Below are 72,089 nucleotides of genomic sequence, written 5' to 3'. Positions count from 1 at the left end.
ATTTTTACCGAGGGTTATTTTTTCGTTTTCGACGGTTTTAACTCCCGAAAAGTACATTACCCGTGGTTAGGAAAACCGCTGGGAAAAGTTGAGTCGTTGATAACGGTCTAAAAACCGCTATTTTTATATTTGAATTTGATACCAAAACACACCCTTTATGACTTAGAATGAGCTTAAAATCATGCAAAAAACTTAGTTTACTCACAAGAGAGTCAAAAGTGGTTTTTAGAGGTATTGTGCTTGGTTTTACATTGTTTTGACAAGATTTGATGAGAATTGAATGATGGAAAGTGAAGAAGGAAGGACTTGGACTCAAGAAAGGATGAGAAAAGATGCAAAGGAAGAGTCACGGCCACCGCTCAACGCCAATTCCAACGTTGAGCGCCAGCTTCGTGGAGGAAGACACTGTTTTACACTTGAGCGACGACGTTGAGCGTCCTACGATTCTGGAACTCACCGCTGAGCACCAAGATTCACCGCTAAGTGTCCTGCGATTATGGGGGCTACCGTTGAGTGGTCCAATGAGCGCTGAGCGCCTAAATGATGGGCTTGGACCGAATTTCTATTACTTTTCTGCGCTAAAAATAGACCTAGTGCGACCCTTAGGTTAATCTTTTGGCAGTAGAAGACATTAGAGCCCTTTCTACACTCTCTGGAGGCGGCTTTTGGATGCGGGAGCTCCAAATTACAAAATCTAGGGTTTACTCTTTCATTCTTTTCATTAATTCCATCTAGTTTCAGCATGTCTATGGTGAACTAAACCCATTGTTGTTGGGGAAAAATGTAATCCTTTTGAAACTCTCTTATATTGACATTCTTATTTTATTCATATGCTTGTATTATCAATTGTTTGGGTTTTCTTTTCTAAGGATAATGTGTACATCGTTTAACTCATTCGGTGTTATGATATTTGGTTTTTTCGATACAGGAACGTACGGGAAAATCATGAACTGATAAGAATTCTCTTGATTATGAAATACTACCTAGGAATAGGAGTAGGACGGTCAATTGCTTTAAGCTTTTGTACTTAATGCATTGGTAATTACTAAGGAGACTAGGAATGGTAAACTAATCATTGGTAATAAGCTCTCTTCGCCGAGAAATCGGGTTTAGAGTAAGTTAGAACGTCGCATGACATTGATAATAAAGTGAATTTAATAAGAAAAGTAGATATAGAGGGTGGATAAGGATGAAATTGTAAACCCCAACAACTTCATTCATTCGTATCTTTTACTTGCCAAATGATTCAAATTTGCATTTGCATGTTTAGATTTAGTTTTGCATCAACACTACAAAATTGTTCTTCTTTCAAGTCTTATGCGATTAATTCACATGAAAGATAATGCCTAAGAGTCCCTTGGGAAACGATCTAGACTTACTGTCTATTATTACTTGATACAATCTGGTACACTTGCCAGAGTGTTAACAATTCCAAGTGAATAAAGTACTATCTTGGAGAGGTTATAGATTTTGAAGAAGAAAAAACTGAGAAGCAGGAAGTTTGTAATTATCCTAAGAAGAGGAAGCATCCGCCTAAGATGAAAGATCTAGGGAGTCTTACTATCTCATGCGCCATTGGAGATCTTGATGTAGGGGCACTTTGCTAGATTCTGGGTCTGGTATTAACTTGATGTCCCTGTCTTTACTGAAGAAGATTGGTGGGCTAAAATTGAAACCACCGAAGCTTTCTGTGGTGGTAGCGGATGGATCTTCGAAGAAACCTGCTGGTGTGGTGGAGGATGTGGTCATTCGTGTTGAGCATCTTGAGTTCTTGGTTGACTTTGTTATGATGGAGATGGAGGCCAATGATATGATTCCGTTGATTCTTGGAAGGCCTTTCATGAAAACAACCAAAGTAGTCATTATTATCCATGATGAGATGGTTATGTTGAAGGCCCAAGAAAGCAAGTTAATTTATACTGGCTTTGAGGAAAAGCTCACACGAATACAAAAGAGGGCCAAATATAGAGCTCCAAGGAAAGATGTTGTAGTTGGAGCATCTAAAGGTGCTAACAATGATAATTGTAATGTATTTTAGGTACATGGAGAAGATGTTGATAAAGGAGGCACAATCCACATTGACTCGAAGGACGCACCATTCCAGCCTAGTTCAAAGGTGAAATACAAGAAGAAGGAGTGTATGGTGAAGAGGCATATAAAGACATCAACATGGAAGAGAAGACATGAGCCTACCGGGTCAAGCTAATGACGTTAAAAGAGCGCTCACTAGGACGCACCCCAATAATTGTTGAACATTATTTTTATTTTGGATTATTTGGATTTTTAATATTTGGGATTTTTTAAACAATTTTTGGGTAGCATCTACTGAGGGATGCTAATTATTTATGTATCTATTAAAGGATACAGGTAAGCACCTACTGAGGGGTGTTGGGAAGCACTTACTGACAAGTGCTAGAAAGGTTTGGGTCAGGCTCGTGACGTTAAACAAGCGCTACCTGGGAGACAACCCAGTTGATTGTTGTTTTTATTTTCATTTTTATTTTTACTTTGTTTTAGTTGCATTCTAGAATTTCAGTGTTGCATAAGAGAGAGGAATTGCATAAAAATTATAAATTGAGAGTTAAAATTAAGTGCTACAGGTCATAAAATGCGAAGACAAGCAAAAAAAGGTGAAAAATTTTAAAATGCCTTTACCGTTGAGCGGTGGCGTCACATATTGCAGTCTCGGGCTTTTTAAACAGCTCAGCGTTGGAGGCCCATCTGCACATTTTAAACACCCCTTAGGGCTCGCCCAAGCGTTCTCTTCAGACCTCCACACTTTGCTTGCACTCTCAAAAGCTTTTCAAGGGTTTCTCTCCACTTTTCCCATCACCCACTCACTAAAAATCTATAGTTTATCACTTTGGCACCATTCCTTTGGCAAAGTTTGGGGTTTTTTGTGAGAGCATTGCATTTGGGAAGCATCCATCTGTTGGAAAATAGGTAGGCTTCTTTCTTACACCAAGAGGGGGGGGGGGTGAGTTGGTGTTGTATCAAAAATAGATTCTTTTCGTAATCTTGAAATCAAAGTATAAAACTTTTTGAACTTTCTTGAAATTTAAGCAATCAAAATTTGTATGCAGCGGAAAAACGTAGTTGACTGCGTAAAAAGTAAAGTCGACTGTAAAGTAAAAGAGAAGGGATAGAGAAAATCAAACACAAGTTTTTATACTGGTTCAGCCAACAATGCCTACATCTAATGTCCTTCCAACCCAAGAAGCAAATGTACTATAATGGTTGCAGTTTTTACAACAAGGAATTTATAGAAGACCTCCACATCAAAAATATAAATCTCCTCTCTAACCCAGAACCAAACTATAGGCAGCAAAACCAGGAAGACTTGCAGCAAGAATCCCCTCTTCTGCAATCTACCAAACACCACTTTGAACAATCCTCATAGTGAACTATCCCCTGCAATCAACAGGTTCAAAACCAGCAGTGTTCACGGATGTCAAGCCACAAAATCAATTCAGCAGTCTTCAAGGATGCCAAGCCTCAGCATGATCAAACACAGAACACCTTCTTTGTGCAGATATTGATCAATCGATGTGTCCGCAGAAAATCTCCCTTTGAATCTCTTTCTAGAAAGACCACTACCGTCTGTTTGGAGAATTCTTGGAGCGTAGAGAAATCTGAAACAGAAATGAAATTGTTAGATCATCAAAAGTCGTATGAACAAACTCGTGTTCAGCCTATTTATAGATTTCTGTTAGTCAGATAGATTCTCAGTCGAATATGCTACTAATTCAGTCGATTGGATTATGACAGTTATAATAGAACAGTCAACCAAAAACAAAAAACATTTAATACAGTTGACTAAGTCATCAATGCTCAACTAACTTTCAAAAATATAGTCGTTAGAGTGCAAGAGCATAACAGAATTTCAAATCAGACAACATATATAGTTGAATGTGTGGCGCACATAGTCGACTATCAATATGCAAAACATTTGAAATTCTTTTCTTTTCAAAATAACACAAAGTACTGATTCTCAAAATTTGTACAAAGATTTTAGCAGAGTCGAATCCATTAATAATGTAGTAGACTTCACTATCACTTTGTCACACAAAGATAAGTTCATAAAATTGCTCGTGGTTTTCAGCTTTAAAATTGTGCAATAAAACATATGAAATAATGCATAGCACATAGCACATAAAGCATGTAAACACGTTCTAGATGTATATCAATCAATCAACATAGGAACATGTAACACAGTACATAAACATGTTCAACAGATATTACAATCAATCAGCATAAGAACATATAATGCAGCAACCACATGTGCTTGTTATTAAGCAATGTGTTGTCATCATCAAAAACTAGATTGATATATAAATTGTTTTGTCAACAATCTCAACAATCTCCCCTTTTTTTTATGATGCCCAACCATGATTAATAACCAACCATGTTTGCACATTCTAATACTCAACAAAGTAACAAAAGAAATATCATAGTTAAAACATATAAGTACTCTGCATGTAACACAATTAAAATAGCAAAATATCAAGCAGAATGTGAGACAGAATAATCATTCTCCCCCTTTCATATAGCATTCATAAATTCATAAATTCTCTCCCCCTTTGTACATCAGCAAAAAAGGTACGCTCTGGATATTTAGCTAAAATTTCAAACAGAGATGCATCAAAGAGTATGTGCAATTTTCAAAATGCAATGATGATCTCTCTATCACATTTGATCACATGTAAATGATAACTCCCCCTGAAATGCAGGCATGTGAGTAAAAAATGTGTAAAGTGTGATACTCCCCCTATCATTATGCATAAGTATTAAAACCAAGTCAGATGCACAGTGCAACATATAACAGATTATACAATCAGTATGGTACAAAGTTGCATCAAAGTCAAAATAACAAACAGTTTAGTTATGCAATGATACAATCATCAACAATCTCACAATATTATCTCAAACAAGATATTTCAAAATCTATTTATATCAGAGATAATAACATATATTCCAAAATAAGCAATCAATGAAAGAATAACCAAATTCCAAAATTGGAATTTATAACCCTTTTATGAGCAGTCAATTGCGTTATTTCCTCAATTGACTACATTGCTTTACAAAGTTGTTGAATTCCTCTTGAGATTTCCAAAGCAATGTTATTCTTGCAAAACCTTTCACAGATCCTTTCCAGATCAAGCATTTTAGTTAAGCAAGAAAATATAATCATAAACAACAGAAGTCAATATATAAAGATGTATAACAGATCAAGCATAGTTGACTTCAATCATTTTATAGTCGAATCAATCAATTAGTGCAAACAATGTCAAACAAATTAAAGCAACAATATTGATTTAAACCATTGATTTCATTTCCTTGTTAAAAGATGTTACAATGATAGGACTCAATCAAGGAACAAAAAGAAAATCAAAAAAGATGTAAATCTAAGCCACACAAAACAAAAGCGTACTAGACTCGAGGAAACACCTAGGATAAAACTAGTTTTTCTTTCTCTTTCTGTTAACAAAATCATTGAGAATCATGTCACTTCCATTATCCGTAGATCTTGTCTCCTCACTATCTTCATTTCACTTCCTTAAGGTGATTTGTCAGAAGAGCTTGCTTCTTTAGAAGTTTCATTCACCTCATTTTGATGACCCTTGTTAATTTGTTCATCAAGTTTCCTTTCAATTTCATTCAGTTTGTTCAAAACAATTCTTTCAAATTCATTTCTCACCCTGTACTGATTCATTTGAGACGAGGTTGTAGAGTTGTTGTTTCTCACAGTTTCATCTTTGTATATCCATCCGTTAGATGTTTTCACCATGTGCATAAAGTGAAGAGCAGTCTTATTGATAACGGTCTAAAAACCGTTATTTTCATGCTTAAATTTGATAGTAAAACACACCCTTTATGGCTTAGAATGAGCTTTAAATCAAGTAAAACACTTAGTTGTGTCTTGTGAGAGTCAAAAGTTAGTTTTAGAGATATTATGCTTGTTTTACATTGTTTTGCAGGGATTTTAGATGAATTAAAGATGGAAGTGAAGTAAGGTGGACTTAGACCCATGAAAGAAGGAGAAAAATGTTGAAAAGAAGGCTCAAGCAAGCCGTTGAGAGCCAAAATGGTCTGCTGAGCGCTAGGAGTGATTAGAGGGAAACCACTCAACGACAAAATTGACCGTTGACCGGTCAAAGCGGCAGGCGCCTGGGCGGTTGTCTGTTTTTTTAGCTAGATTCTGTAAATCTTTCTGTTATCTTTTTGTTATCTTTTTGGGCTTATATATAGCCCCAGTGCGAATTAGAAGGGGATTCTTTTAGCAGAGAGAAACGTCCAGAGCTATTCCACACACCTTGGAGGAGGTTCCTTAGATGCTTAGGCTTCAATCAACCAAGTTTAGGGTTATTTCTTCCATTCTTTCATCATATTTCATCTAGTTTCACCAGGATTATGGTGAACTAAACCCTTTGTTGTTGGGGAACAATGTAATCTTTTGAAACTCTCATATGTTCAAATTCATATTTATTTCATATGCTTGTCATATACTTATTTATCAATTGTTGTGTTCTCATCTTTGCTTTAATGCTTTTATTGTTTAACTCATTCATTAAAAGTTATTTGTCTTTATGGATATGGGGATGTATGGTAATGTCATGAACTGGTGAGAAATTCCTTGATTATGTTAATATCGCCTAGGGACAGGGGTAGGACGGTCAATTGTATTTGCTTCCGATCTCATTGCATTATTGGTTATTAGGGGAGGCTATGGATAGCAAGCCGGTAATTAATAATAGGCTCTTTTCACCAAGGGATTGGGTTAAGGGTAGACTAGAAAGTTTGCATGGCAATTGGATAAAAAGTGAAGTAAATAAGAAGAGTAAATATATGAGAGTGGATAAGATGAAATTGTAAACCCCAACAACACTATTCATCCATAGTTTCTTAAAACCAATTGAATCAATTGCATTTGCATGTTTGTTTTTGTTCTTTGCATATAACCACCAAATTAATTCTTTTCTCAAGTCTTACGCGATCTGTTTACATGAAAGTTAAGGCCTAAGAGTCCTTTAAGAAACGATACTCGGACTTACCCGTTTATATTACTTGATAACGATCTGGTACACTTTGCCAGTGGCTTAACACTTATCAATGCGACATGTTTGTTGATACTGTTCACTTGATTCACCAATACATTCCTTGAAGCAACAATTTTGATCCTTCTTCTTGGCTTGGAACTTGAAGCCATTGCGATTGAGGAAGAAGGAGGGTTTTCTCAAGAAGAGATAGGATAGTGGAGTATCATATCAATAAGAATTAATGTAGTGACCCATGATTATCAAGGTTTTAACATATCAAGCAAGAATGAAATTTTGGGGGTAAATACTTGACTTTATTTTCGCACCAAAAAATTTGATTCATCCTTGAGATCATACTGCACCTGCTTCGTATCCTTCAAAATAGATTAATTTTTGGTTGCTAGTACCCACTTAACTTTAGGTCCATGAGTGTCAGTCTTTGTCACTTGTTCCTTTGGTCTCCATACATATAATTTTTTAGGAACAACAACATTTCTGTAGTAGCATTTTCTAACAGTATGACCAACACAATTACAATAAAAACATGCATTTTTAGTAGGTTTACTTAAATCAGTAAATCTCTTAGTATTGGTTTTGCTAGATTGAGCTTTGTAACCTATTCCTTTCCTGTATATAGCTCTGCCAGATGATTTTAATACAACATTTAAATTGTCTCTTCATTAGCGTGCTAGTCAAGTAATCTATCTTTTCAATACGAGCAGGACAATTTTCACAAACTTTTTCTACTGTAACCGTTTCAATCTTAACATCCTTAGAAAATAACAAAGCTTCTTTTAATTCTTTCTCTAATTTTTCATTTTCAGCAACAAGGTTGTTAATTCTATACTCATAGTCTCTTCTTTCAGAGTTTAGTCGATTAATCGTGTATTGTAGTCGCATTACTTCAACATGTAGTTCTTTAAAAGCATCTTGCAGCAAATCATATTTGATTTCCACTGGTTCATTTGAGATGTCTGCATCACTATCATAATCGTCCCATGTTACTCCAGTCATGTAGCACAAGTTGGATTCTTCCTCTTGATCAGCATCTTCATCACTTGAGCTTTCAGAATCTATATTCTCCCAAGCAATGTATGCTCCTTTTCTTTTAATATTTCTGCCTTGAGGGAATCTTTCCTTCCCTTTCTACTTAGGCTTTAATTCAAGACAATCAGGCTTGATGTGTCCTTCCTTTCCACACCCGTAACACTAGACAAAATTTTTATTGAAGCTATTTTTTTGCCTTGACCTGCATGATTAGTCAAGTTGACTATTATTTTGAATGAGTCGACTAAATTTCCTTACCATCAAGGTCATCAATTCTTTCTCGTCCATGTCTGTTTCAGAGTTGTTCTTGCTTGTAGCTTTCAGAGCAATGGACTTCTTTTCTTCAATCTCCTCTTCATCCTTCAATCTACCGAGTTCCAATTCATGTTCACATAACTTGCCAAACAAGGTAGTCATGTTCATCGTTGTGAGATCTTTGGATTCAGAGATTGCTGCATCTTTTGGTTGCCAATTTCTGTTCAGACTTTTCAGAATCTTGATATTGATCTCTTCTTTGTCAAATACTTTTCCGAGAGCCATGAGATGATTTACAATGTGAGTAAATCGTTTCCGCACATCATAGATGTTTTCACCAGCTTTCATTCTAAACAATTCATACTCTTGTATCAGGGAGATCTTTCTTGCTCTCTTTACTTCATCAACAGTCAGTATAGAGGCAATAATATTTCTAGCTTTAATATCAAACTGAGCTTTTCTATTTTCATCAGGAGTCCACTCAGTAAAAGGTTTTAAAACAGTTTCTTTCTCAATAGTTTTTGTAGGCACAAAAGGGCCATTTAAAGTGGCATCCAAAATTCCTTTGTCTTGCGATTCAAGAAAGATTTGCATTCTAATTTTCCAAAATGGATAATTTTCACCAGCAAAGAGTGGTGGTTTGTTTGTTTAAGCACCTTCACCAAAAGTTTGAAAACAGGAAGCCATCCCCAGGTTTATAGTCGAATCAAAGAAAAACAGAGTCGACTAGTTTTTCAAATATTTTATGAAAACCAGCTCTGGTGCCAATTGTTGGAAAATAGGAAGGCTTCTTTCTTACACCAAGAGGGGGGTGAATTGGTGTTGTATCAAAAATAGATTCTTTTCACAATCTTGAAATCAAAGTATAAAACTTTTTGAACTTTCTTGAAATGCAAGCAATCAAAATTTGTACGCAGCAGAAAAACGTAGTTGACTGCGTAAAAAGTAAAGTCGACTGTAAAGTAAAAGAGAAGGGATAGAGAAAATCAAACACAGGTTTTTATACTGGTTTGGCCAACAATGCCTTCATCTAGTGTCCTTCCAACCCAGGAAGCAAATGCACTATAATGGTTGTGGTTTTTACAACAAGGAATTTATAGAAGACCTCCACGCCAAAAATATAAATTTCCTCTCTAACCTAGAACCAAACTATAGGCAGCAAAACCAGTAAGACTTGCAGCAAGAATCCCCTCTTTTGTAATCTGTCAAACACCACTTTGAACAATCCTCAAAGTGAACTATCCCCTAAAATCAACAGGTTCAACAGTCTTCACGAATGCCAAGCCATAAAATCAATTCAGCAGTCTTCAAGGATGCCAAGCCTCAGCGTGATCAAACACAGAACACCTTTTTTGTGCAGATATTAATCAATCAATGTGTGCGCCAAAAATCTCCTTTTGAATCTCTTTCAAGAAAGATTACCACCGTCTTCTTGGAGAATTCTTGGGGCATAGAGAAATTTGAAACAGAAATGAAATAGTTAGAACATCAAAAGTCGTATGAACAAATTTGTGTTCAGCCTATTTATAGATTTCTGTTACTCAGATAGATTCTCAGTCGAATATGCTACTGATTCAGTCGACTGGATTATGACAATTATAAGAGAACAGTCAACCAAGTAGCATTTAGTCAACCAAAAACAAAAAACATTTAATAAAGTTGACTAAGTCATCAATGTTCAACTAACTTTCAAAAATATAGTCATTAGAGTGCAAGAGCATAACAGAATTTCAAATCAGACAATAGATACAGTCGAATGTGTGGCGCACATAGTCGAATGATGCATAACACATAAAGCATGTAAACACATTCCAGATGTATATCAATCAATCAACATAAGAACATGTAACACAATACATAAACATGTTCAATAGATATTACAATCAATCAACATAAGAACATGTAATGCAGCAACAACATGTGCTATTTATTTAAGCAATGTGTTGTCATCATCAAAAACTACATTCATATAGAAATTGTGTTGTCAACAATCTCAACACCATCATCACTTAAGAAGCATTTGCAAGCATTCAAAGTATCTTCACCCAAGTAAGTCATGCAATTTACACCTTAGGGTTTCTAAAATTGAGATTTGTTGAAGAATATGTGTAGAAACATGAAAAATTAGGGCTTTTGATTTCTATGCATGATTTGATGAAATAGAAACGTTTTCCACCGATTAAATTGTGTGATTTTGGTCTGAAACTGAGGAATTTGAGTTTGGGTGGAGATTAGAGAGGTTTAATTGAGATTTGGCAAAATTGCCGCTGTCCCTGCTGAGCGGTGGGCGACATAATTTTTGTGTGCTTGAGTTTTTTAGATGCAGATGACGCTGAGGGCCCTGTTTTGCCCTCATCGCTGGATAGTACTTGAATGATATATGTTTGATGGTTTGCTAACCCTTAATGGTAAATTCATTGTTCTTTGGAATTGAATATTATGTAGGAATGACATCTTCATCTACAAGGAGAGTCAAGACTATAGGAAAATGGAGGAAGGAGCTAGAGAGGCTAGAAAGATTTTATTCTTAGATTCCTCTCTAGGAAGCATGAGCAACACTTCCTAATTATTTAAGAAATGTGCTTACTGATGGAGAGAAAAGCAATATGGATTCCAGACTTAGCTCCTCAGTTTGGTGCAGAATTGGAAAGCAGAAACTAGGAGAAGCTGGCCACGTACCCCGCACCTGCTAATATTGAAGTGGTGAAGGAGTTCTATATCAATGTTATGTTCAAGGGAGTAAACATGGACAGGTATACAGTTATGTTCGGGGGAAAATCATTAGATATGACCCTGAAACCATTAACAGCTTCTTAGGTACTGAGTGGGTTGGTGAGCAATGCCAGTATGCACTAAATGTGAAGGAGTGTTCAGACTATGAGGATATTGAGAGGGTACTCTGTGTACCTGGAGGGCATTTTCACAGGAATCCAAATGGTGTGCCCATTCACATCAAGAGAGCGGATCTGACACCCCTGGCCAAGTATTGGATGGCATTTACTCATGCCAACGTCCAGCCCTGCTCCCATGTTTTAGACATTACTGTTCACAGGATCATGTTCATATATTGCATGCCGAGAGGAATGAATGTGAACATTGGCGAGGTCATTTCCAATGAGATCCAGAGTTGCACTACTACTCAGAGCAGCAAGGCACCACTAGGTCATCCTTCTCTTATTACACATTTGTGCCATTAGGCTGGGGTAGATACCTTTATTCCACCATTTGAGAGGCCTAGGAAGGCTATAGATGCAAATTACTATAGGCAGTATTGTGGAGGAGATGAGGCAGTCAGACCAGTGCCTTAGAGACGCCCTAGGAGAGGAGCAGCTCAGCATGATGAGCCAACATAGCACGCCGAGCCTTTCTAGATGAGGGACATGTACATGTCCATGATGGAGGCTAGATTGGAGTCTCTCCGTTGAGGGTAGGTGGCCACAACTGAGATGATAGTGGACTTGTACGACACACCATTGGTGCACAGGTGGACTATGGATGAGTTCTATAGTGTCATGACATGGCCACAAGAGCAGGCAAAAGGGTGTAGACTAGAGATGATGATGATAAGGAGGATGACGACTTTGAGGATGCAGAGGCTAGAGATGATGAGGACTCGGATGACAGCATGGGCTGATAATGTTACCAATAAGGAGCATTGGTAAAACCTGAAGAATTGTTTTGATGATGCTGCAATAAGTATTATTTAAAGAGAACATTAGATTTATTTATAAAGCAACTTGTAGAATTTGGATGTAGTAGGAAAATCTTAAACCTTGTATTTTTAACTTTAATAATCGATTATGGACAAGCTATAATCGATTATCACTTGCATTTTGTACTAGAATAATCGATTATCATGAAGCAATAATCGATTATCACAAGTCATACTTGAATAATCGATTATCACTTCATATAATCGATTATCACTTTTTGAAAACCCTGTAACAGACTTGAATAATCGATTATCACTTACAATAATCGATTATTCATGGCAGTTGGGAGCTGACCTTTAGCATTCAGTGTACTTGACTATATATTTGGTTTCTATAATCTTCAGAAGCAACGTTTTTGAACTGAGAAAGCTTAATAGAACACTATTTGTCAGAGGAAAGTTCTTAGAAGCTTTGTTCATACTTCCCTTGCTTGGTCTCGTGAAAGGAGAGGCTCGCGTATCGTGTGTCGATAGTCGGAGCAGACTCTCTTCGAGTTAGCAAGATGCTCTGCCTGGTCTTGTGAAAGGAGAAGCTCGCGAATCGTTGGTTGATTGCCGGAGCAGTTCTCTTCATGTTGGTAGAGTGGTCTTCTTCCGGTTCACTCGTCGAAGGAAGGTTTATCTATCTGATTTTCATTCACTTAATTGTAATCTGAGAAAAACATTTTTAGTGAAACTGTTAATCACTCTTTACAGTTATTAACGACTGGACGTAGATTTTGTTGAATCGAACCAGTATAAAAATACTCGTGTGATTTTTCTATTCCCTACACTCATTTTATTTTAGGCATATTAATTGTTTGATAAATTTTCTGAAAGAAAATTGTTTTTCGAAAAAAAGACCAATTTCGTTTTAACTGTGACCGAACACCCTTATACGCTACTCTAAGTTTTAATTTCGCTGCGTTATACTCTTCGAACCATACCCATCCGATACCAACAGATAAGGCATCTACTGATGGATTCCACTTGTAGTAGATTAGGGTTTTATTTTATTTTTTTCAGTTGTATTTTGAACTTCTAGACTAGGTTGGATTTTATGAGTAGTGTAGGTGTGTTTGTACTTGCCTAAACACCTTTTATAATTATGGTTTGACTTATTTTATTGCATGATGAGTGTTCTTGATGATGCTTGATGTGGATGATGATTGAGATTGTTTTACATGCTGATATACAGGTGAATTGTTCACTAGCTGTGTGAACAAATGCATAATAATTTATGATTTTGATTATGATGCTAAGCAGGGTGTATGATTGATAATTGAGATATTGAGTGAGCATAGTTGTGTGAGATTTTGAGCTCCAGAGTGCTTGTTGAGATATGTGCTATTCATTTGAGAGCATGGATGATTTTTCCTGAGTCTTTATGATTGATTGAATTACATGTTTATGTCATATGATCAAGGCCATTTTTGAAAGCCCTTACTTAGCCAAATTTTCGCCCAAAGTAAAGAGAACCATGTGTTCTACCCTTTTTCAACCTTAGCCTGAAACACTTTGAAAACCTTTTGAGAAAAATATTTACCTTGATTTAAGTTGAGAATAATTGAATGGTATGGATAAAGGTTCAAGTTTGGGGTTGTTTGGGGAATTGAAAGGCAAAGAAAAAGCATTGAGCTAATGTGTTGAATGAAAAAGCATGAGAAAAGATAAAAAAGAAAAGAAAAGCATGAAAGACAAAGCTGAATGCAAAAGTAAAAGAAAAAGGGGAAAGTGGGAATGAGATTGATTGGTTAAAAGAGAGTCTGTGCTTGAACTATGAATGTTGAATAACTTTCTTAACTCAAGGACTTTGTGATCTAGAAAAGCCAATTTTTCTTGTTAGCCCAACTTCTTTATAAGCCTTGAAAAGTCCTTGTGATGACACTTGTATGAGAATGTTGATTGTAATAGATGAAAATCAATCTTGTTTCATCTGACATGTGAATAGTAGAGAGAATGAGTGACCTCCGAAAACACTTGAGTGATTGAGTGAAACACTTTGCCTGAAAAGGATTGTTGAATTTCATGATTACATCTGTGCTTAGTTGACTGATCATTCATAAGAATAGCATCTATTGGAGAGTATGTGATTATGTCAACATTATGTGAATGAATTGAAGCATGTGTGCATCTTGATGAGATTCCATTGAAAAGTTGAATTGAGTAATTACTTGTTGTGAAAGAATGAGTTTTGAATGTGTTGAACAATTTTGATGATAGGTGGAAGGCTAACTTTTATTTTGTTTGCTTGAGGACAAGCAAAGTTCTAAGTTTGGGGTTGTGATAACAGTCTAAAAACAATTATTTTTATACTTGAATTCGATATCAAAACACACCCTTTATGACTTAGAATGAGCTTAGAATCATGCAAAACACTTTAGTTAGGTTACAAGAGAGTCAAAGGTGGTTTTAGAGGTATTATGCTTGGTTTTACATTGTTTTGACAAGATTTAATGAGAATTGAATGATGGAAAGTGAAGAAGGAAGGACTTCGACTCAAGAAAGGATGAGAAAAGATGCAAAGGAAGAGTCACGACCACCGCTCAGTGCCAATTCCAACGCTGAGCGCCAGCTTTGTGGAGGATCCCACTGCCAAACGCTTGAGTGACGATGCTGAGGGGAGAAAAGAAGAATCGCCCACCGTTGAGCGCCAGATCCCACCGCTGAGCGTTGGCCCTTGAGGAATCAGCACTGTCAAACGCCTGGGCGAGAGCGCTGAGCATTCTGCATTACTGTCGTCCACCGTTGAGCGGTGAAACCAACACTGAGCACAGTACTTATGGGCCTAGGCCAAAATATTCTTTTATTTTTATATGTTATAAATAGACCCAGACGACCTAGGGTATGTATCTTTTGGCAGAGAAAGACGACACAACACATTTTACACTCCTTGGAGGCGGTTTTTGGATGCTAAGGCTCCAATTTACCAATTCTAGGGTTTATTCTTTCATTTTTTTCCATTAATTCCATATAGTTTCACCATGTCAATGGTGAACTAAACCCTTTGTTGTTGGGGAACGATGTGATCCTTTTGAAACTCTCTTATACCAAAATTCTTATTTTATTCATATGCTTGTATTATCAATAGTTTGGGTTTTCTTCTCTGTACTTTAAAGCTTGCATTGTTTAGCTCATTCAGTGTCATGATCTTTGATTTTGTCGATACCGGGACGTACGGGGAAATCTAGAACTGAGGAGAATTCTCTTGATTATGAAATATTGCCTAGAGATAGGAATAGGACGGTCAATTGCTTTAAGCTTCTGTGATTAATGCATTAGTAATTACTAGGGAGACTAGAGATAGTAATTATGGTAATAGGATCGTCTCGCCGAGAGATCGGGTTTAGAGTAAATTAGAAAGTTGCATGAACATTAATAATAAAGTGGAATTTAATAAGAATAGTAGATATAGGAGGGTGGATAAGGATGAAACCGTAAACCCCAACAACTCCATTCATTCATATATTTATTTGCCAATTGATTAAGCTTTTGCATTTGCATGTTTAATTTCGTTTTTGCATCACAACTTCAAATTATTATTTCTTTCAAGTCTTATGCGATAAATTCACATGAATGATAAGGCCTAAGAGTTCCTTGGGAAACAACATCTGGACTTACTGTATGTTATTACTCGATACGATCTGGTATACTTATTAGAGTATTAACCGTCGCTAAGTAATTACCGGCAATTTTGGAAAAATCGCCGAAATTAATGGGAGTTTTAGAAAAATTACTAATCACCGAAATTTGCTGGAATTTTAGAAAAACCGCCTGAATTTGTAGGGGTTTTGGAAACCAGAATTAACATTTAAATTCCTTTAATGTTTTTTTAATCCCTCTAATGTTTGCATATCATTATAAATGCTTAATTGTAAGACTTGGTTATGTTTATAACTAAAGTAACAAATTTATAATTATAATCAATATAAACTATGTATATCTTTCTGTATTTTTAAAATTTCACTTTCATGTCAAGTTTTCTCCCTCCAATTTCAACGTTATATGATCGTTGACTTCCCGTAGTTCTTGTTTGGCGTGGTGGTGGTGAGTAAATATTTTTTCTTTTCAAAAGCCTCGAATTATGCTTTTAGTTGTGATTATAAGTAATGATTCAAAAGTCGTGACCTGTACTAAAATGTTTTTATAAAATATCATATGTTGAATTTGATTAAAGAAAGTGATTTGATGTGACTATTGCCTGCTACCATCACTAATTATATAAAATCCGTGACCTGATTAAATTTGATTAAATTATGTAACTGTGTGTACTTTTATTATAATATTTTATTACATTAATGGTATCTAATTTTATGTATACAATGTACTATTATTATAATATATTTTTATTATATAAATGATGTCTGATTTTATAATTGAAAACCATGATCATTAAAGATATATACAGTCACATCGTGACCATTATAATGTCACTGCTTTTATAATAAAGTACTTTTATTATATAAATAAATTTCTAATATTATAATAAAAATAACTATACATATATAGTGTTTTTTTATTATTTTAGCATGTGAGAGAAAATATTTAATATTAAATGAGTCCTTTTGTCATTAATTTTTTAGTGAATAACTTTAGAGTATTATGTATGAAAATACATCAAATTCAATGGAAATTAATGCAATTACATCTTCATTCACTAAGAATAGAAGTAAAAATATTTCGGGAATTTGATCTAATATTTGATGAAAACATGGATTTGACATTAAGGGTAATGGAAGAAAATTGAAATGTAATTGCTCAAAGATTGTAAGTGGAGGTATATTTAGATTTAAACACCATCTTGTTGGAACAAGAGAGGATTCTGAACCTTGTATTTCTGTTTCGGATGAAATAAAAAATTTGATGATAAAAATAGTTGTTGAAGCCAAGAATGCATCATTAAAGAAAAGAAAGATAAATATCGATGAAGACGAGGAAGAAAGTGAGAATCTTGAAGGAGGACACAAGGTATTCGATTTTAAAGGAAAACAAAAAGTTGTTATTACTAGCAATGGGGGAGTCCAAGCAACTATAAATCAAATGATGAATAAAGAATACAAAGAAGAAGTTGATGCTCAAGTGGCTGAATTCTTTTACACCAGTGTCATTCCTTTTAATGTAATTAGAAATCCAGCATTTGCAAAAATATGTGAAGTGATTGGTAAGTATGGAGTTGGATAAAAATCACCATCTTATCATGACATTAGAGAAAAGTTGTTGAAACAAGTTGTGAATAAAACAGATGAAATCCTTGAGGAGTATAAGGAGGAGTGTAAGAGAACTGGATGTACAATTATGTTTGATGGTTGGACAGATAGAAAAAGACATTCTATTTGCAACTTCTTGGTGAATAGTCCTAAATGGATGGTTTTTCTTTATTCACTTGACACTTCACACATATCAAAAACAGCTGATAAAGTTTTCAAAATGTTAGATGATGTTGTTGATTTTGTTGGAGAAGAAAATGTTGTTCAAGTTGTCACTGATAATGCGGCAAATTTCGTGGCAGTTGGAGAGTTGTTGATGCAAAAGAGGGAAAGATTGTATTGGAATCTGTGCGCAACACATTGAATTGATTTGATATTTGAAGATTTTGAAAAACATTTAAAGGACCATGAATTGACAAAGAAGGGAAGAAAGATTAACACTTACATTTACGGAAGATCAATGTTGAATTCCTTGTTGAAAAAGTTCACTAAAGGTAGAGACTTGGTAAGACAGAGTGTGAGTAGATTTGCCACAGCTTATTTAACTCTTGCTTGTCTTCATGAATTGAAGGCATCATTGTTGACCATGTTTAGCTTTGAAGAGTGGAAGACAAGCAAGTTTGGAATTTCACAAGAGGGCAGAACAATAGAATATGTGGTATTAGATAACCGGTTTTGGAAGAATGTCTCCACATGCCTGAGAGTTGTTGCCCCTCTTATGGTGGTCTTAAGATTAGTAGACTCAGATGTAAAACCCGTAATGAGTTTCATTTATGAAGAGATGTATTGCGCAAAAGATAATATTAGGTCTAACTTTAACAATATCAAAAAAAGGTAAATTTTCAAACTTTTACTCATTCAATGTTTAATTACTTATGTGTGAAATTATTTCTGATATAGCATAATTGATGTAGTTATGAAGAGGTTTGGAGAATNATTGATGCTCGATGGGATAATCAACTTCATAGGCCTTTGCATGCAACTGCCTATTTTCTAAACCCCCATTTCCACTATGAACATAACTTTAGATGTGATGATGGTGGAGAAGTGAAAAAAGGATTGTATTTTTACATGAGAAGATTGATACCAAATATGGCAGAAAGAAGAAAACATAATTTACAAATTGTTGAATTTCATTATGCTAGAGGAATTTTTGGAATGGAAGATGCAAAAGAGTGTAGGAAAGAGTTAAATCCAGGGTAATGGTAGGACATGTTTGGTGATGGAACTCTGGAGTTGAAGAGATTTGTTATTCGAATTCTAAGCTTGACTTATAGTTCTTCTGGATGTGAGCGTAATTGGAGCTTATTTGAAATGATAATTTAAATTATTTTAATTTATAAATTTCTTTATTATGTTTATATCTTCACTAAAAATATTATATTTCAAAAAGTAGACAAATTCAAAAAACTTTGGCTCTTCCATTTGATGCCATTGAATGAGATGATGAATGGATAACTGAAGAGGCAAATGATGTTGTTGAGATTGATTAGGTTGAAGGTGAAAATGATGGTGAAAATGTTAACTTATATGGAGTAACAGCAGGTCCTACTCTAGATGCTCTTGACCTTGATAACATAACATTTGAGAACAATGAGGATGCACAACATTCGTCAGAGGAAGAGTTAGATGAGGATGATAATGGAGATGATGATGCCATTATTAGAGGATTTGGCATAGAGACTTTGAGATTTCAATTTATGTTTTACATTATATTTTTGTGAACAATATTTCTATGAACTTATGTATTTCAATTTATATAATTTTGTTATCTTATTTGAATTAGAGTGTTATTTATATTTTTTTTCATTCAAAGTAAACTCTTACGAGTTTACAAGTAGAGTTTAATGGACTCTCACGAGTTTACATAAACTCTCAAGTTTGACAACCTTGGTTATAGGAAATGTCCAATATGAGATTTATAGTTTACAATAATACCTTGCATCTGAATTTGAGATGAAACAACTTTGAAACCTCAAATATTTTTTAGGCATTGAAGTAACTGGATCAAAACATGGTATTTTTCTATGCCAAAGAAAATATACTATTGACTTACTATTGGAAACTGGACTGCTTGGGAGTAAACCAATTAATACACCTATTGAAAAAAATGATAAACTCTTTCAATGCTCAAATTCAACAAGCATAGACTGAGGAAGATACCAAAGGCTGGTAGGAAAATTTATTTATTTATCCTATACATGACTGGATATTACCTATGTAGTGAATGTTGTTAGTTAATTAATGCGTGACCCACGAAATCTTCACATGGATGTTGTTGAGAGGATTTTAAGATATTTAAAGTGCATTCCTAGAAAAGGAATTTTGTTCTCAAATCATGGAAACTTACAGGTAAAAGGGTATATTGATGTAGACTGCGCAGGTTCAAAAAATGATAGAAGATCTACCTCTGGATACTTTACTTTTGTAGGAGAGAATCTTGAGACTTAGAAGAGTAAAAAACCGCCTGTAGTAGCAAGATCTAGTGCTGAAGCTGAATTCTGAGGCATGACACTAGGTGTATGTGAACTTTTGTGGATTAAAAATGTGTTACAAGATTTAGGCTTTAAACCAAATGAAACTATGAGTTTTTATTATCGGCTATAGCAATTTCTCACAATTATGTGCAACGTGATAGAACAAAGCATGTGGAGATTGGTAGACTTTTCATCAAAGAGAAGCTTAAAGCTAGAATAATTTTCTTTCCCTTTGTAAGATCAAAATTGCAGTTGGCTGATGCTCTCACGAGAGGAGTGTCAAGCATAGTGTTTAATGAGTCTCTATTCAACTTGGAAACGTGTGATATCCATGCACCAACTTGAGTGAGGGTGTTAAGATATGTCAAATAATCTGTTAGCTATAATTTAGACATTATTATAATTTGTACAGATGTCATTCTTTTAATAGATGAGAAATATATATATATATATATATATATATATATATATATATATATATATATATTACACTAATCTCTAAAATAATATATCAAAATTATTCTTTAAATTTTTTTTGTAATGAGTTGTTACTACTGTGAAATCAACTTCCATTCTTTGTTCTTAAACAACTTTACAACCTCGCTGGTATGAATGAGAAATTTCTTGACATTTGTTTAAGCTATTTTTAGCGCACAAGTTTAAGAAACATGTCCAGAAAACTTAACTGATTTTTTAAGATCTTTTATAATATCATCATTAAAACTTGGTCTTGAAAAACTAGAACAATGTAAATACGTTAAACATGTACACAGTGCAAGTCAACTAATGAAGGCAGGTATTGAGTTCAAAGTCAGTCCAAATGCTAGCTTAATTGACTTGACCTATTCTAAATATGGAGTGTTGAGCATGCCAATCTTGAATATATATGACAATACAGAAGTTCTGTTCAGGAATATATTGGCATTTGAACATTGCCACCTTAATGTCACTGCATTCATCATTACATAATATGTACTGATTCTAGATTTTCTTATCAATAAAGAAAAAGATGTGAACATAATTGTTGATAAGAAAATTATTCTCAATTTTACTGGTGATGCTAATACAATGGTTACAACTATTAACAATCTCACCTCCTACATTAGGATATCAGCTTTCAATTCACACTATTTATCTGCAAAAGCTTAAATGAATTCTATGAAAACCTTCGCCACAAGTAAAAGACTATCTTCATACACGAATACTTCAACATTCCTTAGAAAATAACATGTACAACTGCTGCAATTATACTACTTTTCCTCACGTTTATTATATAAATTGTATGTTCAATCATCACACTCTTTTCTGGTAAGAAATCATGACATATCAATAGTTAACTACAGTGATGATATGAGCTATTGCAACTGATAAAATTAGTTACGTTAAATGTGTAGGTAATTAAAGAGAAGATTCATTAAATAAGATGATGAAGAAAGTATTTTGATGATTTTACTTGAATGTTTCAATATAAGGAAAACTTTTAATGTTATTTACTGTGTTGTTATTTATCTTTCATTGAAGATTCAACTTGTTTTCTATTTTTTTTATATGGATGTTAACTTTAATTAGATTTTATTCACAAGTAACTTTGTTACGAGCTCTTAGATTACTAAAAAAAATTTAACTTTTAAATAATCTCTCTTTCTAACATAAGTATTGAAATTATATCACTATTTCATGTAGGAGAAACCCTACACTTTTTCTACAACAGAACGGATGAACATCTAAACACTTCAGTGTATGCTTATGTACTTTTTGTCCAGAAAAGAGAAGACATTGTGCATTAAAACTGGAAAATAGATCGTAGATTGCAAGAAATAGAAAATTGTGAAAATGAGTTTTTAACTAAAAATTGAGTTTTGATCAAATTACTAATAAAAAATGATTTTGACGTCTCCCGTTTAATAAGAAAAAGTCAATATAAAATCATGATTGATCACACTTTTATTAATAAATATTTAATTTTAATATTGGAATTTATGTTTTTCAACAAAACAAATGTTCATTATACGTCACAATTTTCAATATTTAACTTACATTTTTGACGCTGAAATAATTAATAGACTAACCATATATGCTTCACTTATGCAAAGATAAAACAAAACAAAAAGAAAGTTAACCCGAAAAGAGTGTCGGTACTGTTTTCAACCCGAAAAGCTAGTTAAATATGCTGGACAATGGGTCCATATACATATACATAAACAGTACCATTCACTGCATAATCCATTAATGAACTTCAATTTATAGCCATTAGATTTGGAATAGTGTTCATGGATGATGGTGTTGACTTGGAAAGACTTCACATAAGGAATTATTGTATAAAGCATGACACATTGCATCAAAAGAACCAGAAAGCAGTTGCTGAGTTGAGGACCGCTGATTTTAATTGCTGAAGATCAATCATATTCTCAACAATTTCACCATCGCAGGTTCTTTCTCTCCCTTTTTTCTTTTTTCAGTTCCAATCTTTTTCGATTTCGATGCATCCACGAATATATTGCTGTTTGCACTAACTATTTTAGTTGGAGAGGGTCTGTCTTGAACATGGGGAGTTAGACTTCGTACTTACTTATTGGTTCATGTACTTAGTGAATTCTGATTTTTTGGTGTTGTAAAGTATCTAATTCTGCTGATATATCAAATGAATTATTATCAATTTTGGAACCATATTTTCTGATAGAAAAATCCTAATTATAATGCAACTTGTTTTTAACAGCTTGACCACTATTGTATGTTGAGCAGTGCGTACGTAATGATATTTTTATTAAATAGTGAGATATTTTCTCTATTTTCTTATTAATGTAGAAGATGTTTTATATCAATTTTAAAAATATCTGTTATATCAATCATGTATAAGAATGCTTATTAAAAAATAACTATTTATAATTACTTCCCCCTTTAAAAATGCTATTTTAAAATCCTAAATCCTAATGTTTCGCATAATTTTTTATGTCAGAGTTTTAACTAAATGAGAGAACGATCGAGAGATTTAGCGATTCAAATAGAAGATTTAGAGAGAAAATGGACTAAGATGCTTCAAAATGTGCAACCTCCAGAGATGGATGAAATCTTTATGCAATGCATTTATAAGGTACCACTTAATATTCGGGAATATAATCCCAAAGTCTACGCACCTCAAATTGTTTCAATTGGCCCTTATCATCACAACAGTTTTGGGGCAATGGAAGAGCTTAAACTGAAATATCTTAAAGGATTTCTAAATCGAACACAACAACCGATAAGAGAATTTGCTGTCAAAATTAAAGAGTTGGAAGAAACCATTCGAAGTTGCTATGAAGGAACTATCAAATATGATAGTGATGAGTTCTTAGAAATCATTTTAGTTGATGCGTGCTTCATAATTGAGCTTTTTCTCAGATGGAATAAACTCGGGGATTGGATGAAAAAAGACCCTTTGTTCCTACAACCAATGGCGCTAGAAGAGATTCTCAAGGACTTGCTATTATTGGAAAATCAACTTCCATTCTTTGTTTTTGAACAACTTTACAACCTCAGTGGTATGAATGAGAAATTTCTTGACATTACATTCAACTTTTTTGAAAGCAAAAGTTTAGGAAACGTGTGTCCAAGAGAGTCTCCGAAACACTTCACAGATTTGCTAAGATGTTCAATAATATCATCATCAAAGCTTGGTCTTGGAAAACAGGAAGAAGACCAAGTTATTAAACATGTATACAGCGCAAGCCAACTGATGGAGGCAGGTCTTAAGTTCGAAGTCTGTCCAAATAAAAGCTTCCTTGACTTGACCTATTCTAAACATGGAGTTTTGAGCATGCCAATCTTGAACATACATGACAATACAGAACTGTTGTTCAGGAATATGATGGCATATGAACATTGTCACCTTTCTTCTACAAACATCGTTACTCAATATGTAGTGATTCTAGATTTTCTTATCAATACTGAAAAAGATGTGAACATACTTGTTGATAAGAAAATTAGTGTGAATTGGACCGGTGATGCTAATAAAGTGGTTACAACTATTAACCATCTCACCTGATACATTGGCATGCCACATTTCAATTCACACTATTTCTCCATCTGCAAAAGCTTAAATGAATTCTATGAAAACCCACGCAATAAGTACAAGGCTATCTTCATACACGATTACTTCAACACTCCTTGGAAAATAGCATCTACTATTGCTGCTGTTGTGCTACTTTTGCTCACGTTTATTCAGACTGTATGTTCAATCATCACACTCTTCCATGGTAAGAAATCATAACATATAATTAACTACATATATGAGCTATTGCAACTGATAAAATTAGCTACTTTAAATTTGCAGGTAATTAAAGAAAGGAAATCAGTTGGGTGAAGAAAGTATTTTGATGACTGTATTTGATTGTCTCAGTATCAAGAAAACTTTGTAATGTTATTTACTGGGTTGTTATTTTTCTTTCAATGAAGATTCAACTTGTTTTCTAATTTTTCTATTTGGATCTTAACTTTAACTACTTTTTATTCACAAGTAACTTTGTTGCGAGCTCTTAGATTACTAAAATAATTTAACATGTACAATGTACTCTTTTCCTAGAATAAAATGCATTGTGCTTATTTATAGGGATGGAAAAAAAAATCTGCGTTCGTGAATATCTTCGGATAAAACCCATGACGGATAATTACTAGTTGCGGATATTTATTACTCGCGGATAATAGGTAGGAGGTATTTTAATACTCGTTTCTAATTGGATCGGATGTGGGTATTATACTATCCAACCTACTGATACTCATTACCCGAAAAAAAATAATAAAAAATTTATTAATATTTTTCACAATTAAATTTTTTTATTACTCTAATAAAAGGGAAATTTTAATAACAGTGACTTAGGTAAATTCTTTTGATCTAACCCTAATAAAGGGGTTACATTTTATTAATAACAGTGACTTAGGAAAATTTTAATAACAGTGACTTAGGAAATTTTAATAACAGTAACTTAGGAAATTTATTAATAACCTTTTTTTAGAAGAAAAAAAGGGGTTACATTCCTTTTTATCTAACCCTAATAAACATATCAGACATATACATAGAATCTCATTAGAAAATTCTCTCTTAACAGAGGATTCTTTTCTTCTTTCCTTCTAGTTCAGCTCGCATAGGGACTAGGCTCCATTCCCACTTCCTCTTTCTCTCTTGGTTCTTATTGGGGTTTTGTTCTGATTTGGGATTTGAAATTAGGGTTTTATTTGTTCTCTAATTTTGGGGGTTTCTTTTTGTACCTTTTGATTCGCATTTTGGAAGTTCATTTCTTGATTTCTTCCCTGTTGATTGGTGACGCGATTTTGGGGTTATGATTCGAATGAGTGTTTTGAGTTTTTTTGGATTTTAGTTCGTTGATGCAGATTGGATTTTTGAAGACCCTGGTGGTTATCGCGGTTTGGAGATTTATGTGATTGCCTTCATTTTCGGAATTTGGGTTTAAGGTTCCGGTTTGCGTTCTTTTGGAAATTCTTTATCTCTTTGTTTCATACATTGATACTGTGACTAATTTAAGACTTCATTTACTGGGTGTTTCTTCCCCACATATTTTTTCTTTCAAAAGTTGTTCAATATTTATTTTCTTTAACTTGTTTAAAAATTACATTGTGTCTTTCTAATATGTACCAAATATATTAAATTGTTCTCTTTAACTTGTAATTTAATTTAAACCTTGTTTAAAAATTTACAAAATATATTTTTTAAATATTTGTGGGTTGAAAACGAGTATCCAACGGATATCTGCGGATTGAAAAAAAATCCACGGATTTGTTTCATGCAGATATTCAGCGGGTAGCGGGTCGGGTTGCAGATACAATTTTTTGCAAGCAGGTCGGGTTGTGGGTTGGCATTATCCGTGCTCGACACAACCCGTTGCCATCGCTACTTATATCTAAGTTCCTTCCTTAATAATTCGAATTCGTATAACTCCTTGAATAACCATAACCATTGATGGACGAAGTTATTCACTAGTAAAAAATAGGGATTATACCGCGCACATTATGCCACGATTCACCAGAAACCGCAGCATAATGTTGCGCGGTGGCAGTTTTGTAAATAAATCGAACTTATATGCCGCGGTTTCGCACTTAACCGCGGCATATACCCCAGTCAACCATCACCTTTGACTCCACGTCAGGAAAAAAAATTTAATAACAGGGAAATATGCCGCGGTTCTCTGACCAACCGCGTTGATAACAAATAACAATAGTAGATATGTAAGAGTGATTAGGTGAAATCCAAACCCTAACAAAAAACTCATCTTATATTATCAACATCATCCATTGACTTTTATGTTTAACTCAATTGATCAAATTGCATTCATGTTTATTTTTCCGCGCTTTACATTCAAAAACCCCAAAATATTGTTGTTATAGTCTTGATTGGTTAAGCAAAAACACAACAGTTTAGTGTCGTGAGTCTCTTGGGAAAATGATACTTGGTCTTACCATTTATTATTACTTGATATGATCTGGTACACTTGTCAAGGTGTTAACAAGTTTTTGGCGTCATTGTCGGGGACTCGTGGTATAACTATTCTATGTGTGTGATTTTTAACTGATTAGACTTTCTATCTTTCTATCTTTCTATCTATCTTTCTATTTCTCTATCTATCTTTCTATCTATTTTCCTTTCTATCTATTTTTCTATTTTTATCTTTCTGTTTTTATTCTTTATCTTTCTATCTTTAGTTTTTTCAAAAAAAAAAACAAAAAAAAGTATCGTTTACTGTTTTTATTTTTTTGATAAAAAAAATTTAAAAACCTAATATTTTTTTTTTGTTTTTATCTTTTTTTTATTCTTTATCTTTCTAAAAAAAAGAAAAAAAAAATAATAATAATATCTTTTACTGTTTTATTTTTTTGAAAAAAAAAATGAAAAAATTAATATATCTTTTACTGTTTTTATTTTTGGGCTAATTGTGTGCTCTAGTGCAGTGTTCTTTAGTGTATGCAGGATAAAATTTGTACCAAGAGCACAAGATCATTAGGAGGCAGATAAGGAAGGAGAATTTGTTCACCAGCACCCTGATGTGAAAATTGACAAACCTAAACTTGGCACACCAGTGAAATTCAAGAATAGGTTATGGGTTGTCAAGACTTTCAAAGCAAACAGAGCTCTTGAGATTGAGAATCCATAGAGTTGGTGACAAGGAAATTTCCAAGATTTTGTTGGTGTCATGAAGTAAGGAAGAATGCCAACGTAGAATGTCAACACCTACTGATGGGTGTTTGGGCTTTATCGGGTCAAGCTAATGACGTTAAAAGAGCGCTTGCTGGGAGGCAACCCAGTTTCTGAATTTTTTTATCTTTTATTTTGTTTTGATTTTATTTGATTTTATTTTATTATATTTTATTTTATTTTATTCTTATATTTTATTTTATTTTATTTTTAGGTTATATGCTGCTTCTGATGGTAGTGATGATAGCATCTACTGATGGATGCTTCTACAACATCTACTGATGGATGTTGTTATGAAAGAGGATGGTGAATAAACATCTACTAATGGATGTCACTGACAGCATTTACTGATGAATGCTACTGGGATAGCATCTATTGAGGTATCTATTGAAGGATACCAGGAAGGTACACCTATTGATGGGTGTTGGTAAGGATGACACTTACTGATGGGTGCTAGAAAGATTTTGGATCAGGCTCGTGACGTTAAGCAAGCGCTTACTGGGAGACAACCTAGGATTTTCTTATCTTTTGTTTTGTTTTTGAAATTTAAATTCTTAGTATAGGTTTGTTTCTGTTAAGTAGCGTAGGATTGATGTACTTGGTTGGACATTTTATCTGATGCAGTGGTTTGACTATTGATTTTACATTATTGGTATTGCTTGATGATGCTTTGATATTGATGATGTTGAGAATGTGCACTATATGCTGTTATAAAGGTGGTGGTTCACAAACTATGTGAAGAGATGCATTGCGATTTTGTGATTGTGATTATGAGGCCAAGCAGGGTATTTGTTTGGATAATTAGAATAATTGATCTTATGAGTGAGGTTTGAGCTCTAGAGTTCTTATTGATATATTTGCTATCTACTCGAAAGCATGTATGATTTTACCTGTGTTTCTCTGATTGATTGAATTGCATGTATATGTCATATGATCAAGGCCATTTTTTATTAGCCTTTCTTAGCCAATGCATAAATTTTCGTCCCAATTAAAAAGGAGCACCATGTGTTCTACCCTTTTTTGAACCTAAGCCATAAACAAGATGAAAACCCTTGTGAAAAAAATATTTACCTTGAGTTAAGTTCAGAATTACATTGCATGGAATTGATAAAGGTTCAAGTTTGGGGTTGTTAGGAGAAGTTGAAAAAGAAAAAGCTAGGCATTGAGCTTATGTGTTGAAAAGAAAATGCATGAGAAAAGATGAAAAAGTTCGAAAAAGAAAAGCATGAAAAGAAAAACTCAATGTGAAGAAAAGGGAAAATTAGGAATGGGTGAGATTGGTAAAAAGAGAGTTTGTGCTTGAACCATGAATGTATATATAGCTCTCTTAACTCAAGGGTTTTGTGATCTAGAAAAACCAATTTTTCTTGTTAGCCCAAGCCACATTATAAGCCTTGAAAAAGTCCTTATGATGGCATACGTATGTGAGAATGTTAATTGTGTTAAATGAAAGGCAACTTTGTTTTATGTGACATGTTGATAGTAGAGGGAATGAGTGGCCTTTATACACCTTTGAGTGAAACACTTTTAAGTGCTTGAGTTTAATACTTTATCTGGTGAGGAATGATTCCATGAATTCATGATTATATCTATGCTTAGATAAATGATCATTCATGAGAATAGCATCTGTTGGAAGATTATGTGATTGTGTGAACACCATGATGAGTAATTTGAATCAAAGCATGTGCACATCTTGACTAAATTCTATTGATGAGTTGATTTGAGTGATTACTTGTCTTGAAAGAAAAAAGTTTTGGAATGTGTTGAACCATTGTGATGATTTGTGGAAGATTAAGTTTCATCTTGTTTGCTTGAGGACAAGCAAAGTTTCAAGTTTGGGGTTGTGATAACGGTTCAAAAACCGTTACTTTTATACTTAATTTTGATATCAAATGCACCCTTGTTGACTTAGAAACTTGCTTTGACTCATGATTTAGCTTTAGTTTTGTGAATAAGAGAGTTGAGGACATGTTTTATGATTTTATCAATAAATTCCCTTGATTTTGTAGGTTATTGGAATGATTTGAAAGAAGAGTTGAAGTATCAAGGAGTTACCGTGCAGAAAAGTCAAACAGAATGCAAAAAAGTCAACCAGTCAACTAGAATGCTGAAAAGTTTACCAGAGTTGACTAGAGTGTAGAAAAAGTGGCGCTGAGTGGTGAACTGGGTGTTAAGCGCCAGTCTCGGGACCATTTTTTCACTGTTTTTCGCCTGGACAGTGTTGGGTGGCCATTCTGGGTATCGAACCTACCGTTGAGCGGTGGTTTGTACCGCTGAGCGATGTACTATTTGACTTGGGCTAGTTTTCTGTTGTTTTTATAATTTGTTTTGGGCCTGAACCCGTTTTCTATTATTTTTATGCCTTATTTAAAGGCCAGAACGTCTTAGAGAATGTATCTATTGATGACTTAGGCACAGAAACACATTTTTCACCCCTTTGGGGGCAGATTTGGGGAATTGACAACTCTCATTTCCTCCTTTTTAGGGTTTCTATCTCTTTCATTCCATTGTACACCTAGTTCTTCCATGACGATGGAGAAATAATCTTATTTGTTGTTGGGAAAGATTTAATCTTTAAACTCTCATATATCGAAGTTCTTATTTTATTCATATACTTTCGTTATCAATAGTTTGGGTTTTCTTCTCTGAGGTTAAAGCTTGCATTGTTTCACTCATTTAGTTTCATGATCATTGATTTTGTCGATACGGAGACGTACAAGAAAATCTAGAACTGAGAAGAATTCTCTTGATTATGAAGTATTGCATAGAGAGAGGAATAGGACGGTTAATTGCTTTAAGCTTCTGTCATTAATGCGTTAGTAATTACTAGGGAGACTAGAGATAGTAAACTAGTAATTGGTAATAGACTCTCTTCGTCGAGAGATCGGATTTAGAGTAAATGAGAAAGTTGCATGAACATTGATAATGAATAAGAATAGTAGATATATGAGAGTGATTAGGTGAAATCTTAACCCTAACAACAAACTCATCTCATATTATCAACATCATCCATTGACTTTTGTGTTTAACCCCAATTGATCAAATTGCATTCATGTTTATTTTTCCGCATTTTACATTCAAAAACCCCAAAATATTGTTCTTATAGTCTTGATTGGTTAAACAAAAGCACAACAGTTTAGTGTCGTGAGTCTCTTGGGAAAACAATACCTGGTCTTACCATTTATTATTACTTGATATGATCTGGTACACTTGCCAGGGTGTTAACAATCATCAATAAAAATGGGGAGATTGCTGATAGGAGGAGCATTGTGTTAGCTGAACCCAATCCCTATATGTTGTTGTTTATGATGACAACACATTAATAGCAACAACATGAATGTTGTTATGTCACAACAAAATTGTGTTTCTGTATTGTGTTATACATATGTTGAATGTTTACATGCTTACTCTGTAATATGCACATACTGTGATTGTCACATTTGTTGGACATACTGTGTTGGTGATGCATACTTTTGTGATTATGTTTAGATTATATCTGTGTATGCTCACTGTATGTTTTATGGAAAGAAAACCACATGAACAAAAGCATATATGCATGACTTAATCTATTACAGCGTTGTGTTAATCAATTAAGGTCATCAGATAGCCTTATTTTTCATCTGTAGCAAAACAACTAGTTTTGAATCGATTACGTTAGTTGTTGAATCGATTACAACTTGTGTGTTTGCATGTATCTTTTTCAGATGTGCTGTGACGAGTTTTTAAAAAGAAAAGTTTTCAAAATTTGCTTAAGTGATAAACTTAATCGATTACCTATTTTATTTTTTCAATTAAGTCTGTTATGTTTGAAAACTGATTCAATGTTAGTCATAATTGCTTTAACGATCATATTTTTAAATGTGTTTGACTGACATTCAATGTTAATAGATTACATTAATTGATCATTCAATTAATGAGCAGAGTTAGTTGTCATACTGTTATAACAATTTTATGTAACCGACTACATTACTAACCTAATCGATTACTTTGCGTCTAATATGACAGTAACTATAAATTGACGCGTTGTTTGTATTTTTGTAACTTTTGATCAATATAACATTGTCATATCTGATTGTTTTTTAGTTTAGAAAGTTTACAGATTACTCACAAGCTCCAAGAATCAAGAATGGGAGGAATTTCAAGAATCTTGAGACATTCTTGAAAGGCATTTGCTGGACTACATTGACTAATCATATTAGCATGACTGAAGGTGCATCTGGTCTGATCAGATGAAGATTTGCAATCTTTATCTTGTTTCCCTGGACGTGCAGCGTTAGGAAGAAGAGTGTTGTGCCCTTGATTTTGAGAGGAGATACCTCAAAGGGTTTTCTGCAACAGGGAATAAAGGTTTTGTGTTTGCAGGTGTTTTTGTTTCTATATTTGATTGAGAGTTTGTGAGGTATTTACATTTGAGAGTTACTCTGTAAAGCCTTGGTTGTAATACTCTTATCATTATAGTGAATTACTCTTCAATCTAAGGTTGATTAGGAGGGTGACTGGAAGTAGGCATTGAGGCCGAACCAGTATAAAAACTGTGTTTTTTTGCTTCTCCTCATCTCTTTACATTTACATTTACATCTATTGTTTCATTGAACACACATTTGCTTACTGCACAAGAAAGATTTCAAGAACATTATAGTTTGCGAAAAAGATTTAAAAAGTACAAGTTTTTATAAAACAACAATTCACCCACCCCCTCCCCCCTCTCTTGGTGTTGAGAAACAAAGTCCATCAATTCTAACAATTAGAATGTTAGGATGAACTCCATTGAGTTTCGCATATTCATACTTACAATACTTGAAACCACCACTAAGAAGTTTCTCCTTAGAACTCTTTCCATACCTTTGAAACCATTGAGACCACTTCACATTCACAGAGTATACCAATACATGAGACTAATGATCATACATTAAAGAAATAGAAACACACATACAAGTCATCAGAAATCACATAATAACAATTTTCTTCATAGCAACTTGATACTCACACTTTGGCAAGGAAAACATATTTTAAATCATCACCAGCAACTCCGGAAGGGTCCAAAACAACCTAAAGAACGTCCAAAACTAATATCCAGAACCCCGAAAACCATCCAAAACTGGTGTAGTGGCGCCCAATAACGCCCGGGATGATTTTTGGATGACAATAATCGATTATCATATGTGATAATCGATTATTGCTGAGAGCTTTGAAGAAAAAATGACCCTTTAACAGGAATAATCGATTATCAAGTGAGATAATTAATTATTCTTATTAGTTTTTGAAACCAACCTGGTTTTTCTGGTTTTGCTGCATCTTAGACATATCCAAATGATCAATTTAGAATCTATAACACTAATATTGATACACAAACATGTTTATAGATGAAAGTAGAGTATTATATTGCTCATTTGGACAGGAATTAGATGTATCAAACCAACTCAACAACTCAAAAGTGCCTAAACTCAATTTTATCTTTGCAACACTCAATATCAGTAATCTAGTATTACGGACAAGTCTTAATACACTAGATAACATACCCAAATACATCAGTTTACTCATAACCTTTTTGTTTCAAGATTTCACTAGTTAAACTAAGGCTTAATACCTATTTTGGTCCCTACTTTTAGGGGTTTGGTTCAAAATGATCCTACCTTTTAAAAAAATTCAGTAAGGTCCCATAATTTGTTTAAAAATGTTCAGTCTGGTCCTTTTTGCTCATGCCGTTAAAAACCTAACGGTGCAAATGCCACTATGGCGCAATCTTACTATGTGTGAAGTTTGATGAATTCATGGACATTACACAGTGTAAATATTTTAAAACATTTTAAATGACGTAATGTTTAGGCTTCATTTCATTCTCCACCGCCACCTTCTCCAAAATTGTTCCCGTTGGCAATTCCTCTGTTACCGTCACCGTCCAAGCCATACCCTCCGTTCAGAATGATCAATCACCTTTTCTTCCTCACATGACTTTATAGGGTCATTACTAGCAGGTTCGGATGAGGCCGGAGAAGAAAATCTGAATCTCGATGTCAAAGATGAATTCAGTGGATTCCGCAAAGTAGCTTCAACTGGAATCAACTGGAATATTAAAAATATCACATGATGAGAATACTTAACCAAAGCGAAATCTCCTGAACATAGAATTCTAAGGAAAAAAATAGAACAATTACAAAATCTACACAATAATTCATTGCCAAAATATCATAATGATAAACTCAACTCACATGGGATACAAAATGGCAAAACTGTAATGTTTTCAATAAACCCTAATTAAACCCCAATATTAAAGAATGGGGTTACCTTGTTGGGTGATGGGTGGTGGAGAGACTGAAAGTGATTGGAGAAAGGTTGGGAATTTCGTGAAACAGAAAGGGTGAAGCTTCGACAAAAGGTTGTAGAGGAACGAGACAGCACCCTGTGGCCGAAGAAAACAGACTGAGCAGAGATTCGAGTTGGGGCACCGGTCTGCCATTAGGATCTCGCGAGTCGTGGCGGAGACGCTGAAGCTGGGGATGAAGGATGTGTGGTGGTTCGTGATGGGTGACGATGACACCGTTTTCGTGACCGAAAACCTAACTAGCGTTCTGAAGAAATATGACACCGTTTTCGTTCCATCTACATTACGTCATTTTAATTTTTTTAAAATATTTACACAATGTAACGTCCACGTATCCATCAAACTTCACAGCTCAGTAAGGTTGTGCCACGGTAGCATTTGCACCGTGAGGTTTTTAACGACGTGAGTGAAAAGGACCGGACTGAACATTATAGGGCCTTACTGAACCTTTTTAAAAGGTAGGATCATTTTGAACCAAACCCATAAAAGTAGGGACCAAAATAAGTATTAAGCCTTAAAATAAAATGTGCTCAATAACTTATCCCATTATGAATCTAACACTTCCACACCAGATTTTACTCCTTTAAATGCCTAGATAAGTCATAATTGGTTTGATATCAATCTCCCTACTTCCCAAAATAGCTCACAACCCTTATCTCAAAATCTCACTACCCAAAGCCCTAATTTTTCACTAAAAACACCCCAAACTTTAACAATGAACTACCTCTACGTTCCATATCATATTTCAAGCAAATAATACCTTTAGCGAGTCTCAAATGACCACATAATAGTCCTAAACCAGTAGCTTTCTCACTCCAACACCTATATCTCAAACTCACCTATCAAAAACCTCTTTTTGATGCTTAGGACTCATGATTTAAATCACTACTCACTCCAAACACTTTAAATTCAATTTCACACAACAATATAATTTCATCCCACCTAATCATGACAGTATCAAACATCAAAATCACACAATTCCAAGTATACAAACATCATTCTACCAACTATCATTATCTCAACATCAAGAATACTATCACAATTATAATTAATTCATTATATATATATATATATATATATATATATATATATATAGACACATGCGCACACACTAATTTAAAACCACAAACATAATCTAAAACAAAGTCTAATTTCCCTTACCTCACAATAAGCAGCCTAACTCAAAGAATGCTCTGTCGATTGCTTGAAAAGTAAGGAATCTCTAGACGAACCTATGAAACACCAAATTGAAAGTGGACGGAGTCCTTAGAAGTCTAGATTAAGCATGATCACACATGCAATGACCATTCTTTCTCCTAAAAAACATATTAGGAACGAGAGAGGAAAAAGAAGTTGAAACTTACTTGCTCTATGACAGAAATTTATCTGCTCGAAATGTACACCTCATCGTCGTGATAGTCTTGATCGTCAAAGATATGACTCAGGAGTCAGAACTCTTAGAGAGAAGGTGGAGAACTCCAGAAATGTGATTTCTAGAAAGATGATACGTTTCAAAATAATGAAACTTGTTTATAACAAAACATTTTATAAATTACCTATTTAATATTAAAATAATCAAATCTCACTATTTTTAGACTAGCACCACTTCTAAAATACCATTTTCTAAGATTTTGCAATATTATTATATTATTATCCCCACTTCTAAAATATTATTTTTTTTAGTTTTACAATATTACTATATTATTGGCTTAATACCCCTGATGGTCCCTATTTTCATCAAGTGCGTTCACTTTGGTTCCCATAGTTTTTTTTTTGTTCAATGTTATCCTAAAGAGTGTAAATTTTGTTCAGTTTGGTTCTTTTTGCTAACGTCGTTTAAATCTTCAACGACAGATAGTCCATGTGTGCACAACATTGTTGAGATGGCATTTAACTACTGCCATATCACCAAAAGTAGAGTTTCGTGGCAACCCCACCCCAAAATTAGGGTTCTACATTTGGGGGAAACCTTCTTGCACTTGCGCCGCGAGAAGAAGGAAAACGTTGCTCGTTTTGCATCAATGGAGGATGATTTCGCGAATTGTGCAGCTCATGGTAGCATGAAGAAGACGAACCTAGTTGTGTAAGAAAGCACTCATGGTGGACGGTGGAGGCAAGCAGCGGGGCGGTTCTAGGTTTCTTTGCTTCGGGATTTTTCTGGATTTCGTTGTGGTTCTCTGTAGGTTGGAGAAGATGATGGCCTTGGAGCTTTGCACAACGGCGACAAGGATTGTCGCGCTGACGATGAAGCTCTCGATTTGGATGATTCATGGTTGATGTGCGAGAATGAAGATTTGAATGAAGTTTGAGATTAGGGTTTCGTGATTTCGGAGAGATTGTGACTTTGATGGTGGTGGCCATGGAGATTGCACGTGATGGCTGCCATTGTTCTCTGCAGGTGCGACTTCACGACGGCATGGTGACTTTGGACGATCTTTGTGGCGGCGGTGCCGTTAGGGTTCGGTGGGCTGAAGGTTGAAGAAAATGGTGACGTGGCAGTAGCTAAATGTCATCTCAACACTATTGTGCATACCTGGACTGTCTGTGATTAACAATTTAAACGAAGTTAACAAAAAGGACCAAATTGAACAAAATTTACATTGTTTAAGACAACATTGAATGGAGAAAAAACATAGGGGTCAAAGTGAACACACTTGACGAAAATAAGAACCATAAGAGATATTAAACCTATATTATTATTAATAATAAAAATGGGTACACCTTCCGGATAAAGAGTATTTTGGAGGAGAATAAATATTGTGAAAATTGAAATTTGAATATGGTTGAGAAGTGCTAACAATATTTTAAACCTTAAGTATTTAATTTGTATTTAGCCAACAATGGTGCGCACACACCTTTGTTATGGTTGCAGTCACCAAGATAGTATTGAAACCAAGGTCATTAGGTTTTGAAGCACGACTTTTTAACGGGGCCCAGAAATTTTCGTATTCTTGTCTTCTGATCAAAAGGTGAGAAGGTGAAGGAAGAACACTTGGACACACCTGAAACACAAACAAGTTTGTTATGTTTAAATAAAAAATTAAAATTCTAACTGCAAAATAGAAAACATTAGTAAAAACATTATAAGGATTATTATAGAAAATTAAAATACATATTTCAGAAATATATATATATATTAGTAATAAAAAAATATTAAATTTGTGTTTTAGATTTGAATTTTCTTTCAAAAGTTAAATATTTTTTATTTTGTTAAAATGTAATCAATTGATAAATGTAAAATTTTTCATTATTTATATATTTTTTGTGACTTATTTTTATCACAAGATATTAATAAGAAGACATTAACACATATTTATAGATTGTAATAATAAATATTTATATTACTAAAACTAGTTTTTGTTACAGTAATATTTATTGATAGAAAACTATCCTCATATAGGACCGTTCTAATGATTTGTAATCAAAAAATTAGCAAAATAGAAAATTTAAAAGAAATCAAAGATAAAGAAATTTAAATTAATAAGTAGAGAAATATTTGTAACATTAAATTGGAATCTCACATATAAAAATAAATATTATAAAAAGGAACTTAAGGAAAATCGTCAGTTTTTAACACTTTCACAAACTTTTTAACACTTCTAGTGTTACAATGCTAATTTATATCTAAATTAATACACTAACAATATATGCGTCCTCAAAGATAAAACAAAACAAAAAGAGAGTTAACCCGAAAAGCTATAATAAGGAATTATTGCATAAAGTATGACTCATTGCATCAAAAGAACAAGAAAGCAGTTGCTGAGTTGATTTTAATTGCTGAAGATCAATCATATTCTCAACATCATCCCAGGTTCTTTCCCTATGTTTTTTTTTTCTTTCAGTTCCAATCTTCTTCGATTTCGATGCATCCAAGAATATATTGTTGTTTGCACTAACTATTTTAACTGGAGAGAGTCTGTGTTGAACATGGGGAGTTAAGCGTCGTACTTGTTGGTTCAAGTACTTATTGAATTCAGATTTTTTTTAACTGGGTTGATTTTTTGCTGTTGTAAAGTATCTAATTTTGCTTTAGTATCAAATGAATTATTATCAATCTTGGAACCATATTTTCTGATAGAAAAATCCTAATTATTATGCTACTTGTTTTTAACAGCTTGATCATATTGTATGTTGCGTACTTAATGATGTTTTTATTAAATAGTGAGATATTTTCTCTTTTTTTCTTATTAATGTAAAAGATGTTTTATATCAATTTTAAAAATATTTGTTATATCAATCATGTATAAGAATGCTTATTAAAAATAAGTATTTATAATTACTTCCACCTTTAAAATTGATGTTTTAAAATCCTAGATCCTGATGTTTCAGTTCTTGCATAATTTTTTTGTTAGAGTTTTAACCAAATGGGAGGACGATCGAGAGATGTATCGATTGAAATAGAACGTTTAGAGAGAGAATGGACTGAGATGCTTCAAAATGTGAAACTTCCAGAGATGGATGAAATCAATATGCAATGCATTTATAAGGTACCACCAAATATTCGTCAAAATAATCCCAAAGCTTACACACCTCAAATGATTTCAATTGGCCCTTATCATCACAACAGTTTTGGAACAACGGAAGAGCTTAAACTGAAATATCTCAAAGGATTTCTAAATCGAACACAACAATCGATGAGAGAATTTGCTCTAAAAATTAAAGAGTTAGAAGAAACAATTCGAAGTTGTTATGAAGAAACTATCAAATATAACAGTGATGAATTCTTAAAGATGATTTTAGTTGATGCTTGCTTCATAATTGAGCTTTTTCTAAGATGGCATAAACTCAGGGATTGGGTACAAAAAGAACCTTTGTTCCTACAAACAAGGGCGCTCGTACAGATTCAGAAGGACTTGCTACTGTTGGAAAATCAACTTCCATTCTTTGTTTTTGAAGAACTTTACAACTTCACTGGTATGAAGGAGAAATTTCTTGACATTACTTTCAACTTTTTTGAAAGAAAAAGTTTAGGAAACGTGTGTCCAAGAGAGTCTCCAAAACACTTCACAGATTTGTTAATATGTTCTATAATATCATCATCAAAGCTTGGTCTTGGAAAACAGGAAGAAGGCGAAGTTATTGAACATGTATACAGCGCAAGCCAACTGATGGAGGCAGGTCTTGAGTTCGAAGTCAGCCCAAATAAAAGCTTCCTTGACTTGACCTATTCTAAACATGGAGTTTTGAGGATGCCAATCTTTAATATACATGACAGTACAGAACTTCTGTTCAGGAATATGATGGCATATGAACATGGCAACCTTTCTGCTACAAACATCATTACTCAATATATACTGATTCTATATTTTCTTATCAATACTGAAAAAGATGTGAACATACTTGTTGAAAAGAAACTTATTGTGAATTGGACTGGTGATGCTAATAAAGTGGTTACAATGATTAACAATCTCACCTCACACCTTAGCATGCCACATTTCAATTCACACTATTTCTCCATCTGTAAAAGCTTAAATGAATTCTATGAAAACCCTCGCAACAAGTACAAGGCTATCTTCATACACGAGTACTTTAACACTCCTTGGAAAATAGCATCAACTACTGCTGCCATTGTACTACTTTTGCTCACGTTTATTCAGACTGTATGTTCAATCATCACACTCTTTTATGGTAAGAAATCATGACATATCAATAGTTAATTACATATATGAGCTATTGCAACTAATAAAATTAGCTACTTTAAATTTGCAGGTAATTAAATAGAGGATTCATTAAATAATCAACAAGGGAATCAGTTGGTGAAGAAAGTATTTTGGTGATTGTATTTGATTGTCTCAGTATCAGGAAAACTTTGTAATGATATTTACTGTGATATTATTTTTCTTTCAATGAAGATTCAACTTGTTTTCTAGTTTTTCTATTTGGATGTTAACTTTAACTACTTGTTATTCGCGAGTAACTTTGTTGCGAGCTCTTGCATTACTAAAAGAATTAACTTGTAAAATGTACTTTTTTTTCCTAGAATAAAATGCACTGTGCTTATGTCTGAGTTCCTTCCTTAATAATGAGTCCGTATAAACTCCTTGAATAACCATGGATGGACAGAGCTATTGTATCTTGTAACTTGGATAATCAAATTAATGTAATCTTGTAACTTAACCAAATTAATGTATCTCCTTGAAAATCTGAACATATAGGTAGTAGTACATATTTTTTTATCCAAGATTACTTACAAAATTAAGTTCACTAGTGCAAAAACACTGTTTAGCGTCACCCAGTAGACGTTGGTTTGTTGGTAACCCGACGTATATGAGTGGACGGTGGCATTATTGTAAATAGCTTGGTAAACTAGACGTCGAATTTAAGGTAAGGTGACGTCTATGATATTGTAGACGTCTCCACTGTCGTAAACCGACGTCTAATGGCCTGAGGTAGGTGATAAGACAATCCATTGACGTCGGTGTTAACGGGGGCCGACGTCTACTGGACTGCAATTAATGCTCTACAGGCGCTTAGACGTCACGTAGTCAAAGGGCGATGTCTAAGGCCTGTTTGGAAGGCAGGAAGATAAAAAATTCTTCAATTTAGACGTCGGAATTGAGGGGAAGCGACGTCTATGTGCCTGTAATTAATTATGTTCACCAAACTCGAGGGCCCTAGAAGTCGGATAGAGGGGCATCGACGTCTACGTTACTATAGACGTTGGCGCCCCATCACAACTGTCGTGAAAATCCCTGACAGGAACTCAAACATCAATCGGTTCATCTTCCTAGACGTCGACTACCCTCGAAACCGACGTCTAATGGGTATTCAAAAAGTCAGTTTAAATGTTAACTTGGACGTCATATTAGTGAGATAACTGACGTCTAGATGACTATAGACGTCGGTTTCTAGAGCAACCGACGCCCAATTTCATTTTAAATAAACTGCAAACACTTCGTGGCATTCAGTTTCTGATATCGTCTTCCTCTTCTCCTTTTTCTCTTGCAGCTCCTCTTCTTTTTCTCGCTTGCAACATCTCTTCTTTTTCTCTCTTGTAGCATTCCATTGTTGTTTCTGATATCTTTATCGTCTTCCTCCTCTCCTTTTTCTCTCTTGCGGCATCCTAGGTGCGTGGTTTTTTTTTATGCTTACCGTTTAAACTTTGTTTAGTCTTGCATCGATTATCTTGTGGTTCAACTTATTAAAATTTGTCTTCTTTGTGTTGTGTTTTAGTGTAGTTTTGTTCCTTTCTTGGGGTAACGTAGTAACACATTCTCCATTTGCTAGCTGCCTCCCAGAAAAAGCGGCGTCTAGTGAATTTCTTTTGATCATTTCAACCCAAAAACGACCATCGGTCGTTGCTTAGCTATTGTTTCACCGTGAATTTTTCCTCTTGCGGATGAAAATGGAACTAAGCAACAACCCAGGTTCGGTTTTGGGTTGAAAAGATCCATAAGAAATTCAAAAGACGCAAGCTTTTTTTTTGGGAAACTAGCAAAAGGAGATTGTGCTACTAGGCTATCAAAAGAAGGGAACAAAACTGCACTAAAACACAACCACTGTATTAGACGTCGGTTAATGTATACACCGACTCTATAGTACCTTTTAGACATCGTGCATTGCTCAGACTGACGTCTATATAATGACTTTAGACGTCCAGTTAGTCCTACGCCTGATGTCCAGTTAGTCCTACTCCCGACTTCCAGTTAGTCTTACACCCAACGTCCAGTTAGTCCTAGACGTCGGTTATATTCATGTCCGACGTCTCATTGACATCATCGGAAATGACGTCGGTTCTTTTGTAGACGTTAAAAGCTCAAAATAACCGACGTTAATCAGCGTTTTTGCAGTAATGGTAATTCTTTGAAAAATTCAAATCCTCCTATCTTTTCTAAAATTTGTGTTGATTCTAAGTCATTTGTATCAAACTTTTTAGTGGATTGTCCCTTTAAGTCTTAGATTTAAACTTTGTTATCACCATGATATTCACATACAATAAGATGATAAAATAATTTTCATCATACCTATTATACCGTACAATTATTTGAACTCAGTCTGTGAACATGCTATTAATAAAGGAATTAAATTGTTTACAACAGCACTTTGGTGTCAAGTTGTACTAAATTTGGTCAATCTTCTAATCAAATTTTCTTATTCTTTAAAGTTCTATGATTGAAAAAATATATCTATTCTTAAAGCTCTCTATGAAAAAAAATAATTTGCACATCTAATTTTTCAATATGCAAACCAAATACAACACAAGTTGACAAAACAACTATCATTATCGTTATCAATATAACAATTAGCAAGAATATATATCATTGAAGTCAACCACAACCACGAGTAGTCCTTTCCACACACACATAGATCTCCACACTGGTAAGATATTGTATGCTTAGGGCCAAGCCCTCGCGGATTTGCTTTTGGTACCACTCCAAAAGGCCTTTCACCAATGGAGGTATCTTATGTGTATATAAACTCATGTACATCTCTTATTTTATCTGATGTGGGACTTTGTTTGTACCTAACAATCCTCCCCTCAAACAAAGGACTATGGTTCTCCATACCTCTCCTACAGTGAAAGTCTTTTTTTGTTATCCTCGAGTACACCATGGTCAACACTGAGCATCTTGTTAAGCCACTAGCAAGTGTACCATATCGTTATCAAGTAATATAATTGGTAAACCCAATATCATTCTTCTCAAAGGACTCTTAGGCCTTACTTTTCATGTAAACAAATCGCGTAAGACTTGAGAAAAGAATTAATTTGGTGGTTATATGCAAAGAACAAAAATAAACATGCAAATGCAGTTAATTCAATTGGTTTTAAGAAACTATGGATGAATGGTGTTGTTGGGGTTTACAATTTAATCTTATCCACTCCCATATATCTACTCTTCTTATTTACTTCACTTATTTATCCAATTGCCATGCAAACTTTCTAGTCTACCCTTAACCCAATCCCTTGGTGAAAAGAGCCTATTATTAATTACCAACTTGCTATCCCTACCCTCCCCTAGTAACCAATAATGCAATGAGATCGGAAGCAAATACAATTGACCGTCCTACCCCTATCCCTAGGCGGTATTAACATAATCAAGGAATTTCTCACCAGTTCATGACATTATCGTACGTCCCTATATTGATAAAGACAAATGGCTTTTAATGAATGAGTTAAACAATAAAAGCATTAAAGCACATATGAGAACCCAACAATTGATAAATAAGTATATGACAAGCATATGAAATAAATATGAATTTGAATATATAAGAGTTTCAAAAGATTATATTGTTCCCTAACAACAAAGGGTTTAGTTCACCATAATCATGGTTAAACTAGATGAAATATGATGAAAGAATGGAAGAAATAACCCTAAACTTGGTTGATTGGAGCCTAAGCATCCAAGGAACCTCCTCCAAGGTGTGTGGAATAGCTCTATACGTTTCTCTCTGCCAAAAGAATCCCCTTCTAATTCGCACTGGGGCTATATATAAGCCCAAAAAGATAATAGAAAGATTATAGAAAGATTTAAAGAATCTAGCTAAAAAAACAGACAACAGCCCAGGCGCCTAAATTCACCGCTCAGCGGTTTGCCTCTTACCGCTTTGACCGCTCAGCGGTCAGTTTTGCTGCTAAGTGGTTTCCCTCTAATCGCTCTGAGCACTCAGCAGTCCATTCTGGCTCTCAGCGGCTATCTTGGCCCTTCTTTTCATCATTTTTCTCCTTCTTTCATGGGTCTAAGTCCACCTTACTTCACTTTCATCTTTAATTCATCTAAAAACCCTGCAAAACAATGTAAAACAAGCATAATATCGCTAAAACCAACTTTTGACTCTCACAAGACACAACTAAATGTTTTACTTGATTTAAAGCTCATTCTAAGCCATAAAGGGTGTGTTTTACTATCAAATTTAAGCATGAAAATAACGGTTTTTAGACCGCTATCTCATCTCTTTGCCCTTTTTCATTATCCATGGTCACACAATATTGAGCATCTCTTGCTCTCCACCTCTCATGATTCATCTGGCTATCTAACACTGGCCACCTACTAGGGCTTCACCTTACCATTGAGGGACGTACTCGTCTGAGCCCGGTCACCTTTGATGGGTGTCGCGGCCCATACAAATTTGATTGCATATGAGAAATGCAGTATAGCTAGGAAATGACTCCTAGGTCGTCTCTCAAGGACCAACTACGATTCAGGAATTAGGTCTAACACGAAGGGGGGTGTTGAAAAGGTTTGTGAATGCAGATGAATTAAATTAAAACACAGATGCAAACAACTACTTAAAAACATATCTAAAAACGATTTCAAAGACAGAATGGAAACGGTTGGTCATTAACTTAATTACTATGCTTCAAATCACAAATTAACACAACAAAGAGACTACTCTAACCTCTAATCCAACACAACTAACTTAAGCTAACATAACATTTAAATTAACATAACCGAATGAACTTTAATATAAAATGCAACATTGAAACAACATTAAATGCAAGTCGAGAAATGAAGAACAAAATTGAAAAGCAAAATGCACCATACTCTCAAAGAAAGAAATTAATGCAGCTCCATAATATATATATATATATATATATATATATATATATATATATATATAATATAATATAATATAATATAATATAAAAAACGTGAAGAAAGGTAATAAGAAAAAAAACCGTGCACGTCTGAATGAAAGGTGAATTCAATCACCACGGTGCCTCCATANATATATATATATATATATATATATATATATATATATATATATATATTAATATAATATAATATAATATAAAAACAAGTTTCGGTGCATAAAGAAAGATAATAAGAAAAAAAACTGTGCACGTCTAAATGAAAGGTGAATTCAATCACCACGGTGCCTCCATAAAGAAAATAAATCCCATGTGCACATTCTCACCATTTCTCCAAAAGCAAATTAATGAAGCAAACCGTGGACTACTTTTGGAAGAAATAAATAAATGGCATAAAAATTAAATCCCAGCACCAAACACCTACACTTACTCCATCAAATCACTCTTCAATCTTAAAGGAAAAGAAAGGCAATCTTCAATAATTAATCACCGAGTGCATGTTAACTAATAAAAAGAAAAATGAAATTTGTTGATTGAAACCAAATCCTATCCCAAAGCCATGGTGTCANCGTACTGCACCGTTCATTCAATGAAGCTTTAGACAAAAACATTGTAAAACTCCTTTTTCTTTAGTTCAAACCTAGAAGCAAAAACTAAACCCCTAGCTACCATTGCAGGATGATGTGACGCCATTTGTTGGACCAAGCAAAGCTAAGAAAAAAATTAAAAATCTTCTCTAAACGTGACGGCTGCACCAAAGCTTCAATAAAAAGGCGTAAGAAAAAAAAACAAATGCAAAGGCAATGAGAAATCAGCGCTCTGCTTCTTGAAGAATAAAAACAATCTTCTTTCATTCATCCAAAATAAAAAAGAAAAACAAAAAACATGGTTCCAAGCAAAATAACNGTGTAAAAAAAATGTTCAAAATACCCAAAAAGAAAGGGGTGGCTGGCACCATCTTTTTATCCAAAATCCAAGAATATCCACATGATTCAAATAAAAGCTCACAAAAAAAACGTTCAAAATCCTCCCCTTTCAAAAATATTGCAGCAGCCGAGAGAGTCCAAAATGAATGTGTGGCTGCCCCTTTCTTAAAAATACCGAGAGAGTGAATGCCTTTAAGGTGACTACTGATACCATTAAGCATATTTCCCTAATTAATTCTAGCACAATAAACTAAGTGAAATCAATAAAATATCGACTCATCAACCAGACCTGAACCATGGGCTCTGATACCATTTGTAGTGAGGTTTAACACACAAACATAGATCTTCACACTGGTAAGATATTGTCCACTTGGGATAAAGCCCTCACTGATTTGCTTTTGGTATCACTCTAAAAGGCCTCTTTAATGCTTTGATTGACTTTGTCATGTCTGACTTCTCAATAACCTTGACTAACTCGTTTATGACCTTAGGCGATTTCTCAACAATCTTGGCCGACATCTTCATCGGGTTCTTCTCAACATCTCCATCTTCCTCTTCGTCTGGTTCAAGAAGATTAGATATTATTTCTCTTCCTTTTCAAGAGTCGCCTTCTTCAGCTCCTCAAGCTCAATTCTATATTTATTCATAATTTCATTAGCTTCATCTAGAAATCTCCTTATCAGCTGAATCTCTTCATCTTTTTGTTTGATTTCTTTCTCCAAGTTTTTCTTTTCCACAATTGTTGCATCCTTTACCGAGATCACTTCATCCATTGTTGGGATTGGGCTCTCCATGTGCACTGCATCCGAGCTCCTTGCCATCAACAAATTTCCATACTCTTCTTCCGCATCTTCAGTACTGAGATTCGTCCCCCTTTGCAATATGGCCAACCTTGCCATAGTTGTAGCACTTGTTTGATCTACATTCGTTTGCATAATGGTCATACTTGCCACACTTAAAACACTCCACACTCTTAACCGATCTCCTCGTCCTTTCCCTTGTCCTCGTTCACGCCCATTCTGCTGACCGGTTTTCTCTTCACCATAATTCTCAAAATTACCTTGGCCACGTCCACCTCGTCCTCGACCTCCTCGCCCTCTACCGCCAGGACCTCAGCTTTAAGTAATTCGAGTTTTATTCGAGTCAAACTGTACCCATAGTGCTTGATCGTCGGGTTCAACCTGATCATCCCAACTCCTTCTCTTTTGTTTGTGGGCTTCTAATGACCCAACAAGTTCGTCCACAATGAGAATTGAGAAGTCTTTCGATTCTTCGATGGCACATACGATAGTTTCGAAATCTTTTGTAAGGGATCTCAAAATTTTTCCCACAACCTGGCTAGATGGCATTTTTCTCCATTCCTGCAGAGTTGGTTGGCAACCTTCTCCACCCGAGTTATGTACTCGGTTATATGATCTTTGGACTCCATCTTCAACTGTTCAAACTCTCCTCTAAGAGCTTGTATTCGGACTTGTCTAACGCGGTTTTCACCTTTATACGCAACCTCCAATATCTCCCAGGCTTCCTTTGCTGATTTGTCATTTGCTATTTTTTTGAATCTAGCTCATCTACTGCATTGTTGAGGAAATACAATGTTGGCCCATCTCTTGCACGTGATTTCTTCAAAGTGGTTATATGTGCCACCGTCTGATGTTCTTCTTCATCAAGTTCAATATACCGATCTTCCACCATATCCCAAATGTCTTAGGATTCAATAACACCTTCATATATAGACACCAATTATCATAATTGATTTTTCTCGTCAATTGTGACACACTCATACCATTGACAACCTTTGTCATCTCTCTAAAAAAAATCAAACACTTACTTTTTTCTCTCACGGTGTTGACTCTCTCTTCTCTCTCCTTTTTTTTTCTCTTTCGATATTCAGAACATAAAACTCTTATACCATTGTTAGGAAAATATCTGAGTGTGTGTAATATGAGATTTTTTTAACGTTAGTTTCTAAAAAATTTAAAAATTCTCCTTCTACATTTAGAAGATAATACACATGTTGGCTTTTCATAACATATTGAGTACTAAGATGGTTAAATTCATCTTAAGTTGATTGTCGAAGTTCTCCAATATTAATTTCATTTGACTCTTGTTCTTCGTCTCTTGTTTTAACATGAAAGAATCATTTAAACGCTTTTTCACTATTTGTAATATGGTTTTCTTCTTCTTAAAGTTGTCATTTCATTTTCTAAAAAAACTACATTCTTACTAGCAACAATCTTATGAACAGTGAGATCTCATAGATGATACTCCTTCACATTGTCACCATATTTGTATTTTTTTTTTCTTGACAGTCATACATTATATACATAGGAGAAACAAATATGTGTAGTAAACAATAATCAATTTATTTTCCTTTCCACATCTTCTTTTGTGTCTCCAAACCAATCATTTTTAACATTGATCGATTTTTCATATATGTTATTTTAACTACTTATGCCTAAAAAAACTATATCAACTAGCTCTTGTTTTATTCAAGAAAATATTGTGCATCCACTTTATCAAACTATTTTATTAAGGTGTATAGAATAAAACATTGCAAGAATTTTTGTCATTACCAAAGGAAAGGAGATGAGTCTATTGGTAAACTTAAATTTATTGACAAATTTTAATATATAAATTATTTATGAATATTCTTATTAGTAAAAAAATTTTAATAAAATCAAACGGCAAGATCTGTTAATAAATTAGATTTTGTATTATTATTAATTATTTTCGTTGATAATATATTTCACGATCAATCTATTACTAACTTATAATTTTATTTATTCAAATTCAATGAGATTTTTTATATATTAACGAGTGAGATAAAAAAGAGAAAAGTAAAGAAAAAGATAAGAAAAACGAGGTGGAGAAGGAGATTGAAATTAACTGTAGCAACAAAGGCACGACAAATATGGAAACCACATTGGCAGCTCTGCGATGACTTAAAGATATCATTATCTTTAAATATTGGAAACCACATTAACTGTAGCAATATCATTATCTTCATAATCAAAATTTATAAAAAGAAAATTGTAATTTTCTTAAAGATAAATAATATTATTTACAAATTTAAATTTTGTTCTAATAAAAAATTGCATGACATATATGTGTATATATATAATATTCTCAATAATAAAATGTAGAAAAAAATCAATACATTATAAATAAATAATACTGTTTTCATATCTAAGATTTTAAATCAAGATAACTACATACTTTTTGCAAAAATTGAATTGAAAAAATCGATTAGGGCCAAAATCCTTCCCCTTTTCCAGCAAACATTATATTTACTTTCCAGTTTCTGAAATGTTTTTTATATATTGTATATTATATTATGATCCTGCATACAATATTCATGACTTGTTTTAGTCCATGCCCTGACAACATACATTGAAAACAGAAACTGATAATTTTTTTAGGGACGTAAAGGCAGGAATTAAAATCTTATCTAATAAAATGTATCTATTATATTATCATGTATAATAGCTACCAGAAAGAGAAAAAAAATATTAACTTATTATAATATTATAATAATTTTACTACAGAATTCTTATCTAACAGAAAATTTCTTATCTAGTACACAAAATCGAGAGGCATTTACTCCCCAGAAGATATAAATATGACGCACAATCCACTTCACAAAACCGAACCATTGTTATTTGAAGATGATTTTTTTCCCCGAAACCCCACAACATTGAGTTTAGAATTCGTAGATTTGGTGGCACTGACCACTTTACCTGTTTGCCTCTTATCCGAAGAACCTTTTCTGATAGTACTACTTGCCCTAGAAGAATTCCCAGATTTTGAAACCTTAATCCCTTTTTTCATAGATTTGACTGGTGAAGCTTTGCCAGATTTTATACCTGATCCATTATTTCCAGAACTGGAACGACTATCAAATTTGCCCTTGACTTTTGAAACTTGAACCATTTTTCTACCCTTTCCTTTCTGCTCTGTGATTTGGGTCCTTGCAGTGTCCCTTCGAACACTTTCTTTTGTGATAGCCTCCAAACTCTCATTGTTCCTTATTGCTTCCTCTATTTTGCTGGCCAAGTCCAAGTCCTTTTTAGCAACTAAACTTGTTACCTTCCCTGCATGAGAAAACGGCATTTTAGATTTCAACTACAAGATTTGGTGACTAAGAACATTATCTGCAGCTTCCAATTTACAAATACTAAGGCAAAACTACTGCTTGTAAAATAAAGATCAGGATTATCGATTGAGATAAACAAATTAAATTAAATTATATAAGAATTTGTCACCTTTTGCACCCATACGAGCAGTTCTACCTGTGCGATGAAGGTAGTCAATCTAAAATAGAAAGGAAAAAGAATATCAAAAGGGGAAGGCAGAAAGAAGATACTCTGACCTAAGAGGCCACTAAATAAATTAATAGATATGATGCTCACAGAATTCAAGGGGAAGTCAAACATCACAACATGATCTACATCCAAGTCTAGACCCCTAGCAGCCAGGTCCGAGCAAACCAACGTAGGACAATCATCACCATCACTCTTAAACTTTCTGAGATTTTCAACCCTGAATTCAAGAGGAAAGCAACATAAACAAATGGGCATGACAGGAAACAGAGCATCAGAGAAGCACTGGTTCAAATGGAATCATAGGCTCAAAAGCTACCATATGCAATTTCATCGTACACAAATTCCATTTATTGTTTGGCCCATTCTTTCTCTATGTTCTTTGGTCATTAATCACTCTAGCTGCCTAGTAGTATCAGGTCAATGAGTTGTCTAAGCAATGCCCATCTTCTCTAATGACATTTTAATTTATGTCATTGTATTTGAAACCCGTCACAAGTTTTGCAAGAATCATGTATAGTTTTGATATGCCTTTGGTCAAGTGGATTTATTTATAAGTTGAGGAAATTTTAAGAAGTATTTATTGTTATGCAATGAGTAAAATTTTCTTGGTTAATTTAGCATTTATTCGGAGTCCACAAAGCAGAGGGTATTGTTGTCTTCTGATCATTGAAAGTTTTAGAATAAAAACAGGCATGAAGTCAGTGTATTGTATCATATTTATTGTAAGCCTCATTGTTTAAATATATTTGACATTTTTCACTTTCTATTACCTCTTTTCCATGGGTTGAATTTCTTTAATGCATGAAGATGCCCCTAATTTGAAATAAATTACCTACCTTCTAAACTTGCCCAGTTCAAATCAACATTAGATATACCCTTTCAATTTACATATCTCCTCATTTTAAAGCTTAGAGTCAAATTCAACAGTTACAATGTGCCTATTTATGATCAGCTTAATTCTGTGCCATAACAAAATAAAGAGGAAGAAGTAGAGAAGAATTTCAACATAGCACATTACCTTTGCTCTGCTGGTACCTCACCATGGTAGTTCACAGTAGAAATCTGATTTTCACCAAGAAAATGATCCACGGCACGACTAGAATCCAATGTATTGCAGAAAACCATCACCCTGTTACCCTTTGCAAGGCTTGGTTCTAGTACCTATCATCACGTGATCAGAAAACATATAATGAAAACCCAAGATCTCTACGAGACCAAGTGGTCAAGACTTTAACGCTTGCTACTGTTAAACACCTATTTTGGGTTATAAGGATCTGCCACAGTCATCTTCTTAGTGAGTTTCATCTTGATCCAAAGTTTCGTAAGTTTGCTGGAAATCGCAAATTGTGAAACGCAACAATCTGAAACGTAATTGGAGGTTTTTTTTCTTCATCATATCTTATGATAAATCTGAATTCTATCTTGTTCGGTTTAATGGAAAAAATTATTCTGCTTGGGAATTTCAAGTTAAACTATTTGTCAAAGGCAAAGATTTATGGGGTCATACTGATGGCAAAATTCCAGCACCTACAAGTCCAGCAGATTTGGCAAAATGGGAAACCAAAGATGCCCAAATCATGACTTGGATACATAGCTCTATTGAGCCTAATTTCATTCTTAATTTGCGGCCTTATAACACTGCTAAGGACATGTGGGATTATTTGAAAAAGATTTATCATCAGGACAATGCTGCTTGGAGGTTTCAATTGGAGTATGAGATGGTTAAAATTTCACCCAAGGAAGTCTATCAATTGAGAAATATTTTTCTGGTTTTCAAAATCTTTGGGCTGAATATTCCAATATCATTATGATGGTATTTCTGGTGCAGTCCTCTCTGCTGTCCAAACAGTGCACGAGACTAGCAAGATGTTGGCAAAAGAAGAAGGTGATGGAGATCATTCTTCAAGAGTAAATTTTGATGATGATAAAAGCAAGTCCAAAAACTTAAAGTGAGGACAAAAGATATTGGAAGACTTTTATTTTATTTATGTATATGATTAAGCCTTTGTAATAAGTCATATATTAGTGAATAAATTGTGTATAAGACTTTGCTTATAGAGTCATAAAGCAACATGCACAAAGATCACCAAGGAAAATATTTTATTTAGCCAATAAATTATGTTAAAATCAAGGTTTTTAGAAGAACCTCTGTGGGAATTGTAACTTAACTCTTGAGATCTAATTTCAAAAATGGCTTTTATTAATAAAGTGGTAGGCTTTAATTTGAAAAGCCAAAAGTTAGAGAAGTCTGAGAACTCTATGTGGAAAGGCTTTGAAAAACCTAATGTGGATTAAGTGTTGCTGCTGTTGCTAAGAGAAGTTGTTCATTTTTGTGTGATTCAAAAGAGATGTTCATTCCTTATGGATTTAAGGAAGGTGTTTCTTCATCTCTCGTGCAATTCAAGAGAGGTGTCCTCATTCTTTGTGAGACTCAAAGGAGGTGTTCATCCCTTGAGAATTTCAAGGGAGGTGTCTTTCATCTCTTGTGGTTTCAAGAGAGATGCTTTCTATCCTAAATTGTTCTTACTCATATTTGTAATCTTTTACTTTTAGTGTGAGCTAATCCATATTTAAAAGAAATTAAAAAAAGGACGTGGGGTCTTTTGATCAAAATCAAAACTAGTATAAAATTACTTGTGCAAATTTTTCTTTCCCAACCCTCTTTATTTATATGGTATTATCTTAAAAGAATCATTTTTATTGTCAAGACAAATTTTAAAAAGGGAAAAAAAAATTAAAAGCATAGTTTTATAAACAAACCAATTCACTCCCTCTTGGTTTTGTCCAAATGCCATGGTAGGATTTTGAGACTTTATGAAAGGAGAAGAAAGAAGTAGAGTCCGTAGTTAGTTTTTCCGAGTCAGGGGGAACTAGTTAGTGGTTAGTTAAAGGGGAGTTATATATAAGGCTTTGGGATTTTTGTACAGGGTTTTCAGTTTTGAACTTTCTGGTTTAGGCAGTACATTTTATATCCTGTGGTTGGGAAAGACTTGTACAGTGTATACGTGACTCAAATAGAAGAATAAAGATCATTCTTTCATCGTTATTGTGTTTGCTATGTGTTGTGTGTGTGGGAGACGAGTGACACGTTAGTTCTTGAATTCAAGAACCTATCATTTGGTCCGACCTGTCGGATTTCTTTAAGAGAGGAGTGTCGGATCAAAGAGAGGACGCAAGATGGGGGGAAGTTACCCGTGATAGAGGAGTTATTAGACAAGCTAAACGAAGCAAGGTACTTTTCCAAGGTGGATCTAAAGGCTGGTTACCACCAAATTCGTATGGGAGAGGAAGACATTCAGAAAACTGCTTTTTGTACATACCAAGGCCACTATGAGTTTGTGGTAATGCCCTTTGGGCTCACTAACGCTCCAGCCACCTTTTAGTGTGTGATGAACAATATGCTGAAACAATAATTGAGGAAGAGTGTATTGGTGTTCTTTGATGATATTTTGATGTACAGCCAGTCTTGGGCAGAGCATAAGGAGCACATCAGGGAAGTGTTGTGAACCTTGAGCAAGGAGCGCTAGTATGCCAATAAGAAGTGTGACTTTGGTAAAATGCAGATTTGGTATATAGGTCATTTGATATTAGAAGGGGTAGAGATGGACAAGGAGAAAGTTGCAGCAATTATGGATTGGCCAGAACCCAGGAGTATTAAAGCCATTAGAGGATTTTTAGGCCTCAATGGGTACTACCGGAGATTTGTTAGAGATTATGGGAAGACTGGTAGACCTTTAACGGATTTCTTAAAGAAGGGACAATTCTGTGGAATTCGCAGGGGAGTGAGGCTATGAGAAATCTAAAGGAGGCCATCACAACCGCGCCAATGTTGACGCTACCCGATTTTTCGCAACCCTTCCATGTTGAATGTGATGCATCGAGACACGTTGTAGGAGCATTGTTGTCCTAGAACAAGAAACCGATAACTTTCTTCAGTAAAGTTCTATCAGAGACGACCCTGAGCAAGTTGATATACGAAAAGGAACTTATGGCCCTGGTCCTTGCAATACGGCACTAGAGGCCATACCTCTTGGGTCAGCGGTTCGTAGTGCACACTGACTAGAGAAGCCTTAAATACCTATTGGAGAAAAGAATCACCACCCAAAATCAACAAAACTGGCTGACCAAATTGCTGGGGTATGACTTTGAGATCCAATATCTCACGGGGGTCTCGAATAAGGTAGCGGATGCCTTGTCAAGGAGAGGAGAGGAAGTGGAAGAGGCGCATAAAGAGATGAACTGGGTAGCGAGACCCTACTAGCAAGATTTTCAAGAAGTATTCAAGGAGGTAGAGGAGGATCCGATGTTACAGAAGATTGTGGAGAAGTTAAAAAGGGACCCGAATTTGCACCTTTTGTATACGTTAGAGAGCGATAGATTACATTACAAAGGGAGGCTGGTTCTTTCCGCAAAGTCATGATGGATTCCTAAACTGCTAAACGAGTTTCATGCCACTTTCGTAGGAGGGCACTCGGGCATCTACCAGACATATAGAAAGTTGGCTCAGTGGATGTACTGGATAGGGATGAAGAAGGATGTTACTGAATCTGTGGCCTAGTGTTTGATCTGCCAGCAACACAAATACTTGGCAGCATCTCCTAAGGGGTTGATAAAACCCCTACCCATACCTCACGCGATCTAGGAGGAAGTGAGTATGGATTTCATAGTGAGGTTGCTCAAATCACAGGGCTTTGATGCAATATTGGTGGTAGTTGACCGATTAATCAAATATGCCCACTTTATGGCCTTGAGGCACCCGTATACAGCCAAAACAGTGACGGAAGTGTTCGATAGGGAAGTGGTTAGGTTGCATAGGATACCATTGTCCATTGTCAGCGACAAAGATCCATTGTTCCTAAGTCTTTTCTGGAAAGAGATGTTCAAGCTCCAAGGCACACAACTCCACATGAGCACTACATACCATCCGGAGACAGATGGGCAAACATAAGTCCTAAATCAGATTTTAGAGTCCTACTTAAAGGTGTTTTTGCTTGGAGCAACCCAAGAAATGGTGCACTATCCTCCCTTGGGCAGAGTTTTGGTACAATACCAACTATCAAGGAGCCGCCAGATGCACTCCTTTTGAAACGGTGTATGGAAGATCACCCCTTGCATTGACCAGATTTATTCCAAGGGAGACTGCTGATAAGGCGGTGGCACAAGAGCCACAAACAAGGGAAGAAGCCCTAAAACAGTTGTGGTATCATCAAGCTAAGGCACAAGATCAAATGGCCAAATATGCCAATAGAAAATGGAGACCAATGGAAATCAAGGTGGGAGATTGGGTTTATTTGAAGATTAGGCCTCATTGTCAGTCCTCGATGGCAACACGATTACATTTGAAACTGGCATCAAGTTATTATGGGCCGTTTGAAGTAGTAAAGCAAGTGGGTTCGGTGGCCTTTAAGTTGCAGCTTCCCGAGACAATGAGAATACACCCAATATTCCATGTCTCCCAATTAAAACTTGTAGTGGGAACACAACAAGTGGAGAAGGAACTTCCAATAGAGTTATAGGGGGAAGGACCTAGTTTTTGGCCATTGCGAGTGTTGGACAAGCGGCAGTGGCAAAACGATGACAGAGTGGTGCCACAAGTCCTGATAGAGTGGCAAGAAGGAGGCAAAGAGGGAGCTACATGGGAGGATGTCTTGACCATACAAGAGCAATTCCCTGATTTTAACCTTGAGGACAAGGTTGACCTTGAGGGAGAGAGTAATGGTAGGATTTTGAGAGTTTATGAAAGGAGAAGCAAGAAGTAGAGTCAGTAGTTAGTTTTTCCAAGTAAGTAGTTAGTTTTTCCGAGTCAGGGGAATCAGTTAGTGGTTAGTCAAAAGGGGAGTTGTATATAAGGCTTTGTGATTTTTGTACAGGGTTTTCAGTTTTAAACTTTTTAGGGTTGCACAGCTACGAAGGCTTTTAAAAATTTAGGTTACGGTCGAGGTTCCTAGGATGAAGAGCTCTTATACCATCTTAAATTTAGAAGGGAAGAATTTCTTTATTTCTCTCTCACAATTATTAGGTCAGCTGACCTATATTTATAGGTGTGTTCTGAGATAAAAACAGAAATTAAAAAACAGTAAACAATCTTAGAGAGAATAAATCCCTATAATTATGGTATTTTATTCTTGTTACAATCTCCTAATATTAAATTCAGAATTAAATCTAACCAAACAAACAGAATAAAGATAAATATAACTTCCCTAAATAAAGCCTAAATTCACGGCGTGCTTCTTGACACTTATGAGTTGAGGCCATGGGTAATCTAAATACGAGATGTCCTTTAAGGACAAAATCATGACAAAAGATCTAGCCTCCAAAATGGACAATACATTGAATATAGTGATCAACTCTAACGATACTATCTTAACGGACTTGAGGTCAGAACAAATACAATCATTAGTAACTAGTATACACATATTCCCTCTATTATACTTTTTTAGAGTTAGTTGGTACTATCAAGTCCTAACACTAAATAATAACAGCATAGACTTATATCTCATTAGCAAAAGTGAAAGATAAGCAGCCTGCGTGAGACTTAATACCAGGACCAAATAATCCCAAACAGACTTGGTGCCACTTGATTGCACATCCCAACACAAACTAAAATTATCAACCATTGGTTGACACATGTCAAACACGCCAAAATATATAAGTATACCTGCACTAATGCTTCAAGCTTGTTCTCAGAACCTGAAAGTCTAATAAAATCATGACGAGCAGAAGAAATCTTTTTATGCAATGTTGATGTGCGCAGATGAACAATGCCTTGAAACTCTTCATCAATCAGCTTTTGAACAGCCTGCAAGACTCAAAGAAATTAATACTGAAGTTCATTGTCAAAATTGATCATGAAAAATGCATCACACTTAAATATAATAGGTATTGTCCAGAATTCAAGAAAGTGAAAAACAACCACGGGACTAACATTTATATGTAAGGGCACCCATTTTATGAATAATCTTCTAAACCATTAGTATTTAATTTGCGTGTAGCCAACAAGAATATGGTGCGCACACACCTTTGTCATGGTTGCAGTTACCAAGATAGTCTGAAAACCAAGGCCATCAGGTTTTGAAGCACGATTTTTTAATGGGCCCAGAAACTTGCGTATTTCAGGACCAAAACCCCGATCAAACATTGTGTCTGCCTCATCTAATACCTGCAAAGCAAAGACCATCATCAGCAAGTGAAGCTTAAACTCAATGTTGTCACTAAAAACTGTCAATTGTGAGATACTCACCAAGTATTTGATGTCACCATACACCATGTTTCCCTCCTCAATATGCTGAAGAACCCTTCCAGGGGTACCAACTACCATATCAATGGGGTTGTTCAGGGAATCCTCCTGAGGCCTAATCCGGCCACCACCACTTACCATGGTACACCTAAATCGGGCATGATGGCTTATTGATTTTGCTACTCGAAAAACCTATAAAGCCCACTTCATATTAATGTAATCCAACTTAATAGGAGTGATTTATACAACTTAGATGCAGCTAACCTGCTCAGATAACTCCCTTGTAGGACACAATACAACAGCTCGCGGACGCCTGGGCTTCAACAGTATTCCATTCAATTGTTCATCCCGTCGTAGCAACTACAGGTACATCAACAAATTAACAGTGTCTCAGCTGCCACAATAAATGTCAACACAAGTTTGCCTCAGCTAAATCTAAATAACAGTACAAGACAAGTCTATGCGAACATTATTCACTCTAAGATTATAACAAAAGTTATGTTCGGGAAAGTGAACTATATGGAACAACATATTCTCATGTTTGGTAAAGGAAAGTAAACTTACGAATAGAAAAAACAAATAGTGAACTAGGGATCTTATTCTCATTTCAAGGTATAAAAAGAGTGACTAATTTTTTAAGTAAACCAAGGAATAGCACATACTCATGTTTCATACAAGTTTTGCCAAAAACAACCCAGCAGTGGTTTATTCTTGTTAAGTCCCATGAAAATCAAATGTTTGTCTCACTTCTTATTCCCATGGTGAAAGAACTGTATTTTACAAGTTACTTTCTAAAATAGCTACTCATCTTCATTACATTTTTTACACTCCTACTTTTATTTTTCAATTCAATATATTTTAATTACTCTTCCGAAATTATTAAAAGGCAGCCAAACATGCTCATAGGATCAATATTCCTCCTCGTAATATTATAGTAGATAAAATATTATACCTTGAAAACTCTTAAAAGTTTAAAAATTAAAAATTAAAAAAACATCCATATAAATCTTAGATGAATGACAATTTTGGTCCTTGAATGTGTACATGTATGTCTATTTTAATTCTTAAATGTGTAAATAGATGACAATTTAATCCGTAAAAGACCAAAAAAGATGTAATTGTCTAACTTCTTCCACATTGGGGACAAACTGGGAACTTTCTTTCTTTCTGGGACTGAAATTTCATACATTCAGGAACTCATTTAACATAAAATTTACGTAGGAGCATAGGTAGTGTCTAATATTCTTAAGTGTACACAACGTGGACATGTTACTATCTTAAAATTTTTAGATCATCTCCAATGCACAGTTCATAGCCAATGTCATAAGCTTAAAATTTGTGTCTTATATGACACCTTATTGGAACATGCTAATGTGACATGAAATGAATTCGAAGACCTAGGTATCAATCAGTGCTTAGTTCACAAGAATTAAAAAAAAATGGTTTCAAGTTTTGAAAAGTTAAATTATAAACAAAAAAAATTATTGGAGTGTAGGATTGTATTGGAACAAAAATGCCAACGTATTATAAATTATATGAGAGTATAATATAAATAACACTCGTATTAGAAATGAACTTAGCTAACAAATTTCCATTTTCAAAACGAATTTAGAACAACACCTGAACAAGAGGAAGCAAGTAGGCGAGGGTTTTGCCAGAGCCAGTATGCGACCCCAAAACGACACTCTTCTCTTCCAAAACGGCGGGGATGCCAATTCCCTGTATCTCAGTGGGTACATCAATCCCCATTTCACTAACCGCCGCCATAACTTCTTCACTCACTCCCAACCCCTCGAAACTGGCAACCACCTTCTTCTCCTTCTTCGCCCTCTCTTTCTCAGCCTCCGCAACGGCGGCGCCCCTGGCCTTCTTCCTCGGTTCGGGGGCGATTCTCGCGGCATCCCTGAGGTGCCGCGCCCGGAGCCTCTCGAGCAGTAAAGAATGCTTCGCGTCGGCGGTTTCCGGCGCAGCAGCGACGGAGCAGAGTGGGCGGAAGCGGGGGAGAAGAGGGAGAGGTTTGCGTAGTGGGACGCGCTTGGCGAGGAAGCGCGTGAAGGGAGAATAAGAAGAAGAGGAAGAAAGGGTGAAGGTGAAGAGGGTTCTTCCTGTAGCTCCCGCCATGGCTGCAAACTGTGGGGGTTTTAGGGTCAGAGGTGCTTTTAGCATTGTTGATGATAACACTGTTGTAGAATCAAGATAGTTTTGCAAGCCAAACAAAAACAGATGAGATATTTTAAAATTTTAAATTAATGATATATTTAATTTATTATCTTAGAAGATATGATTTTTTTTCAGTTTTTTAAACCGTGAATTTTAGTTTTGTTGTAATTATTTATGATAAGGTTTAGGAAAAGGATAATGATACTTTGACACTCAGAATGTAACAAATTTTTTATACCGCCACGTGTCACATTCTGGGTGGTTCACATGTTTTAAAAAATAAAATGATAAAACATAGATTCAATGTAACGCAAATTCAAAAATGTCCTCCTCGTGTTAAAAGTTAGCCTAAACTACCCACTTATTTGTACCTTGATACCAGGTCTATCACTACACATTCAATCCATGTTCTGTCATTTTATTTTTTAAAACATGTGAACCACCCAGAATGTGACACGTGGCGTGTCAAAAATTTGTCACATTCTAGGTGTCAAAGTATCATTATCCTTAGGAAAATGTTTGTTAACACCATCCTTTGACACAAATTTGACACTGGTCCACGTGTCAAATTTGTATTGGATGGCTGTTGATCTTTTAAAATTAATTTTTCCAAAAGCTGAGAAGGGTAGAATGGGCATTGTGATGTTATTGAATGAATGAAAATTGAATTTGGNGGTTTCATTTTTCATCTTTCACTTTCAGACTTTCGTTCTCTGACCANNGTTCTCTCCCATTCACAATCTCTCCCATTCGACTTTGCCATTGTCCCATTCGGTCATCTCCTATTGTCCCATTCTCCCATTCGTCCTATGTTCATTACCATTGTGTCGTTCATCTCTGCATTGCGGTGGTATTGGTCATCGAAAGGCATCGAAAGGCGTCGTGTACCATTCTCCCATTCGGCCTCTCTTTCAACGTAAGTTTTGTTTGGCGTTTTGGGTGTGTTTAGGGTTAGGGTTCGTTTGTTGTTTTAGGTGGAACGGTAGGTTATTGTTGTTTAATGTTAGGTTTTTGTTTGTTGTGAATCCTAATGTAGAAATGATTTATTGTGCAGTTGAAATGGCGTCGGGTAACCCAAAGGTAAGTTAAATTTTAGGTATTATTTATAGTTTTAATTTTTTATATTAAATAATAAAATTTTATTTTTAATATTTTGTAGTGGCGGATTCGAATGTATGTGGATTCATCTTTGATTGTCTTAATGAATGGGTTACTGAGAAAATAGCATGTGGAACGAATTGGTATGACACCGTTTCGTTGGTGTTTGTGGCTACGTAAGGCTTTGGAGATTAATTGTGAGTTATTGAAGGTTATGGTATGTAGGTGGGAGGGACATGATGTTAGCTTTAGGTTGAGTCATCAATTGGTTCCTTTTACAGTTTTAGATGCTTTCATGACGACTGGTTTAGGTATAGGGGGTTTAGAAATCCCGTTTGATGAATGTATAAAAGGTTTGCTTGGAGAAATGTTTAATAACAAAAGCACAACTTTGGAAGACTTGGTTGACATGTTTAATGTGATTGTTTTAGATGAAACCACAGAAATTGATGTTGTTTGTAGGTTATATATATTTGTGTGTTTGGTTGTCTTGTTCTTTCCTAGGAAGTCTAAGATAGTTGCTAACATGCCATCAAAAGTCTTAGATGACCTAGATAGTCTTTGTTTATATGATTGGGCTACCGGTATACATAAACACCTTGTTGATAGTTTGAATAAAGGAATGAAAAAAATAATGGGTGGAGGTATCAGCAGCTCACTGAGTCTAAGTGGCAATGTCGCGGTATTACAGGTAAAATTCTTTGTAGTTCTTTAAGTGAATGAATAGAATTTTATACATTTTGATATATGTGTGACTGAAAATATTATTGATGTTGTAGGCTTGGGCGGTAGAGAGATTTTCCTTGGATGGTAATCAAATTCATAGACATTTTCCCTCGCATGCTGCGTTGGTTCCGCTATAAGGCACAGTCATATGAAAATATTGATGATATTTTTCGGACTGGAGAAGTAAGTATTGATGATATTGAAAATACGATGGGAAAAGTATGCCACTGTATACGAATGTAAGTCATAATATGATTTTCATTATTGTTTTACGATTGGGTTGATCTGACAATATCAATGTTTTCATTTCAGGAGGAATTGCTTGCTTTTAGAAAGCAATATGTAGTTGATTGGATCCTGGACGACGAAAACATAAGATTACTGGATGCGTTATCGGTGTATGGGTTGTTGTAGGATAGTTGTCCTGTGTTCAAATGTAGTGAACATTGTAAGAAACATTATTGTTTATGGAGACTATGTATTTTTAATATATAGAAACACATTGTACAGATTGTTATATGAATAAGAAATATGATTTCTACCTTGTTTATGTTCAATGCACAAGGATGTTGTAATCGTTAACGCGAGTTTGTTTGTAATCGTTTATATATTTGAAGACATTGTACAAATGATTATTGCAATACAACGATTGATTTTGAAGATTGGTTATGTACAATGTTGAAATAATTATTGATTGATGATTGATGTCCAGGTTTTAGTGTAATCTGCCACAAAAAGCACTCTTGTAATTGTTTACAAAAGCCTTGTAATCGATTACGCGAGCCATAATGCAGTTTTGGACATCCTGTTGAACTGAAGGAGCCACCTGTGCCAACGTGGGGGACCACTAGTCATTTTGGGTGTTTTTTGAAGGAAACTTGACTTGTTTTTGTTGCAAGTGTGAGTGTAGGGTTTGATGTGATGGTTGGGACATCCCATGATGTAGAGGGGTCCCACCCAGGGTGGTGACATGAACCTTGGTGAGTTTTAGTGTAATCTGCCACAAAAAGCACTCCTGTAATCGTTTACAAAAGCCTTGTAATCGATTACGCGAGCTACAATGCAGTTTTGGACATCCTGTTGAACTGAAGGAGCCACCTATGTCAACGTGGGGGACCATTGGTCATTTTGGGTGTTTTTTGAAGGAAACTTGACTTGTTTTTGTTTCATTTTGGGTGTTTATTGAAGGAAAGTAGATTGCTTTGACAAAATAAATAGTGCTGAATTCATTCATCTCAAAACAATGATTACAATAAGAACATTACATGACATCTTACTAAATTATAAAAGTGCCCAATAACAACATTGAAACTTGAATACAAGTACAATCATCCAATAACCAATGTTAGAGCTGATAACATACTATTACAGTACTCCATTAAAGTAATTTTCCCCCTTCACTAGAAAACATAAATTAAAGCATACGTAAATTAATCTATTAATTGTCTGCTTGTTTGGATGATGATGATGGTTGGTCTGCTTCTGTGGATGATGATGACGGTAAGTCAGTTGGCCGAACAAATTTGCGGAGGATGACATCCACATTGTCATCCTTTTATGCCCACATTGGAAGTCGAATGACATGTTTTGGCGTTTCCTTCACCAGCTCAACTGATGGATGACAAATGTTAGGTGGAAAAACCTTCACAATATTGCAAAACTGTCCAAAACAAAATAACACACCAAATCAAATAACAAGAGGGTAGAAGGCAAGAAACACACCAAATCAAATAACACACCAAATCAACAAAACCCATAACAGATGCAAGAAAACACAAGAACCCCAATACCCAAACCTAAAGAGGATAGAAGGCATTTACCTTGGTCCAACGAAGATCCATTCTGGAACTTGCCATTTCAGAGCACTAGAGAGCACTTGAGAGCAATGGAGAGCACGCAAAAGGGGAGACGAGAGGACGTTGGGAGACGACGGGAGAGAGACAATCTGTCACACAAAACCAATGAAAAAGTCAAGGGGGTAGAATTGGAATTCAAAGTTTCTGAAAAGCTTTCCATTTTGCAAGCCAAATTTAAAAAAAAAAGCAAAAAATGACTACCCAATAGGATGTTGACACGTGGCAGTGTCAAATATGTGTCAAAAATTGGGTGTCAAAATAACGGGACCCTAAGGTTTAATACCTATTTTGGTCCCTTCTTTGGGAGGGTTTGTTCAAAGTGGTCCCTCCTTTTTTTCAAAAGTTCACTTTAGTCCTATCTTTTGCAAAAACTGTTCAAGTTGATCCTTTTGGGTAACGGCGTTAACTTGACTAACGGCAGAGTTGCCAGGTGGATAATGTCTGATGATGTGACATTGTTAATTGTTTTAAAAAATATATATAATTGTGAGGTGTAAATTATATTAATTAGGGTAAAATAAAGAAATGAATTAGGGTAATTGGAATTCGATTTACACCTCGCAAACCCTAACTCTCCTTCAATTCCGAATCCCACCCCTCCAAAGCTCCCTCCTACACAGACCCAGCAACCCCAAGACCGCAACTCTTCAACCCCTTCTTNTGCTCTGCTGTCACTCCTCCCACCCCTTCCCAGAGCCCAAGCACTTCTTCTCCAAATGGCTTCCTTAACTTCCAAAATCTTTGAAGTTTCCCCTAACCGGTCTCTTTGGGTCACTGCCTTCCGTGGATCCCTTCCAACTTTCCTCTCGTCTAATTCATCTAGACCTCTTGACGCTTCTCCGTCTACTGTAAAAGAAATAATTTCCCTCTTTACTGTTCTCCAAACCCAAATATTCGAAGCTGTTGCCAAACTCCAAGAGATTCTTAACCTCCAAGATGCCAAGCAGAAGATGGACCGTGAAATTCGTTGCCAAGATTCAATATTACTTGCATTTTCTAACAAACTCAAAGATGTTGAGTGCTGCCTAGACAACTGCTTTAGATTGGAAATAGAACTTGGTAATTTCCCTGAGAAATATTTTTTACTGAGATTCATGGTGTGAAGAAGAACTGCGTCTTCTTGGAAGTTTGGCAAAGCTCCAAGAAGATCCTTGTTGTTTGATATACAAAGAACATTAAGAGTTTGTATATGAAAGATACCCTTTGGAAAATGGCCACTCAATCTGCAATTGCTAAGCTTTAAAACATTCAAATTGGAGAAATTTGCAAAAAATTCTGGTACAGAACTTGAGATATTGTTTTGATTCTGTCTAATGATAGTGAAAGTGTGTGGAGAATTAGGCAAGATGTTCCATTCAGTTTCTCAATTCCGGATCTTTCTCTGGCACAACCGTAATCTCCATCACCGCTGTCGCCGAACGAGGAGAAAGACGCAGTTCTTCTTCTGACCTTAATTACCCCTAATTCATTTCTTTATTTTACCCTAATTAATATAATTTACACTTCACAATTATATATATTTTTTAAAACAATTAACAATGCCACATCATCAGACATTACCCACCTGATAGCTCTACCGTTAGTCAAGTTAACGCTGTTACCCAAAAGGACCAACTTGAACAATTTTTGCAAAAGATAGGACTGAAGTGAACTTTTGAAAAAAGGAGGGACCACTTTGAACAAACCCTCCCAAAAGAGGGACCAAAATAGGTATTAAACCTTATGATAATGAAGAAGAAATCATTTTTTTCTAACAAAATTATAACTTAAAACATTATTTAATTATTGAAATAAATTTATGAAAATATATTCTCTCGCCATAAACATAACTTGTTTGTTACATATACTTCTCTCATTTAGGCTAGATAATTTTTTAATTAAATTTGGTCTGGTCTTTTGTTTTTTAATTTAATTTAAAATCGTGTTTAAGTTCAATCAAAATAAATTTTGTTCTCATGCTTTTTAGGTTAATATTAAAAAGAAATGTTGATTTCTTATTTAAAAATATTTCTTTGAAAGTGTGTCTTTTAAAAGTATAAATAACTTCAGAGAAGTTTCTTTTAGTGAAATAATTTCTAAGAGTTTAAAATTATTAAAAGTTGTTCACATAAGTACTTATGCGTGATAGAGATAAGAAAAAGAAATTTTGATACAGGAATTTTTTAATTATTTTTTTATAATATTTTGATATAGTATATATGTCATTAGTTAATTACATCTTCTTATTAATTCATCATTTATTTATTATTATTCATCATTTATTTATTATTATGTTAACATGTTCTAAATTTAATGAAAAAATAACATATATTTTCAAAATATTATAAAAAATATGTGTTAACATATCAATATCAAGGTACGAATGAAAAAAATAAGTCAGACTATTTTGTTCTGACTTACTTTTAATTTGTTAATAGTGAGTTAAGTTAAATTGACCCAACACTAAAAAACAAGAAAAAATTCATAATCTAGTATAATAAAAGGCAGATTTTAAACCTAATTCAACCTCCATAAAATCTACTGATGTCTACATCCAAATATATATATTCTAAATTAATTTAGAGATAAGATTAATTTAGAGTATATATGGTTAATTTAGAATATTTATTTGGGTGCAGACATCCTTCTATTTTGTGAGGTTGAATTAGACTTAAAGTTTACCTCTTAAAATGCTTGATTACAATTTTTTACTCGTTTTTTGGTGCTGAGTCAATTTAACTCAAATCACTTTTAGCAAGTTAAAAGTAGGTAGGAACAAAAGGGGTATGACTTATTTTTTCATCCCTATCTCCTTGATATTGATATGTTAATACATATTTTTTGACAATATTTTGAAAATATGTGTTATTTTTTCATTAAATTTAGAACATGTTAATATATTAATAAATAAATAATGAATTATTAAGAAGATGTAATGAACTAATGACATATATACTATATGAAAATATTATAAAAAAAACAATGTCAAATTTTCTTTTTCCTACATCAAAATGTCTTTTTCTTAGTTCGTCTTTGATTCGCCAATTTGCAAATTAAGCAAACCAGGTTAAAACAGATTAATGAATTAAAAATTTCAATCTCACTCTATCTATTTTGATAAACTACCAAACTAAAGTCACAACGCATTTTGAATAAGAATTTATTTTACTATATTCGTTAAAAATCACACATTATAAATAATTATTGGATTTAAGAAACTATCATTTTGTGTTAAACTTATTAGAGATGATTAAACAAATTATTTTATTCATTTAAAGAATATTAAAAAATTAATCAAACTCTTTAAAAGATTAAAAATGAAATCTACCTAATAAGAAATTCATGATACCATTTAATTATAAATTGTTGTGTGTAATATAGTTTTTTAGTTAAGTATTTATATTTATTATTATTAAATATTGATTCACCACCTTGCATGTCCATTTTATGGTATTAAAATGTGTCCAATGACTTAAGTAAAAATATTATTAAGTAACTTCATCTTTAGCAAGAATATAGTTTAGACAATTGTTTTATTCTAAAATGTTGTGTTCTTATAGTTTTTTATCCAATTAATAGTTAACAAAGTTGCTAACATGTTTTATACATAATTTTATTCTATGTGATTACATCACTTCCTACTCATTTTTCTTAATAAATTGGTTTAAAAATCACACAGAAAAAAAACACATTAGTAAAGAAAACAGGTTAGAAATAACTTCACTTTTAATTTTTTCTTTCTTTCTTTTTCACTTATTTTCTACTTTCTCCTTTCCATCTCAGACAAAGTATACAGTATTTTTGGTAGAGAAAATTGGAAAAAACATTGATAGGTGCACAAGCAGATGACAGTGGATGGCATACTAATGAGCCACGAAGAAAAAGAAAGTGTATCAATCGCCAACAACATGCTAGAGGAAAGTTGGTTATAATAAGCAAGCTTAATTCCTAATTCAATCCTTTAATTTCATTCGAACTTTAAAAAACACTTCTGGTTATTAATTTGTTCAATTTAGACTTTTAATTTTTTTAAAGACATTAATTTAGTCCTTTAATTCTTTAAAAACATCAAATTTGGTTCTTTTCTTAATTTGGCTGTCGCTAGTTTCCTGTTTCACCATGAATAAGAAAAATAAAACTAAGGAGAAGTAGGATATGGTTGGTTAAAAATTAAAGGATCAACAAACAGTCAAAATAACCAAATTAGATGTTTTTAATAAACTAAAGAATTAAATTGGAAAAATCAATAGCTAGAGGTCTTTTGGAAAATTTGAATAAAATTAAATAATCAAATTAGGAATTAAGGCAATAACCAACTACAAATTCCACTCTCAGCTGATCCACAACCCTTAAAGTGATCACATCAGTAACACCAACGTTAAGGCTTTATAAATAATTTGCAACCACAAAATTTCAGTCCTAAGGCTTTCTGGATATCGATAACTTCTGGGAGACCACAATTGCAATGGCATCACTTACATTTATTTCAAATTTTGCACTGCAACAAAGCTACAAACACAATTTAAACCTTGCCCAGCATAAACGATTAAAAAATTTCAAATAAAAAAGCACATTTGCTAGCCAATGAACCAAGACAAGACAAGAAACTCACCAAAATGCAGAATAAGACCATTAAAGCTCTTTCAAAGAAAAGATGAACCCGCCAAAGGCATATTGAACATGTAAATCACAACATTGATTTCACTTAAACCAGCTAAGTCTCTAACAAAACTTATTTCATCATCTCAGACTCATGTTTCTCAAGCGGTACCTATCTCGATCCAGAGAAAGTTTTCCGGCTCCTCCTAGTGCGTGCATTCGTATGAGTCCTCTGTCCACGGCAGGGTAAGTTATCCACATGCCTGATCCCTCGATAGCACTGAATGCCCACCAACCTTACCACATCTCTCTCAACGCACTTTTTCTGAAACACACATACACATGACGAAACAAACCAGCCTATTCAGATAAAAAATTCTCTTTAAACACATACAAGTACAAAATGAGAAGGTAAAAATAAACTAAACCTATTTTATAAGTTACAACCAAATTATAAACTACACATTTTATAGAAGCTCTTCATCCGACTTCTCTGAAAACCGATGAAAACCGATAAACATTCGTTGATTTTCACCAACGAGAAAAGTTTGATTCATTCTGCTTTGAGTGAATTAGACTGACCCAAAAATTTTGTCTAATTTCTACTGCCACCCCCTCCTTTTTCCATCCCTAACTGTCCATAATCATCTGAAAAAGATTATACTGACACCCCTAATAGACCATTTACTCGTTACACTATCCTTCCTTAGTTTTTTCAAAAAAACTTATTATAATAATGTTTTTGTATACAGAATTTCTGTTAGTTAATAATTATGGTTGAGTCTGTCGTAAACCAGAAATATATATAGGGTTTTTTGGTCTTTGTGAGTGAATAATCTCTAGTTTTCTGTAATTCGTCTACAATTTCCATATTTGGTGTTGTGAGTGAGTGTCTTTGCTGTGGGTGTGTGAGAGTGTTGGTGAGATGCGTGTGAGTATTGGTCCTGTTCTCACGGAGACATAGTGATAATTCAGAAGAAGAAACATATATATTCTGGTTTATCACACTTACATTACAGGGTGTACTAATGTACCCAGTAAAGGAGATTGCACACAACGCTGCTGCATACGATAAAGAAGAATAGGAGTTTTGGCCAGTCACGAAATTTAGGTTCAATTTGCTCTTTCTTTTTTTTGGTATTTTTGTAAAAAACATAGAGTAATTTATGCAAAGAGGTGTGTAAATGGTGGGAAGAAAGTACCAAATCGTTTCCAATCAAGTACTTGGAGAGCAACTCGCGAATGGAATAGAGTTCCCTCTTGCTTAGGTCCTTGACAAATTTGTTCTCAACGCCGAGTTCGCAGACGATGTGGTGAGCTTTCGAGCGCCCTATTCCGTGCAGGTGCTGGAGAGCGTACTCCAGACGCTTGTTGTCGGGGATCTCGCCTCCCATACCGCCTCCGATGTTGATGTTCTGCACGCGCACACCGCGAAGCTGCAAAACAGAAGAGAAAAGGACAACGTGAAGCTCTAGAATGTTCGACAAAGCCCATGGCGAAGGCGAATTGAGCGGAAGGAGAATTTACCATTAGGTTTTGGCGGAGGCGGAGAGCGACGTCGGAGAAGATTCGCGCGGAGCCGAACATGGTGGAGTTGGAAGATTTCAGTATGCGACTTAAAAGAGAGAGAGAGACGCACTGAGTATGGTGCAGCGGCTGGGAGGTGCAAATGGAGCACCAAAACTTGAAAAAGAATTTCAAAACAAAATGACATTTTATTAATTTTTTAAAGGGTTAAATATGTTTTTAATTCTTATATTTTGGGACGATTTTGGTTGTAGTACCTCTTTTAAACTAAGGTACAATTTAGTCCTTCAACCTTAGAAAACTCTGGTTTTAGTCTTTTTCACCAAATTTTTTTAACTTTATTTGTTGTTTCAAACCCGTTTCTCAATTAACATTGAAGAAAAAATGTGTCAAACAGTGTAAACAATCCAAATGCTATAATGAAACATGCTTTAAACAACAAATAAAGTTAAAAAAAAAACTTGGTAAAAAGGACTAAAATCAGAGTTTTATAAAATTGAAGGACTAAATTGTACTTTAGTTTGAAAGAGTGACTAAAACCAAAATCGCCTCAAAGTATAGGGACTAAAAACATATTTAACCCTTTTTTAAAATATATTGTTGAAATTATATTACATTAATTTCATGGCTTAAATACTAATTTAGTTTCAGTTAAATTTGTTTAATTTAATTTTAATTTTTTTCAATTAAATTTTATTTTTTGTGATTTTTTTTTCTAACATCATATAAATATCAATGGTATAAGGAACATGATGACTTGTTATATGATGAGAGATGACAACAGTGGGAGCATTACCTATTCACTTCTCGCTAATAGCTAGATACTTGTATAAACATGGAGTTTTTTCAATTAATAGGTACCCCGTTGGATACCCTAATATATTTTAGGTTTAATACATCTTTTGGTCCCTACTTTTATGGGTTTAGTTCAAAATGATCCTACCTTTTAAAAAAGTTCACTAAGGTCCCATATTTCGTTAAAAAATTTCATTTCGGTCCTTTTCGCTGACGCCGTTAAAAATTTAACGGTGCAAATGCCACCGTGGTCAAACTTGGATGAGTTGTAAAGTTTTATAAATATGTGGCACATTTGAAGATTACAATGTGTAAATATTTTAAAAAAATTAAAATGACTCTACATACCCAAACCTACCTCACTGCCATGGCACCTTGCGTTCTTCCTCCCCTGCTGCCGCCATCGTTGAGGATATCCAGCTAGTGGCTCCACCGTGCCCTCGGGTCTTGCCAGATTCCCTCCAATACCCACGAGGATCGGTGCGGTTCCTCACCGGTCACCATCCGACAATGGTGGCAACGACGTGATGAATTCCTTGAGTTATTTAACGAATATTCTCACTTCGAATGTCTATAACGTAACAATTGAGTTCCCATATGCAATTAGCGTCAAAGCTTTATGGAAAACTCGAGTTAAGGTTTAGCCCAAAAGACAGGATTTGCAACCCATAAGTTCCCACCACCTTTGTTTCATGTGGTTAATATCAATTTTTGATTTTAATGTGCAATGGGTGTTTAAATGCTTCATTACCTACCTAATATTGTTAAAAAGAAAGTTAGATTTTTAACTTCCGAAAATTCTTGGGCTAAGGCCATCATAAAAAAAGTCCAGAAAATTTCTGAAATAGAGATAAACTTTGGAAAGACAGTAACTCTTATAATATTAATGTTACAAATATGGCTTCTTAGTTCTTACTGTATTTATAATGACCAAACCCAAATCCTTCTTCCATCATACACCTTCAAACCTTTGATTCTTCTTCTCTCTCTGTGGTATGGGTTCCTGCATGGCCATCATGTTTCCTTTTCTGCTGTTTCCCTTGGCAACCAAAGGGGATAATAATATTACTGATTCTTTCCTTGGTGCATAACTCATCTCTCTCTTATCTTATTCTGTTTTATCTATCTAATGCATGAAAACTGCAAGGCTACATAAGGATATGAAATATTGCAGATAAGGTTTATGAAGAAGTGGAATGTGGGAAAGGAAGCTGCATTGTGAACACAAGTTACCCATTAAACTTCATTTGTGAATGCGAGTCTGGCTAGACGAGAACTCAAGATGAAGATGATGATAAATTTGCCACCAGCTTTCTTCCATGTGTCATTCCCCAATGTAATGTTTTTCTCTGTTACTTTGAGTAATTTAAAATGAATCCTCAGAAAAAATTACAAATTTTTGTTATTATATAAATAACGCTTAAAAACCAGTTTAATGAAACTCAGTTCAATCTTCTCTAGGTAGCTTGAACTATGGTTGTCAACCAGCACCACCACCAGTTCCAGAGAAGAGTTTTCCACACAATTTATCAGCTTTCAATCGTAAGAGACACTCCTCCTTCATTAATAATGATTTATAAATGTTAAGAAAAATTCATGCCATGAATGAAATATAATAGGATTAATTATATCCTTATCGCAAATTTTGATTTTGGTTGTGGGTGCTTTTCTCATGACAGAGAAAAAGGAGGGATTCAGGACTTGACTTAGGATTGTACTGTAAAAAAATGGTGTTACTCTTTTTCGTTCTCAAGTTAAGTTTTGCAGAAGCTGCTACTGCAATATACAACTCTGCATCAATGTCAATGAAAGACTGTGAGAGAGAAAGAGGAAACGACACCGGTTTGGCATGGTGAGGAAAATAAAAAGAAAGAAAAGTGAGAGGAGTAGAGCCGTCAAAATGGGTTACAACCTGCGAGCCAACCCGGCCCGTCACGGATTCGGGCCGGGTTGAGTTTGAAAAATACAATCCACTTATAAACGGGTCAAATTTCAACTCGGCTCATTTAGACCCGGCTCATGCAGGTTGAACCCGTGGTGAGCCGGGTTGGCCCACCAACCCACCTACCTAATTTTATTTTTTTAATTTATTATTTTATTTATGAAACCCTAAAAACTAAAATATTTTCTTCACTCACTGTGTATACCAAAAAAGTAACCTCTGTTCTCACAAATCACTCTCACGATACTTGCTCTCATTTGACGGTGCTCTCACCCTCACTTCACTGAAATTCTTCAAGGAGCAGGTAAAACACCCTTCCTTTTTTCTTCTCTCCACATTTTTGTTTTTTCACTTCTCTTTCTTTTTTTTTTTCAAAAACCCTATAATGACAAAAATAGGGGTTTGCGAATTTGTTTTTTGTTCTGAGGGATTTGAAGACGTGAAATGATTTTTTCATGTTTTGACATGCTTGTATCAGATTTTGTTCATTTTATTTAAACAATTTGAGTATACATTATTTGAACAAACTCTTTTTGATATCTTTGAATTTGGGAAATTATGTTACAGAATAAACTATTAATTTTTTTTTGATGTTGTTGAGTACTAGTTCTCTTTTTTTACTAATATTTTTTTATTGATTGTCGGAATTGTTCTGATATTAGGAAAATCTTTATTAGTGAATTTGGAGACAACTAGAACAAGGGTCAAGGGTTACAACAAGAACAAAAAATGATGAATATAAAAAACTTATTCGTATGTTTTTTGTGTTTGTTTTTTAATGACATTTGGATTATATTGTACTTTTTATTATTATTTTGAATTGTCTTTAACATAATTTTTTGGGAGTGAAAATTGTTTAAATTTAAATTACAGAAAGTTTGTATTTTTTTTTATTTTAAAAAAAATGTAATTAAATTGGCTAGTGAGCCAACCCGTTTACCCACCAACCCGTGGTGGGTCGGGCCGGGTTCAAGTTTTTTTGGCTCGCCAATAAATGAGCCGGGTTGGGTTGGCTCACTAAGTGACCAACTCGTGGTGGGCCGGGCCAGGTCGAGCTGGGTTACCCGTTTTGACAGTTCTAGAGAGGAGAATGATAAAGAGGAAATGATGAACTTACGTCATCTTAATTTTTTTAAAAAATATTTACAGTGCAATGACACATATTTATAAAA

The 72,089-nt window shown here is 34.6% G+C and overlaps 4 protein-coding genes across 6 annotated transcripts; 2 read left to right on the top strand and 2 right to left on the bottom strand.

Annotated features, from left to right (window-relative positions):
- Positions 1 to 22,684: 22,684 nt before the first annotated feature.
- LOC106779412 (putative UPF0481 protein At3g02645) lies at positions 22,685 to 24,114 on the top strand. The gene is made up of 2 exons (XM_022776566.1): positions 22,685 to 23,946; positions 24,024 to 24,114. Exon 1 carries the CDS (start codon positions 22,746 to 22,748, stop codon positions 23,733 to 23,735), a length of 990 nt encoding a protein of 329 aa, XP_022632287.1. The 5' UTR covers positions 22,685 to 22,745; the 3' UTR covers positions 23,736 to 23,946; positions 24,024 to 24,114.
- Positions 24,115 to 37,580: 13,466 nt separating this feature from the next.
- Positions 37,581 to 38,858, top strand: LOC106779401 (putative UPF0481 protein At3g02645). Its single transcript, XM_014667499.1, has one exon. The coding sequence runs from the start codon at positions 37,581 to 37,583 to the stop codon at positions 38,856 to 38,858; it is 1,278 nt and encodes a 425-aa protein (XP_014522985.1).
- A 9,311-nt stretch (positions 38,859 to 48,169) lies between these two features.
- LOC106779416 (DEAD-box ATP-dependent RNA helicase 39) lies at positions 48,170 to 58,445 on the bottom strand. Of its 2 annotated transcripts, none has more exons than XM_014667514.2 (9): positions 57,856 to 58,443; positions 56,500 to 56,595; positions 56,239 to 56,427; positions 56,017 to 56,157; positions 55,657 to 55,797; positions 50,017 to 50,159; positions 49,086 to 49,215; positions 48,939 to 48,987; positions 48,170 to 48,767 (listed from the first exon to the last, which is right to left on the bottom strand). In XM_014667514.2, exons 1-9 carry the CDS (start codon positions 58,399 to 58,401, stop codon positions 48,313 to 48,315), a joined length of 1,890 nt encoding a protein of 629 aa, XP_014523000.1. In that variant the 5' UTR covers positions 58,402 to 58,443; the 3' UTR covers positions 48,170 to 48,312. The 2 variants fall into 2 exon arrangements, with proteins under 2 accessions (XP_014523000.1, XP_022632292.1); XM_022776571.1 differs by having other exon boundaries at positions 48,625 to 48,767; positions 48,939 to 48,965; positions 57,856 to 58,445.
- A 7,909-nt stretch (positions 58,446 to 66,354) lies between these two features.
- On the bottom strand, positions 66,355 to 68,344 carry LOC106779409 (small ribosomal subunit protein S13, mitochondrial). 2 transcript variants are annotated; one of them, XR_001377176.2, is made up of 4 exons: positions 68,181 to 68,344; positions 67,856 to 68,089; positions 66,667 to 66,978; positions 66,355 to 66,563 (listed from the first exon to the last, which is right to left on the bottom strand). XR_001377176.2 is itself a non-coding variant. In XM_014667507.2 (3 exons), exons 1-3 carry the CDS (start codon positions 68,238 to 68,240, stop codon positions 66,826 to 66,828), a joined length of 447 nt encoding a protein of 148 aa, XP_014522993.1. In that variant the 5' UTR covers positions 68,241 to 68,344; the 3' UTR covers positions 66,355 to 66,825. The 2 variants fall into 2 exon arrangements, 1 of the variants encoding a protein (XP_014522993.1); XM_014667507.2 differs by having other exon boundaries at positions 66,355 to 66,978.
- Positions 68,345 to 72,089: the final 3,745 nt, after the last annotated feature.

This window comes from Vigna radiata, unplaced genomic scaffold (assembly GCF_000741045.1).
Source record: "Vigna radiata var. radiata cultivar VC1973A unplaced genomic scaffold, Vradiata_ver6 scaffold_285, whole genome shotgun sequence".
Lineage (NCBI taxonomy): Eukaryota > Viridiplantae > Streptophyta > Magnoliopsida > Fabales > Fabaceae > Vigna > Vigna radiata.
This window is presented reverse-complemented; position numbering and strand designations above follow the sequence as displayed.

What these genes read in the sequence shown, in the direction of transcription:
- LOC106779412 (XM_022776566.1), top strand. Translation starts at nt 22,746, where the DNA reads ATGCTTCAAAATGTGCAACCTCCAGAGATGGATGAAATCTTTATGCAA.
- LOC106779401 (XM_014667499.1), top strand. Translation starts at nt 37,581, where the DNA reads ATGGGAGGACGATCGAGAGATGTATCGATTGAAATAGAACGTTTAGAG.
- LOC106779416 (XM_014667514.2), bottom strand. Translation starts at nt 58,401, where the DNA reads ATGCTAAAAGCACCTCTGACCCTAAAACCCCCACAGTTTGCAGCCATG. An exon ending in AGCTTGAAGCATTAGTGCAG is followed by an intron (nt 50,160 to 55,656) that starts GTATACTTATAT and finishes ACGTGATGATAG; the next exon opens with GTACTAGAACCAAGCCTTGC. An exon ending in TTGACTTCCCCTTGAATTCT is followed by an intron (nt 48,988 to 49,085) that starts GTGAGCATCATA and finishes TTTCTATTTTAG; the next exon opens with ATTGACTACCTTCATCGCAC.
- LOC106779409 (XM_014667507.2), bottom strand. Translation starts at nt 68,240, where the DNA reads ATGTTCGGCTCCGCGCGAATCTTCTCCGACGTCGCTCTCCGCCTCCGC. An exon ending in GCCTCCGCCAAAACCTAATG is followed by an intron (nt 68,090 to 68,180) that starts GTAAATTCTCCT and finishes TCTGTTTTGCAG; the next exon opens with CTTCGCGGTGTGCGCGTGCA. An exon ending in ACTTGATTGGAAACGATTTG is followed by an intron (nt 66,979 to 67,855) that starts GTACTTTCTTCC and finishes TGTGTGTTTCAG; the next exon opens with AAAAAGTGCGTTGAGAGAGA.